This window comes from Schistocerca piceifrons, chromosome 4 (genome assembly GCF_021461385.2).
Source record: "Schistocerca piceifrons isolate TAMUIC-IGC-003096 chromosome 4, iqSchPice1.1, whole genome shotgun sequence".
Taxonomy (NCBI): Eukaryota; Metazoa; Arthropoda; class Insecta; order Orthoptera; family Acrididae; genus Schistocerca; species Schistocerca piceifrons.
Window position 1 is genome coordinate 424,450,956 of NC_060141.1, and position 72,089 is coordinate 424,523,044.

The following is a 72,089-nucleotide window of genomic DNA, read 5'->3' on the forward strand; positions in this document are numbered from 1 at the left end:
TGTTTACAGAGTCATTTCGTCCAGTCTCTACAGCGCCAACTGTATCTGACGAGTTGCAGATAAAAGGCACGAGGATGCGCAGTAAATGATAAAACCGGCAACAGGCAGTCTTTACTGGACTTCCCACGGCGTCAGTTAAGCTGTTTGTGGCAATGGTGAAGAGGGTGACGCTTAAAATTTTCACTTGAAGACAGCAATCTCATTTTTAAAATCACTGAAAAGTGTGCCTCAGATTCAGTAACAGAATGTCTCTCTGCAAGGGAAGGCTTTAATAGTATTAGAAAACCCTCAAGGAATCACCAGTTGTCCTATGCTTTTTCAGTTTAAATGAACACCCCGATATCGCGTGTCTGAGTAGGAAAAATTCCTGTAAGGCCAACTCCAGCCAGATTTTCGAGAGCCTCTTAATCAGGTGGGTCAGTCGTATGTCGTGCTTACGGTATTTTGAGCCACACGTGGATGACAACAGCTACTGCCTGCAAACTAATGGCGACCCAGCAAGTTGGCATGAGTTGGTAATGAATAAAGGCACTTCATCCTTAGCCGTGACGCCACTAAAGTCAAGTTCCTTGTGGAGCCAATAGGCTCTCAGCACAGTGACGGCAGTAGTTCCGAAATGTCTGTTGCAGACAGACACAACGGCTACTTCTGTGCTAGGTGCTTGAGCTCCTTTATGAGTTTTGAATCCGTTTACTTTCCATTCAATGATGGGGGCCAAGAATCTATGACGGTTTTAACTCTTTCTCTCTGTAATGGTAATAGTTCTTTTATACACGCCTTACAGATGTAAGTTCTCACATTCTTCTCGCAGTAATATTGACTGAAGTCATCATCAAAGTCTTTCAGCCAGATACTAGTGTCTCACTGACAAGTACATTTTCGCCACCAAAAGGTGCCGTTAAAGGAATTATTGGTTCCTTTATACCTGACCACACCTGTCGGTTGGTCTTCTAAAGTTCCATGAATATGTGAAGACTAGCGTCCGTTAACCATACCTGCTGTCTGTTCGGAGCCCGAAAATTTCAAACATACAGAATAACGCCATTAAAGTTAGTGATCATGGTACTGTAGCGCCTTGGTAGCTATAGAATGGGAGACTCACACGAGTAAAACTGGGTTTACGGAAAAAGATTCGATTGAGATTGCTCTGAACTTTTCTTAGTGGAGAACCGACTCTTGAGGTGAATTCTTACAGCTTCAAATAACTAATGGACCTTAACTTTTCGGATCAGTTAATATAGAAAAGCGGATCAGTGGTCACCAGACAGTTGTGAGATCAATGACTGCAAGTAGAGAAACGTGATACCATGTTACTGCTTATCAAGTGAGGCAGGAAACAGACTGAAGATTGTCCTAAGAGTCAGTATTAATGATTCAGAAGAAGACATGGAGCACGAATGGATAAAATTCACAATCATTGCACTTTAATAACAATAAATAAAATAGCCTTAGTCTCCAAGACTGGGTTCATAATATTTTATTCCATGATCGATTTCGAGACATCACGTCTCATCTTCAGAGATACCTTAATACACATCTAATCAATGTTATGTATTAATTTTCTAGGTCACAGCAGGCTGTCAACCGAATTGCAGATGTGCACGCTCTACATACGCAATACCACACAAAACAACGCCTCACAGCTGATTAACAAACCGTGTGGTAATTTTTGGCTTCATGCTGTGAGCGTTGTTGTTTGTGTTAAAACTAAAGCGAGCGTGAGCATCAATTCTGAGAATTCGTCTTGTTACTTGTTCTTTATGAATTGTCAGTTGTTTAATTGTATGAGAATTGGTTAAAATATATGCGTAGGTAGTTTGGTAGAATGTTGTGTGTGCAGTTTTTGTGGAAGCTATCTGGCGACGGTACTAGTAGTAGACCAATGGTAGTTCTGTGTTGCGCTCCCTATTGAGTCTAAAAATTATTTTGACAATTTATGTTTTGCTGCTGAAGTTGTCTCAGATATTATAATAGAAGCGCTTGTTGTTTGTTTGGCTGAAGTTATCGCTATTATTCGTAAAACACTTGGCTGTCCTGAGCGTGATAGATGCTAGTTGGGCTTTAATGTAAACGGGCTACACTTTCAGCAACCACACGCTACCACCAGTGACAAAGTGAATAGTTTCGCGCCTGTGAAGTGTGAGCTGTAAACTGAAAGTACGGCTTGCGGGCTTTCATACTAAATAAAATGAAAATGATGGTGCGGTGGCCCTCAAATAAGTAACCACAGACTCAGAGTTGAAATATTAAACGTTTTGACTGGTTGCGTTGTCTAGGGGCTGGTATACGTAGTTGCCTCATTACAAGCCAAATATTGCTGAGTCTACAGTATACCATATGATTATACACATGAATCGAATGGTCGAAGTTTCCTGTCACTCGGCAATTGCGAATTTTGAACGTAACATAGATATTTATAAATGAAAGATTGCAATTAAATAAATTCTGCAGGTACTATTTTAACGACTTTAAATGATGAGTACGATAGCAGAAGTACCTTTAAGAATGCTCTTTATTAATGTAAAACACTTATTGATGTCGTTGGTCCAGCAATTAAATAAAATATAAGTAGAATAACAGGGAAACAATAGATTCCTACTGCACGTAATTAATTATGAACAACAACATAGCGCACGAGATACTCAGTCCAAACGCGTACTACGTCTTCACTGCAGAAGCCACGAAAATCTCACAAGTGCACAAGTCGGCACTATGAAATATTTCTATCTCCCACGCCCATGCACAAACTGTTCCGTACTCCACGTAGTTCCCACGACCGCTTGTTGCTGCTTCCTCTCCAGCACTTCCCGTGTCCTGTCTCGTACTCTCCCTCCATTGAATTCGGTAGTCGCATACTGTAGTAACGAACGCTGTGATTGGCTAGAGCGCTCCTTCCATGTCTCCAAGCCAACGCACACTCACTGACATATTGAAACACATACTAAATACTGGATTAACATTTAAATAGATTGAATTAAATAAATATTCGTACAGCTACAAGTACATATAAAACAAATTTCAAAGAACAGAATTTAATGATTAAAACGCCAGGCCAAAAGTGTTTACAATTTTTTTAGTGGTTTGGGAGCAGCATAAATTTCGAAATAAACTTAAACTAACACAAATTATCAATGAAACAGCATAGTAATTAAATGCCTGCATTTCAGTTATGCATAAACAAGCATGAATTTCGAAATAAACTTAAACTAACACAAATTATCAATGAAACAGCATATTAATTAAATGCCTGCATTTCAGTTATGCATTAAGAAGCATGAATTTCGAAATAAACTAATACAAATTATGAACTAAATGGCATATTAAACAAATGCCTGCATTTCAGTTATGCACAAACAATTTTTTGGACAAGAAATAAAATTTTTAAATGCACTTTCACTTATGTGCGATTTTGTAAGCACTTCTTGTGCCACTCACTCAGAGCTGAGGCGCCTTCTTGCACTAATTTTTTCTGTCGCACTACACACGCTCACATGGGTTTTAGCACGCAGTGTTGGTCAACTCACATCAGTCTTTAGACAAAGTGCCTCGCAGAAATCGTGTCACCCTCTGAATTCAGAATTCCAGCGTTTATCGTGACAAATCTGTCTACAACGAAAACCAAAAGTAGAAACCCCTCAATAAACCATTTCCCAAAACCAACCATGATCCTCGCTACAGATTCCCTCCAGCGGAAAACGATACTTTACGAACAAAGTCACAAGGCAAGCGAATGAATCACAGTAAGCTCTAATTCCCATAAGTTATATTTAATTGACTTTAATGAAACCTTCCTACCTCCATGCACCGAAAAATGCGTGCCCACACAATTACAATTTTAATATTCTTTAAATTGACCACTAAATTCTTTGCCACACTCTTATACAAAGCATAAATCAATACATATTTTACTTAAACCCACGAGGTCACTGACCTCCAAGCACCCTCAGTGCCTGACCTTCCCCCTTTTGCACACGTACAGTGCCACAGTAAACTAACAAATTACTAATGAATCCCCAAATAAACATATAAATTATCCCTCCAAAATTACTACCACTAATTACAGATTAGAACAGCTTTTCACTTCTGCCCTTTCTCTATATACCCTTAGCAATTTTAAACTACTCTCGTTTCGACATATGCGGCAGCAACGACTGTAACATTCTACCGTACCAACACCAATCAGTCTCACTAGAATCACACTCCTTCTTCATACACCAATTTGTACGAACTTCATTACACAAACTATCCCCATTCACACTATTTACTTCAGCCCTCTCTAAGTTTTCTGTTAGTTATTCGACATATTTCACCGATTCACCACCCACAGCATGCACAACTTTACTGTTTTTCCCCTCCAAAATAACGACACTTGCAGCTTCAACAAAATTACACATCAATTCACTGTTAAACACTTTATCTTCCTGAAATAATACATCGATGCCTAAGCCACCATCACGATAAATATTCATCTCAGCAACCTTATCTGCTGATACACCATTTAAATCGCTACATAAATTCACATCAGAAACGTTACTTTACTCCGTCGACAAATTAACTTTACGTGAATCGTACCCAACTTTATCCTCCGCCGCTACATTACACAAATTTCTGCTATCTTGTCGTACAATTTTGGGACTTCCAGTCTTGCTACATTCCGCTGTGATCGGACAAAAATCAGCACACGCTGCCATTTTTACACCACTTTCATCAACATTAACCCCCGATCTTACTTTACACACATTCTCACATTCATACTCTGACAAACGTTTTAGATCCACACAGTCTCAAGGCTCAAGAAAGATTGTTGTTCTCAACGTGGAAAGATTTTGTGCATTCTTGCTGCACTCCCCTCCGTCTAGTGCAGGATTATTGGAACATTCAAAAGATTCTTTCGCGTTTTTTGATTTTATGAAATGCGGTTGGGTTGCCACTTATTGTTATGGGAATTTAGAAACAACGATTTCTCATCTGTAACTCAAAGTAGACTCATTGCACGAAATACTTCCCTTGTTTATGGCTCACACTGATTAGAGGTGGAAGAGAAGTTCGCTTACTCGGCCTGCAGAACCATGGTTCCTTGCAACTATCAATATCAAAATTTCTTTCGCATTTTTTGATTTTATGAAATTCGGTTGGTTGCGACTTATTGTTATAGGAAGTTAGAAACAACGATTTCTCATCTGTAACTCAAAGTAAGCTCATTGCACGAAATACTTCCCTTGTTTATGGCTCACACTGATTAGAGGCGGAAGAGAAGTTCGCTTACTCGGCCTGCAGAACCATGGATCCTTGCAACTATCAATATCAAAAAGTTTATAACAAAATTTAGTTCTGTGCGTAATTTCGGTAGAAACTGGATGTAAAAGAGTACCTACTTGGTAACGCTGTCACCACATACATGACATATCTTTATTCAATATACTACAGCAGCGCTACCCCATCAGTGCGAGTAAACAAGTGAATAGCTTTAGAAGGCATGCAGGGGTCAATAAATATGTGTTGTTTACCTTGTCTTAGCTTCGGATATGAACCGTTTGCGCAATTGATACACACAGTAAAATACTCTGAAGCGCCAAAGACACCGGTACAAGCATGCATATTCAAATACAGACACATGTAAACAGGCAAAATACGGCGCTGCGGTCGGCAACGCCTATTTAAAACAAGTATCTGGCGCAGTTGTTAAATCGATGAATGCTGCTACAATGGCAGGTTATCAAGATTTAAGTGAGTTTGAACATGGTGTTATAGTCGGCACACGAGCGATTGGACACAACATCTCCGAGGAAGCGATGAAGTGGGGATTTTCCTGTATGACCATTCCACTAGTGTACCTGAATATCAGGAGTCCGACATCATTGTGGCCGGAAAAAGATCCTGTAGGAACGGGACCGACGACGACTGAGCAGACTCGTTTAACGTGACAGAAGTGCAACCCTTCCGCAAATTGCAGATTTAGGTGCTGGGCCATCAAAAAGTGTCAGCGTGCGAACCATGGAACAAAACATCATCGATATGGGCTTTCGGAGCCGAAGGCCCACTCGTGCACCCTTGATGACTGCATGACACTACGCTTTGCGCCTCACCTGAGCCCATCAACACCGACATTGGACTTTTGATGACTGGAAACATGTTGGCTGGTTGGACGAGTCTCATTTCAAATTGTGTCGAGTGGATGGACGTGCACGAGTATGTAGATAACTTCATGAATCCATGGACCCTGCATGTCAGCAGGGGACTGATCAACCTAGTGGTGGCTCTGTCGTGGTGTGGGGCGTGTGCAGCTGGAGTATTATGGGACCTCTGATACGTCTAGATACGACTCTGATAGGTGACATGTATGTAAGCATCCTCTCTGATCGCCTGCATCCATTCATGCCCATTGTGCATGCCGATGCACATGGGCAATTCCAGCAGGACAATGCGACATCCCACACGTCCAGAATTGCTACAGAGTGATTCCACGAACACACGCCTGAGTTTACACACTTCTGCTTGTCACCAAAATCCACAGAAACGAACATTATTGAGCATAACTGGCTACCTTGCAACGTGCTGTTCAGAAGAGATCTCCACCCCCTCGGATTTATGGACACCTTGAAGGATTCATGGCCTCAATTCCCTCAAGCAGTACTTCAGACATTAATCAAGCGCATGCCATGTCGTGTTGCGGCACATCTGCGCGCTCGCTGGGGCCCTACACGATATTAGGCAGGTGTACCTGTTTCTTTGGCTATTCAGTGTATATGAGCAAATAGAATGGAACGTTTAGAGTGATTGATGGCGTAAATGACATTATATTTGTGTTTTATGGGAAGGATGGTGTTGGAATGTCAACAACGGCCACACAGCTTGCTCGTGCTTTCTGAGACAGTACACTGGATTGGTCTTCTTGATGTTTGCTCATGTATAATCAGCATTGCAGTTTGAGAACAATACACACCTCAAAAGTGAAAGTTTGAGTGAAACACCTAAATATTGTAAAAGACACGAATCAGTGGCAAACCCCGAGTTAAAAATGACAAATTCCCATTAAAATATTCGAAACTACAAATTATATGAAAGGGTCACAAGAAATGCAAAAGATTGTGTCACAGGTGCATTGACAAAAGTGTAAGTCCATCTCTTTGGCGGAAAGATACTACGTTTACGTTATAGGTTGCAAGTTTAAGCAACCATAATTATTTGATGATAACTTAGATTCTTCTCCATTACCACAAGAAATCTGACACAACAACGAATTACCAGATTTCTGTGTTACCCCATCGGTAGCTCCATAACCTTATTTTGTCTCTTCCTTGTTTACCGTGATTTGGATTTGTCTATCCAGAAAGAAAGAAATGTTTATGCTTTTTCGAGCAGAGAAAGTAGTCATTAATAGTTTGGATACAATCAACAAGGAAAGTACACTAAAAATTGTAAAAGATAGCACAGAAGAACGATGTACTGGCTGTTAGGGATATAGGTGCAGATATTGTGATCATTGATACCTCAATGTACCCACGTCAGTGAGTTCGATTGTTTCTCTCTAACAGTCTTCCCCCAAATACGCCACGTAATTCCCTATCTTATGTTCTCTGCATGGACGTAACTGTGCCACGAAGTGGACTACAGCTGTCAGTATAGGCAATGTGTTTTGCATCCAAATGTCCACACTACAGATCCTCACCTGCTGCCCAGGGGAAAGTAAAGTAAACATAAATGGCTGGCTTTTTCACACATACTTGGAGGCACTAACAAACCTAAAAGCATACTATGCGTAACAGGTATAATTGGTCTGCAAATGAAGTAAACACTGGTGTAACGATGTTCAATACACTGTCCAGTAACGCTTATATTTCAGCTCTCTTGCAAGTTTCATCTGCATTAACTGCAATGACTGTGTTTGAACAACAGAATGCCGCATTAATATGGAAATGTGGAGAGTTACATTGAAGAGTCAAATAAACTTGTACACCTGCCTAATATCGTGTAGAGCCTTAGCGAGCACTGAGAAGTACCGCAACACGACATGGCATAGACTCAATTAATGTCTGAAGTAGTACTGGCGGCAATTGACACCATGAATCCTGCAGGGCTGTCAATAAATCCGTAAGAGTACGAGGGGGTGGAGATCTCTTCTGAACATCACGTTGCAAGACATCCCAGATATGCTCAATAATGTTCATGTCTTGGGAGTTTGGTAAACAGCAGAAGTTTTTAAACTCAGAGGAGTTTTTCTGGAGCCACTCTGAAGCAATTCTGGACGTGTAGGGTGTCACATTGTCCTGATGTAATGCACAATGGACATGAATGGATGCAGGTGCTCAGACAGGATGCTTACGTACGTGCCACTTGTTTCTATGAATATAAGCCTCTCCGTCTTCTCCGGTGTTCCTATCCCCTGTTTGCATCTACGCTGGCCATTTCTTTTCTCTCTTCCGAATTCCTTGTTCCATTCCTTTTAGTCTCTTGTCCCTGGGCTGTCCACTTGGTCTCTTGAGCTCCATCGTCTCGTCAGTCTTCCTAGCTAACTATCTCTCATCTATTCTCTTCCCACCTCCATTCATATTTAATAAATTCTTCTTATTATTGTAAAGATTTCCTCTTGTGTTAACCTCTTAACACTTATTTCCTTATCTTTTCCGTTTCATTTACTCACTGTATAGAGTCACATACAATTCTTAATAACTACATGGAAAAATTAAGGATTGTCTTGTTTACTATTTCGCAGACTCTTCTTAATTATACATAGATATTTCAGCAGAACGTTAGAGATGTTTCGCGCGCAGCGGTAACGAGCAGAAAGCTGCCAGCGTCAACCCAGTCCTGCTGAGCAGAGCTTCCTGTTTTTACGGCGCTCACGGCCTCGTAAACAAGGATGTACTGACTGCCACGCGCGCCCCAGCGTAACGCAGCTGAAGCCTTTATTCTGAGGGTGCTGTAAATATTAATAGAAACAGCCGGCAACGAGGTGGTTAGGGCGAGCCGGTGATCCAGCGCATTTTGCGGATAAACTGCGAAAAATGAGGTTGCTCTTCATGACTCACCGTCAAAGGTCGCCATGCTGCTTTACGTAACCCATACAAATATCTCGGAGCTCGGGGTGACGAGCAGACAGTTATTGTGCTATGAAAATGCTCTACAACGTGACAGATTTAGTGTGAGTTATTTCTACACATGAACCATGAAACAGATAACTTCTCTTTAGCAGATTTTCACTTTTGCGTGTCTGTAACATAAATGAAATACACCGCGTATAAAACACACATATCATCTCCGTTGGCCTTTTTTAGTTTCTATGTAGTTTACTAACGTCCATACTTTTGGGCGCTTCAGGTCCTTTTTTAAAAAATAAACAATATTAATCTATGAAGCCTTCGCTCCTGTGTACCGATAGGGCGAGACAAACTTTAAGGGCGAAAGGAAGCGGCCCAATTGTGAGCTACTGGAGGTGCATCATTCAGATCTGCGTCCCCCCATCTATACTTAATTGTTTAGGGATTTCTTTAAGCCAGTTCAGCTCAATGTCAGATGTTTCCTTCAATGAGACCGCGACTCTTATCAAACTCCACTCCTAGAGCAACAAAAGTAGTACTCTGACGCGATGGATAGAGAGTGGGGGAGGACGTGATGAACAGAGAGTGGAGATGAAGTGGACAGAAAGGCAGGGGGGAGGAAGAGATGTGTGCGATATACACTATGTGATCAAAAGTATCCGGACATCTGGCTGAAAATCACTTACAAGTCCGTGGCGTCCTCCATCGGTAATGATGGAATTCAATATCGTGTTGGCCCACTCTTAGCCTTGATGACGGCTTCCACTCTCGCAGACATACGTTCAATCCGGTGCTGGAAGGTCTCTTGTGGGATGGCAGCCCATTCTTCAAGGAGTGCTGCACTGAGGAGGGATATCGATGTTGGTCGGTGAGGCCTGGCACGAAGTCGGCTTTCCAAAACATTCCAACGGTTGTTCTATAGGATTAAGGTCAGGACTCTGTGCAGGCCAATCCATTACAGGGATGTTATTGTCGTGTAACCACTCCTCCACAAGCCGTGCATCATGAACAAGTGCTCGACCGTGTTGAAAGATGCAATCGCCATCCCCGAATTGCTCTTCAACAATAGGCCTGTGTTGTGATAGTGACACGCAAAACAACAAGGGGTGGAAGCCATTCTGCTCTCTCACGATGTCTAATGACTACAGAGGTCGCTGATTTGGAGTACCTGGCAGTAGGTGGCAGCACAATGCACCTACTATGAGAAACGTATGTTTTGGGGGTGTCCGGATATTTTTGATCACATAGTGTATCTAACATATGCAATACAAAGGTGAAGTGTGGGTATATGTAGTACGGTAATAAAAATATTTTTCAAATTAATTTTACTTAGTCGTTTATTTTATTTTTTGGAAAATAACAATTAAAGAAATGAATATTTTACTGGTAGGTAGGTAAAACCATATTCTGTTTCAGACAATATCAGGTGAATATGAAATAAACCTGAAGTTTAACGTATGTCTCTTTTATACTCTCATCAATATATTTAAAAATCAGTCGGAAAACTCACAGACAAAAGACTAAAAAACAAAAAGTAATTATTTAAATAAAGATAAATTTTTATTTTACCGAATTTTTAAATTGAACTTCACAACTCTTGCAGATTCCGAACCCTAAAGGGTCCTGAAAATATGTGATTGTGTGAATTTTCAAATGCTACGATAATCCACGTAAGATTTTAAACGAAAAACTTGGGCGTGTTATTTAGATAATACAATGAATGACATAAAACCGCAACACCAAAAAATTATTAGTGAAGAGTAATGATATTTCGCGAAAAAATTGTTTAGCTAACATATTTAAGTGGTTAACTTTGCAAGATCACAGGTTAATGTAAGTGCGAGATAAACCATTGCAAATGTGAAATGCAGGTAGATTAACAACTGGTGTAACCACCAGAATGTTGAATGCTAGCATGCAAACGTCCATGCATTGTGTTATACAGGTGCCGGGAGTTAGTTTGTGGGATGAAGTTTCATGCGTGTTGCATTTGGTCGTTCACTACACAGATGGTTAATGCTGTTTATGGATGATGTTAGAGTTGTCGTCTGATGGTGGCCCGGATCCGTTGATCGAGCAGACCAAGACTGCATGTCGGCACTCTACACAGCATGCTGGGTTACAACAGCGTCATGTAGGCGAGCGTTATCCTATTGGAATACGCTTCTAGAATGCTGTTCATGAATGGCAGCACAACAGGGTGACATATTGGTTGCTGGCCCTCAACTGGCCTCCCTCTAATCAACACACGCCATCACTGGCACCATGTCAGAACCGGCTTTCATCAGAAAACACACCTTCCAAATGAGCTCTGGCTTGACACCACTGAAGTCGCAAATGGCGACGGTTTCAGGTCATTGGAATGCACGGTAAAGGGTGTCTGTTTCAGCGCTGTCATAGAAGTAACCGATTTGTAATGGTTTCCTGTGTGCCACTGTGGTGCCAACTATCGATCAGATTGCTGCTGGAAATGCAGTACGATGCGCTGGAACCAATGCCGAACACGACGGTCTTCCCTCTCGGTAATGCCGTGTGGTCGTCTCGAACCTGGTTTTATTGCGACCGTAAACATCGTGACCACCGCTGCCAGCAGTCATGTTCAGTGACTACTTTCTTGCAAAGGGTTCCCGCAGTATCGCAGAAGGAAGATCCTACATCTCGCACCCACATTACAAAACCTCGTTCAGGCTCAGTGATGAGCTGATAACGGCGTCTTTGTTGTCTTACCCCTCGCAATATCATGGCGGGGTTACTTTGTACCCACATTTTGAAAGTATTGTAATCTAATCAACTACTTTGTATTTTAAAATTGAAAAGGCATTAATTATTTTAATGACTTTTTTTTATAGAATTTATAAACGTTTTAAATGTTTCAGTTAATCCCAACCAAAAATTTAAGTGTCAGTAGTAGACGTCACTTTCCCTAAAGAACATCATATCCCGTATTATCAAGTTGAGGACCTTACTCACACATTAATATCTCTTTAAAAGGTATATTGTGAATAAAAGTCAGTAACAATGAACAAAATTAGCATTTAATTTTTTCTTTGGATAGCCATAGTTTCCCCTCACCCCCCGCCCCCTCCCCGGCCTCCTTGCTAATACACGTTATTGAAAATGTGTACATATTGCTATTAGTGTGGGTAATAAAACTCAACAACAATAATTAACGAATTTAGAGTTATTTTAATCTTCTCTTGGGTAGTCATAAAGTACCTCCCGCCCCCCTCTTGGTAATACGCGTTACGAAAAATACGTTGATGTTCTAGGATTAAAGGCATTCTTAACTAATGTCAACCCACTATGTGAAATTTCAAAAGTAACTAACTCTCACGACCGTTACCGCTTGCATTTAAAGCAAACCTGATCTGCATCCTCATATGGCGCTACTAGCTACTTGAATAGACACGACCTTTCAGATATAGAAACATGCCTATCAACTTTCGTTTACGTCGCACGGCTCCTTCTTGGTACTGCGATTTTCCCCAATCATTGTAATAAGGTTAGTTTTGTTTTCCATGCACCATCATTTGTATGATACATCACATACTAATTTGTAGATACGCTTACATGCTGAACACTTGCAAGATTTTTGTTTTCGTTATTATTAGTTTTATTATATACACAGATGTGTATTAGGGATTCAAACCTACTATCTTTTAAACTTTTTCAATTTGTTTCCAAATTTTAGTTGGCTGATTTTAGTTGGCAGTCTTAAGCACTTTGTGTGGGTCGTCTGTTATTTTAACTTATTTCATAATGGTGTGCCTGAATGCTGATTGTAACCTACAAAAGATACCTCCCTGACACCAGTAACAACAGGGATCTTGCATTGTGTGATGCTGGTCCCCTCACATATTTATCTGTACAAGAAGCTCAGCAAACCTATGTTTCTCCCTCTTCTTCAGGTGTAGGTCGTATCTAGTATATCGCCATCTCCATCTGTAAGAGCAGGCACTGCACGCATGTGCGATTTCATTTTAGTCAACAGCAGCTTGGTCAACTCATTGTTCACATGGCTCACAACAGTATTAACCCAGGCCTGGGACCGAGCGAGGTGGCGCAGTGGTTAGCACACTGGACTCGCATTCGGGAGGACGACGGTTCAATCCCGCGTCCGGCCATTCTGATTTAGGTTTTCCGTGATTTCCCTAAATCGCTCCAGGCAAATGCCGGGATGGTTCCTTTGAAAGGGCACGGCCGACACCCTTCCCCATCCTTCTCTAATCCTATGGGACCGATTACCTCGCTGTCTGGTCTCCTCCCCCAAACAGCCCAACCCAACCAACCCAGGCCTGGTCATGACACTACAAGACCTCTACAAAACAAACATTTGTGTGTACAGTTGCTACTCCTGCTTCATCCAGGTCACTTCTAACGAAGTAATTTCTCTCTTTAGCCAGGCTGTTCCCTGGTCTACCAGTTACGATTACCTGATTATCCTTGTCAAAATCTGTGCGAATCTTCCGTTTGTCGTGTATCACCTGGCTAAGAGTTGCACTTGACTGGTTGTCGCCTGCAACTCTGTTTCTTATTTTTCCTGTACCATCTGACCTACATTTATCCCATGGCTACTATCTAACAGCAAATCTCTTTTCCTCACAATCGCTTTACGTACCGATCTGCACTTAGTTTCTTTGCTGGAAGTCTGCCGCAACCTTCTGTGACCTACTGCTGGATGAGAAGGTTCTTACCCTCCTACTTTAAGTAACAAGATACTGAAACCTCAAATGCAGATGGAATTACAAATCTGTTCCCCTTTTGTACATTATTTGTTACCTTTAACAAGTTACCACAATCTTCTTCCCCCTTCGACCAATATAGTTCAAATTTCGCGCAGTATAATTCAGACTGAATAGCACAAATCTTTACCACCTGTTTGAAGAATCTCCTGTCTTTTTGCAGAGACAATGGTTCCATGGGAGAATTTCCTTAAGTTGCCCAGCCTATTCTTCACTGTAGTAGCCCAGGCAAATCCCAACCCACAGTCTACACATAACACTCCCTCACCTGTCTAGCTAGCGTAAGGCAGCATCCACACTTACGACGCATATTAACAGAGATTAAACGCTCAAAAATGGAATTAAAACACTTAACACGCTTTAAACTACACGACTTTACGTTAATTACGAGCCGAAGAAATTAGATCTACCTGCAAGCAATTCTGATGTATGTTATAACGTAAAAAGTTAATTATTTCCGCTTAAAATAATAACTCAGCACTCACTTACCTATTAGTTAACTTATTCACAGTGAAGTGTGATTTTTAATGGCCAGTTATAACGGGAATTTATTGATATTAGACGTGTTGTGTTTTGGCGTAAAAATTTAAAAGAAAAACCTCAGATCATGAAATCCTCAATTTCCCGGTTGAAGGAGCTATAAAAGAACAAACTTGCATATAAAATGTCCTTCACACAATTACATTACCGTATGAAAACTATTTTAAACCGGTATCACAAACGTAGTTTTCGGCGGGCACCAACCATTGCTGCTAAGTTGCATACACGATCCAGGCCCAGGAGGCGAATTATTCAAGCATCAGTTATGTATTGTATCCCCATGACGTTTTCTAGTTTTAAATCTTATGAGCATCTTCATAGCTGTTAAAAATTCAGAACCGCAACGTTGCAGGATTATCTGTAGGAGAAGCAAACCTGGCACGTTCTGAATACTTGTCTCAAAGCCGGGGGGAATTAATTTAGCTAGATCAAATTACCCACAGAAATTTGGGTAACATGGAAAATTTAATCCAAAGTTATCAGATTTCGTCTTTTTAAATGTTCACAAATTGTCTGCAGTATTATGCGACGTGTTGGCATGATTACTTTTAATTACATTTGAAAAATCAATAAAAGATCTTCTATGTAACTAATGTTATTTCTTCCAACTTCAGATTTTCACTTATATTAGCGCGCAACGTATATCTATGTTGTAGTTTCCTGTAAGAAAATGGAAATTCTGTTTCAAATAAACACCAACTGAAATAATGGAACACAGAAATAAGTCTAAAGATTCGAAGAAGTCACTACTTCACTAGTAAACCAGGTTATTACTGTCGAACAAAAGTTTAAACAGAATACGAAGTTTGTTGCTAGATTAAACATCTGCTACTGCGGATTCTGATTTGAATTTAGCGCCACTATGACTTGCTGATAATAAATTTCCATTTTTTTTAAAAATTAGCTTCAAAAGTTAATGTTATCATTAAGTAAATAGAAAACCACTACTCTCGTACAACGTTTGGTTTTCTTGGACTGGAGCAGTATTACTCTTAGGGGTTAACAAGAAGACCGTCAAACTACTAAGGAGTATAGCAAGAGGCAACTTAGACTGAAAATGTTGCTGTTTTCTTATGAACGGTATTCGTGCTTTTATTCTTTCAGGTATTATGTTGCCTATGACTGTGTGAGTCTGAAAATATAATCATGTTCTTTAGAAGTGCCTCAGATTCGTGTGATTTGAATTTAAAATGGTCAACATTACTATGCGGTTGAGTTGAATAATTCTCTAACAAATAATATACATTGTAAGAAAAGGAGACACTAAGTAACATACAATCGGCACCAAAAAAATCAAACACACGTGCACGCACGCGGATCACTTTTTTCTTTGTCCACAACCAAATTTATTTTATCTAAAATAACGGTCTATAAATTTCGAGACAATTCCGTTATCTTACCAGAAAGTAAAACATATTGCATGTAGTGCCACTCAGGAATTTCAAAATGGTTCAAATGGCTCTGAGCACTATGGGACTTAACATCTTAGGTCATCAGTCCCCTAGAACTTAGAACTACTTAAACCTAACTAACCTAAGGACATCACACAGATCCATGCCCGAGGCAGGATTCGAACCTGCGACCGTAGCAGTCGGAGGTTCCGGACTGAAGCACCTAGAACCGCTCGGCCACCGCGGCCGGCTTCAGGAATTTCACCCTGACATAAACACTGGCCTTACACAACCGCCCCCCACAAAGCTATCTCCAACAGATGGAGAAATTACAGTGTCTTAGAAATCCAGGAAATTATTAGGTTGCGGGCAAACAATTACGTTGCCTGGAAACTACACTCCTGGAAATGGAAAAAAGAACACATTGACACCGGTGTGTCAGACCCACCATATTTGCTCCGGACACTGCGAGAGGGCTGTACAAGCAATGACCACACGCACGGCACAGCGGACACACCAGGAACCGCGGTGTTGGCCGTCGAATGGCGCTAGCTGCGCAGCATTTGTGCACCGCCGCCGTCAGTGTCAGCTAGTTTGCCGTGGCATACGGAGCTCCATCGCAGTCTTTAACACTGGTAGCATGCCGCGACAGCGTGGACGTGAACCGTATGTGCAGTTGACGGACTTTGAGCGAGGGCGTATAGTGGGCATGCGGGAGGCCGGGTGGACGTACCGCCGAATTGCTCAACACGTGGGGCGTGAGGTCTCCACAGTACATCGATGTTGTCGCCAGTGGTCGGCGGAAGGTGCACGTGCCCGTCGACCTGGGACCGGACCGCAGCGACGCACGGATGCACGCCAAGACCGTAGGATCCTACGCAGTGCCGTAGGGGACCGCACCGCCACTTCCCAGCAAATTAGTGACACTGTTGCTCCTGGGGTATCGGCGAGGACCATTCGCAACCGTCTCCATGAAGCTGGGCTACGGTCCCGCACACCGTTAGGCCGTCTTCCGCTCACGCCCCAACATCGTGCAGCCCGCCTCCAGTGGTGTCGCGACAGGCGTGAATGGAGGGACGAATGGAGACGTGTCGTCTTCAGCGATGAGAGTCGCATCTGCCTTGGTGCCAATGATGGTCGTATGCGTGTTTGGCGCCGTGCAGGTGAGCGCCACAATCAGGACTGCATACGACCGAGGCACACAGGGCCAACACCCGGCATCATGGTGTGGGGAGCGATCTCCTACACTGGCCGTACACCACTGGTGATCGTCGAGGGGACACTGAATAGTGCACGGTACATCCAAACCGTCATCGAACCCATCGTTCTACCATTCCTAGACCGGCAAGGGAACTTGCTGTTCCAACAGGACAATGCACGTCCGCATGTATCCCGTGCCACCCAACGTGCTCTAGAAGGTGTAAGTCAACTACCCTGGCCAGCAAGATCTCCGGATCTGTCCCCCATTGAGCATGTTTGGGACTGGATGAAGCGTCGTCTCACGCGGTCTGCACGTCCAGCACGAACGCTGGTCCAACTGAGGCGCCAGGTGGAAATGGCATGGCAAGCCGTTCCACAGGACTACATCCAGCATCTCTACGATCGTCTCCATGGGAGAATAGCAGCCTGCATTGCTGCGAAAGGTGGATATACACTGTACTAGTGCCGACATTGTGCATGCTCTGTTGCCTGTGTCTATGTGCCTGTGGTTCTGTCAGTGTGATCATGTGATGTATCTGACCCCAGGAATGTGTCAATAAAGTTTCCCCTTCCTGGGACAATGAATTCACGGTGTTCTTATTTCAATTTCCAGGAGTGTATTACGTTGCTTCCCTTACAGGACTACTAAAATTTCGCTATTTTCGAGCGTTATAACGGTTACACCTTGTTAAAAACGGAGACTACGACATGATTACTGATTTTTTTCGAAAACGTAAGCGTATCCTCTCAACCCTTTCGAGTATGCTATAGCTGACCGAAACTGGTGGCCCGCAGGTCCTGCCGTCTCCCTTGGTCAGACTACGCACTTGCAATGTTGATCTCGCCGTTGAGCGCTGGTGAAGTTGCCCCCCACGTGGCTTACTTTAAGGATTCCAAAGTATGGCTTATACACTGATGAGCCAAAACATTATGAGCACCTGTTTAATAGCCATCCCTAGAACGAAATTCATCACTGATTCCGCGTGTCAGGGATCCGACAGTTTGTTGGTAGGCTTGTAGAGGTACTGTATGTCGTATCGCATGACTTCGCACAGATCATGTAACTTGCCTAAATAGCGGGCCACTGATTTGCGTTCGTGGTGATTTCTCCCGACAGCGACCCAAATGGCTGCTCCAGGATTTGCATCAGGCGAATTTGATCGCCCGGGCATCAACGTAAGTTCACTGTAACGCTCCTCAAACCACTGTAGCACTGTTCTGACTCCGATCCGAACAGATGTACTGCTGAAAGATGACATCGCTGTCGGGGAAGACATCAAGCATAAGCCATGCAGGTGGTTCACAGCTGCCAGCGTGTCCTCGATTACATGCAAGTGCAGGAGAATGTCCTCCATAGCATAATACTGCTCCTACCAATCTGCGTCCGTGGCAGCAGCACGTTTCGAGCCACCGTTCACCTCTATGAAGGCATTTGTGGAGACGACCATCGACCTAGTGGACTAGAAATTTCATTCACCGGAAGACCATACAAGTTTCCACTGATCGTCTCTCGAATCCCGATGGGCCCGTGCCCAATAAAATCGTAACTGACGGTGTGTTTGGGTCAACATGTGAACACGTGTGGGTGGTCTGCTGTGGAGCTCCATGTTCAGGAATGTACGATGGACTGTGTGCTCCGAAATACTTGCACGTGCACCTGCGTTGTGCTCTCTCGGCAGAGCTGCCACAGATCACCATCTATCCCACTATACAGAGCAGACAAACCTCTAAACCCCATGTTCTGTGAACAGTCGTGGACGTTCAATCATTTAGCGCCTAGTGGTAGTTTCACTGTCCTACCTTTTTCCGTTGATGCTCACGACAGCAGCTCGTGAACATTCGAATAGCTGCGCCGTATTCGAGGTACTCCTTCATAGGCGCTGCGTAATAACAATCTGCCCTTTGTCAAAGTCGCTTATCTGAGTGGATTTCCCCATTTGCAGCCCAAATCTTCGATATGGTGGTCCCACGTCCGTGTCTGCTCCGCTTACAGATTTTGTTATCGCGTAACATACCCGCAACGCCACCTGGCGGAATCCAACGTCGCAGTGGCCGCGCTTATAATGTTTTACCTAATCAGCATAAAGTTGCTTCAAGTACTGTAGGAAAACTATACGCAATACAAACAAAGAATGCTAACAGAAATTTGAACCTGCCGTACACTTATCCATACACAGTGTAGCAAGACCGCTCCTTCACTTCCGCAAACTGTGTCTCGTGAATATTATTCAACTCATTTACATCTACTCGTACATCATGGGCAGCATGTAGGTCGACATCAACAGGATTGTTCCTCAAATCTGATATTGAATGCCAGTCTACATCTATATACTCCACAAGCCGACAAGCCGCCTATAGTTCTTGGCGGAGTATACATTGTGTAACTGTCACTTCACCTTTTCTGTTCCACTCGCGAAGGTGAGCGAAGGGAAGAACTACTGCCGGTAACCCTCCGTGTGACATCGAATCTCTCGAACTTCATCTCCGCTGTCTATTCGCGAGAGGTACACAGGAGGAAGCGAGGTATTGATTGATTCTTCTTGGAACTGACGCTGTCGGAATTTTGGCAATAAAGCACATCGTGACGCAGAACGCCTCTCCCGCAGTGTCTGTCACTGGGATTGGCTGAACACCACCGAGACACTTTCTCTTTTACTAAACGAACCTGCGAGAAAACACGCAGCCCCTCCTAGGCTTTTCTATATTTCATCTATAAATCCTATCTGGTAGGGTGTTCCCTCTAAAGAGCCCGCTGAACGAGGATTTTATAAGCTTCCTCCTTCGCGGGTGGATTACACTTCCTGAACATTCTTGCAGTGAATCTGAGTCCAGTAGCTGCCTTTCCTATGATTAGTTTTATGTGTTCCCTGCACTTTAAATCAATCCGTAGGCGTCCTTCCATATATTTAATGGACATGGGTGCTTCCGCGAATTGTTCATCAATCGTGTGATAAAAGAGTAACGTGTTTTTTCGCCTGTTTTTGGGCAATACGTTGTAATTTTTGTTTTATTTTGACTGTTAAATGCCGATACCTCTACAAATCGCCGATAGTCTGCATATCTTCCTGCACTTCGGTACAATTCTATAACTTTGAGTCTTGAATCCGAATCATCTGCGAACGGTCCCCCTGAGTTTTTGAAGCTATCCATTAGCTAATTTTCATATACTGTGATCAGGTATGGTCCGGTAACGCAGGAATGTGCCCTAAGCAGTTTCGGGGACCCAGTGTTTGTTTCTGTGACAGTCAATTTTTCTAAGTGTCTCTCTCCACATTACCCCCACCCCAGAAAAAATTGCTTTCTAGCACACATTTAACGATCCATCCATTCCTAGCATTTTAATAATGCCAATAAAATATGTAAAGTGTTGTAATACAATTATTCTACGTAGTGGTTTCAAAAAGTAAGTTACACATGTCGTTCCACGCTAAGACCATTGCAAAACAAGAAATCCACTGTCATAAAAGTGTGCATGTTCCTGATTTTCCAGCAGACAGAGTTTTGCTGCGGTACGAAAACAGATGCATCGCAGTATGGGAGTTATGTGGCTGGGCAACTGCAAACGTACTCACAAGTCGAAAAAAGCAGGATGTACGATTCTTGTGGACAAAACGTCTAAACTGCACACAGATTCTCCGTCAAACTCTCGCCGTGTGTGGACCAAACGCAATGTCGTGTTGAGCCTTAGTGAAATAGAGGCAACAGTTTGGCTAAGTGGGCACAGACGTATATCAAGCAAATCGGGAAGTCCAGATCTTGACACGCGATTTCTATCTCTTTGGCAAGCTGAAGAAATACATCTGTGGAGGGGGAGATTTTCTAAAAGAGAGGACGTTGACGTAGCGATTCTCAAATGGCTCCATGATCATGGAGTGTATTTCTGTCGCCGAAGAACGGAACGACTGCAGAATCGCGGTTTGGGGGAGGGGAGCGGAAAGGTCTTGGTGCTCGGTTCCTATCTGAGATAGGAATATGAGGTAAAAAGTTCTCGGTTTAGCCAGAGGCCATTTGTATAGCTATTCGAACATCTATCTTTGCTGTGTTGCAGTATGTTAAGAATGGTTTGAACAACGAACCGCAGCTGGCGCCCAGGCAAATTTTGAGAATCGATTAATTCCTTTTGCAAAATATTTTAGTTGGGCTGAAATTAATGTTCAGCTAATGACACCAGTTTTACGTCCACTGTTCGATCTTATGTGTAAAAAGAGTCACTCCCGTTCGAATTTTACGTGCAAAATCCGCCATCCTTAAGTAACTCCGTACTGGAGCGAGACTGACGGTTCAAATTTGGTCCACCGCTGTACAGGACCTTGGGCTAAGACAAGTTTCGAAGGTCTGAATTTTTTTATTTATTTTGGATTTTACGTACAAAAAGACATGTTTACGTGTTTGAAGCGCGCCCCTTCTATACTTTAAACTTTTACGAATAGGTTCAAATTTCTCTCGAAGATGAATGAATAGATAAATTCAAAACGAAATTATGTATCCAATAATCTTTATCCGTTATCGAGATATGTGGTTTAGATTCTAGCTAAATGGGGCACGTAAAATTCAGTCTTCCATGAACTGAATGCGCGGAAATAGTTTAAAATGAATGAAATAAATAAGAAATGCATTCGGAGACTTGTGCGAATCGGTTCAAATTTTGTAAGAAGATAGCCAAATACATTTAGGTAATGGTCATGCTATTGCTTTGTGAAAGTTTTATCCGTTGCTACGATCTAAGCAATATGGTTTTAAAAACAATAGAAAAAAACTAAATAGGATCAGTGGTAGCCCGAGTGAACAACAATTTACATCGGTCGGTAAACCATGGCAGTCTAGTGTTTATTAAATGTGTGGTAGAGTAAAAGTTGGGAACCGGAATGAAAAATGCTTCCTTCACACCACACAGAAGGCGAGTACGTCCTGAGCAGAATTAGGACTATAGAAGGAGGGAACCAGTTTCCGACTTACTTGCAGCTTCAAAGACTTTTAAATCAAAACATCTTCATATATTCGCGGTTTTTTACTAGTTAACCATGCTTCGGCAGAGCAGAGAGGTCTGTCAGCTGCAAGGGGTCGGCACGCCTGCATCTTAGAATATATAGCTAAAATCCCTGATCTAGAAGATGCGCCAGCAATAGTAAACGATATGTAACATCAAAACATGGTTCAAATGGCTCTGAGCACTATGGGACTTAACATCTGAGGTCATCAGTTCCCTAGACTTAGAACTACTTAAACCTAACTAACCTAAGGACATCACACACCTCCATGCCCGAGGCAAGATTCGAACCTGCGACTGCAGCAGCAGCTCGGTTCCGTACTGAAACACCTAGAACCGCCGCTCGGTCACAGTGGCTGACATGTAACATCATATGACTGGAAAGCATACATGTAATTGTAAAAAAAAAAAAGAAACTTTTTGTGGGGGAGGTAAGATTTCTGGGTGTGAATTAAAAGCTGGAATATTTCAAAATGTTTTGATTTAAATGTCTGTAATGCTACCAGGTAAGTCGGAAAGATATTTTTCTTTTACATCTCTAACTCTACACAGCACTTATTCGCCTTTTTGTGCTACCATAAGAGAATTTTTCATTCCAGTTATGTATAACATACCCTTTTAAGTCCTTTCGTAATTTGTCTAGATCATTGTTTAGTTAATTTTATTTTGCATTTTTGGAGGAAGGTAAAGAGCCCCTTGACACCCCCCTCTCTCCCCCCCCCCCCCCCCCCTTGATTTGTGATTTGTGCTTGACCCTATTGTTACAATTACGTCTGAACTTTTCTCTCTGTCAAAAACGACATGATTTTACTTTCGCCAGAAACTCTTAAATACATCATAAAGCTGAGCTGATATTCAGTATGCTCGCATTTCGTTCATTAAGTGACAATGTGGAATGGTATCGAAGTCAAGGAACACAGCATCATCGTGGGTGCCGGTGAATGAGCTCAATGGTGTGTCTTATATCTCTGACGTAAAGGGACACCGCCTCCGCCTCCACGACTCTCCGCCCTTTTCTTGCGAGAGCAGCGGCACGTGTGTGGTCGAGGCGCGTGGTGGCCCTCGGCCCGCGGCGCCTGGCGCCTGGCGGCTGGTGGCTGGTGGCTGACCCGGCGCCTCGCCGCCCTGTATCGACCTGCCCCCAGGGCCGAGCCGCCCCCGCCGCCACACGACCCGAGCCGGCAGCGGGCCGTGGGTCCAGGCGTCTGGACGCACGTCCGCCTCACCTCACCTCACATCGCCTCGCCTCGCCTCGCCTCACCTCACCTCCTGCGCTCCTTAGCACCGGCTGTCTTAAACCGACGGCACACGCGACGAGCGACCTAGCGTTTACGGGCGCGCGGACAGGGAATGCACACCAAGAGGCACAGCGCCGTAAGGACGAGCTGGCTAACGTGATTTTGCACTCTCAGCGCTCTCCACTTTTTTTTTTTTTTTTTCCTTTATTGAATTTCAATTCCCCCCGAAGGGGGCGGGCTGGCAGCAGCTTAGGACGCCGCTCTGCAGCCTACAGGTTTTCTGACAAAGAGCAGGAGAATAAATAATAATAAAAAACAGGCGATAAAATCGGGGACTCATTGAGTAACAAGGTGAAAAGAAAATGGGGAAATGAAAACAAACAACAGAGGGATGATGAAGCGAATAAAAATACATACGGAGCAGACAGGGGAAACAATAGACAATTAAAAAAAACACGGCGACAGTCTGGATTCTGTTCGCAAAGTATATAAAACGCACACCCAGCGACAGCATGGTTTCTGTTCGCAACACAACACTGAATAGGCACTAGAACACAGCACGAAAAAGTCGGCAAAGGTGACACCACAGTCGAGAGCAGGTGGGGGGAAACTGAACAGGAGATGGGAAAACAAAAAGGGGGGGAAAGGAGAGTAAAAGCGAAGGGGGGAGGGGGGAACCGGGAAAGGAGCTGATGGAGGATGAGGACCCATAAGAGGGGTGGGGGGCAGACGCGACAGGGAGGGGGGTAGGCAGAGGAGGGGAATACAAAAGGACTGGGGGGGAGAAGGGAGGTAGGGAGAGGTGTAGTGGGGAGGAAACAGGACGGAAGGGGGGGGAAGAGGGAGCCCAGGGAAAGGACAGAGGAAAGGAGGGGGAGGGAGGATCAGAGTTGATAGGAAGGATAAATGGAGGGAGAGAGGGCATCATCCGGGAGGGGGAGTCGACGGAAGCCACCTTGGGAAAGGAGATGGAGGGTGTAGAGATGGAGGGTAGGGGGGACACAACGGTGAAGACGGGGCAGGGGGCGAGGATGGGAGAGGAGAGGAGCAACCAGGGGGTGAGGGGGTTCAAGACGGCGGGAGGTGTAGAGGATGCGGATATGTTCGAGGAAGAGGAGCAGATGGGGGAAAGGAATGAGATCATAGAGGAGCCGCGTGGGGGACGGGAGGCGGATACGGAAGGCGAGGCGGAGTGCATGACGCTCAAGGATCTGGAGGGACTGATTTGGGGGGGGGGCAGATATCCAGGCAGGACTGGCATAACAGAGGATGGGACGGATTAAGGATTTGTAGGTGTGGAGGATGGTAGAGGGGTGCAACCCCCATGTCCGGCCAGAGAGGAGTTTGAGGAGGCGGAGGCGGTTGTGGGCTTTGGATTGGATGGATCGGAGATGAGGGATCCAGGTGAGGTGACGGTCAATGGTGAGGCCAAGGTAGGTGAGGGTGGGGGTGAGACGGACAGGACGTGCGCAGACAGTAAGGGAGAAATCCAGGAGCCGGAAGGAGCGAGTGGTACGACCTACGATGATTGCCTGGGTCTTGGAAGGATTGAGTTTCAGGAGCCATTGGTTACACCATGCAGCAAAAAGGTCAAGGTGATTCTGGAGAAGGCGTTGGGACCGTTGGAGGGTAGGAGCGAGGGCGAGGAATGCGGTGTCATCAGCATATTGCAAGAGGTGCAGTGGAGGGGGGGGTTGGGGCATATCTGCTGTGTACAGGAGGTAGAGGAGAGGGGACACTCTCCACCTGCAGTTGTCAGCTTTATCTCGCAAACCATACAGGTTGTTCACGAAAATGGATGTGCGTAGAATTCCTACGTTAGCTCTATTAAAACGCACATTTCCTTTCTCGACCATATGCTTGTCATATGGTTCTGTCTGTGGTATACAGGGTGGTCCATTGATAGTGACCGGGCCAAATATCTCAAGAAATAAGCATAAAACGAAATAACTACAATGAACAAAACTTGCCTACCTTGAAGGGGAAAACCAGATGGCGCTATGGTTGGCCCGCTAGATGGCGCTGCCATAGGTCAAATGGATATCAACTGCGTTTTTTTTTTTTTTTTTTTTTTTTGTAAATAGGAACCCCCATTTTTGATTACTTATTCGTGTAGGTACGTAAAGAAATATGAATGTTTTAGTTGGACCACTTTATTCGCTTTGTGACAGATGGCGCTGTAATAGTCACAAACGTATAAGTACGGGGTATCACATAACATTCCACCCGTTTCGACGGCATTTGCTTCGTATTAAAATGTACCGTTTACCAATTGCGGAAAAGGTCGATATCGTGTTGATGTATGGCTATTGTGATCAAAGTGCCCAACGGGCGTGTGCTATGTATGCTGATCGGTATCCTGGACGACATCATTCAAGTGTCCGGACCGTTCGCCGGATAGTTACGTTATTTAAGGAAACAGGAACTATTCAGCCACATGTGAAACGTCAACCACGACCTGCAGCAAATGATGATGCCCAAGTAGGTGTTTTAGCTGCTGTCGCGGCTAATCCGCACATCAGTAGCAGACAAACTGCGCGAGAATCGGGAATGTGAAAAACGTCGATGTTGAGAATGCTACATCAACATCGATTGCTCCCGTACCATATTTCTGTGCACCAGGAATTGCATGGCGACGACTTTGAACGTTTTGTACAGTTCTTCCACTGGGCACAAGAGAAATTACGGGACGATGACAAATTTTTTGCACGCGTTCTATTTAGCGACGAAGCGTCATAATATGCACTATTGGGCAACGGAAAATCCACGATGGCCACGACAAGTGGAACATCAGCGACCTTGGCGGCATTATGGGAGGAAGGATAATCGTCCCCCAATTTATCGATGGCAATCGAAGTGGTGCAATGTATGCTGATTTCCTACATAATGTTCTACCGATGTTACTGCAAGATGTTTCACCGCATGACAGAATGGCGATGTCCAGGATACTGAGCAGCATACATAGCACATGCCCGTTGGGCATTTTGATCACAATAGCCATACATCAACACGATATCGACCTTTTCCGCAATTGGTAACCGTCCACATTAACCCTGGTAATGTATCACGAAGCAAATATCGCCTGCACTGGTGGAATGTTACGTGATACCACGTACTTATACGTCTGTGACTATTAGAGCGCCATCTATCACAAAGCGAAAAAAGTGGTCCAACTAAAACATTCATATTTCTTTACGTACTACACGAATAAGTAATCAGGAATAGGGGTTCCTATTATTAAAACAAGCAGTTGATATCCGTTTGACCTATGGCAGCGCCATCTAGCGGACCAACCATAGCGCCATCTGGTTTCCCCCTTTCAAGCTAGACAAGTTTCGTTTTTTGTAGTTTTTTCGTTTGACGCTTATTCCGTGAGATATTTGGACCACCCTGTATATAAATAAAAACTTCAGTATCCGTGAACGTGTAATCAGAGAAAAATGAAAAATTTCACCAAATCGAGCAAACGCACTCCTTACAGGAAGCGCACATATATTTACGTAACGTAAAACATTACGGAAATCATTTCTATTAATTTCATAGGAAACTCCCACGGCCTTTAACAAAACACGAAGGTGGAAAATAAAGTTTGGCTACAGGCAGGACATGAACCCTCTTCCACTCCACCCTCCATTTCACATCGTGTTGCCTCAACTAACTACGCTACACTGAAACTCAACCTCCATCGGCTGCGTGTTTTATGTTACAGTCTTCTAAAGGCTTTAATTGCGGAAATGTTATTGAAATTTAACTGTAACACATCCTAAAAAGAACGACACGTGTTCCGGAATCTTCAGTGGGTCGTTGCCTCAAAACGGTTTACCCTCACAACCCGGGAATTACGATGCGAAAATAACTAAATACGAATATTCTTTGACGTTTCCCGTCACTTTAACGAAAGAAATCGTACCAATAACGATTCGTTTTCCAGATATTCAGTGTACTCTTGCGTAGAAACAGTATATATTTATAGAGTGTAACATATAACATAGAAGCCAAACCACTGAATAAGGGCTTCCACGGAACACGACAAATACAGCACGTTATCTTGCTTTCTGCTTGTCTCGTATGGAGCGTTATTGCGTCCCATTGGTTCTACTTTACGTGGCACGTAGCCTAAATACCGTAGAAATTTTGATTCATGGGCGAAATGGCTCCTCCACGAGAAATAGCACAAAACTCGTAGAGCGCCACGGCAGCGGTGCCCAACTTGTCCCATGTGCCGACGGTTTCCGGGCGAACATCCCACCAGGATCTTCGTGCCACGTCAGTCTTGCCCAGATTTTTACCACATGTATCATCATCGTAAATTTCATTTACTTTGTGTCTATGGCCACAAACATTTTGTCAATAGATTACCGGTTTCGGCCTATAATGACCATCTTAGGATCTACGGTATGTTGATGATTTTCACTTATGGACCGTCTGACAGCAACTGAATAAAACACAATTTTAGTGCCATACGCGTTTCGCCTTTATTTTCTGCAAGGCATCATCAGTGGCCTGTAATATGTACATATGTTAGCTATTTTATTTACATTTTTGTCACTGTGCCTATAGGTTATAAACAGTTCTGGTGGTTGGTATTTCCTATTAAGTAGTAATGTTTTGAACTGTACTTACAGGTTGCGTAGACATTTTCTTACATATTACGCTCCTGTTGCATTTTTGGTCTTGTTCTTCTTCCTATGAGCGCCAATTTGCTGCTTTTTCCTGCATTCCACAGCACTATGCACTGAACGCTTTTTTTAATGCAATGTTTTGGTTTCTGTTGCCGACTGTCAAATGTTTTTGCCAAAGATCGAATATTACTGCCAAACTTATGAGTGTAACTATCGAAGTATCTGTGGTCTGTTCGTGTATGCATTTGTGTGTGCGCTTGTGTGTGTGTGTGTGTGTGTGTGTGTGTGTGTGTGTGTGTGTGTGTCTTTGTGTGTGTGAGTGAGTGTTTTTTGGTGTCATTTTATTTTATTGTATTTAATTATTTATTTTTGTTTATGTCCTGTGTATGTGTGTGTGTTTTGGTGTGATATATATATATATTTTTTTTGTGCTGTGTATGTATGTCTGTCTGTATTTTGGTGTTATGCAAATTTTTTTTTTGGAAGGGGGGGCTGTGTATGTGTGTGTGTGTGTGTGTGTGTGTGTGTGTATTTTGGTGTTATATACTTTTCTTATGTTATCATTTCCTTTATTAAGTGTAGTAAGGAGCCTGTGCTGATGTGTGTTTGTTCATTTATCACATGTTTGTTTTCTGCTATGGCTTTCTGGATGTGGAAGTTTTCTTGCATTTGTATAAGATGTTTGTCATGGTTGCTTATTCTCATTATTTTCATTTCTTGTTCCATGTTTGTAGGATGATGGTTGTAGTGTTTTAAATGCTCTGCAAATGTGGAATGGTTTGTTTCATACTTCCAACATCTGATATGTTCTTTGTATCTTGTTTCAAAATTCCTGCATGTCATACCTATGTATACTGCATCACAACTTTGACATTCAAGTTTATATATTCCTGATTGTTGGAATTTGTCCCTCTTGGTAGCTGGCTGGCTTAGGTGTGATTGAAGGGTTTGCCCAGGCTTATATGCTATTTTGAAGCCCTGTCTCTTTAGGATGTTTGCAACTCTGTGTGTTGGTTTATGTGTGTAGGTCATGGTGTACCATCTGGTTCTTTTCTGTGTGGTGTTGTCATTGTGTGTGTTTGTTGAATGTGTTTGTAAGTTTTCAGCTTGTGAGTTCTTTTGTATTGTGGAAATGTTGTGTTTGTTTTTTATTTGTGTTTTTATTTTTTGATTGAGCCTGTGTACCACATGTGTGTCATACCCGTTGTTCCTAGCTATTTGTATGATCGTGTTCATTTCTTGTTCATAGTTTCTCTTACTGAGTGGGATTCTGTTTAATCTATGTAACATGTGTCTTAGTGCTGCAAATTTCTGGCTTTGGGGGTGGTTGGATGTGGAATGTATTATTGTGTCCGTGGCTGTTGGTTTTCTAAAGATGTTAAATGTATGTTTTCCATTTTCTTTTTTAATTTTAATGTCAAGAAAATTTATTTGATTTTCTTTTTCTTTTTCAAGTGTGAATTTTATGTTCTTATGAGCTTTGTTTATTTCTGAATGGAGTTCATCTATTTTTTCACTTGGCTCGTCTACCAAACAAATAATGTCATCCACGTATCTGTACCAATATATGATTTTGAAACTTTCATTTGTGGTTATCTTATCAAATATCTGATTTTCAAGGTGACTGATGAAAATGTTTGCTAGTGTTCCTGATATTGGGGATCCCATGGGCAGTCCATCAGTTTGTAGATAATATTCTTCCTCAAACTGAAAGTAGTTTTGTTCAGTTGTCAGTCTGAGCATATCTGTTATTTCTTTTATTGCGTCTGTGGTGAGGTTGCTGTGGGAAGAGAGATTTTGTTCTATGATTTCTATTGTTTCTGTGATAGGGATGGAGGTATACATATTTTCTATATCGAATGAAATCAGTGATGCTGTGTGTGGTACCTGTATGTTCTGTATATTTTCTATTAGGTTTCCTGTGTTTATCACTGTTCTGTTGTTCTCTACTTTATAGTGTTTTGTAACTATCTTTTGGAGGTGTTTGGCTATGCGGTATGTTGGGGCTTTCTTGAAGTTGATAACAGGTCTCATTGGCATTCCATCTTTATGTACTTTCGGTTGACTGCGGAGTGTTGGTGCTTGTGGGTTTTTCTGTGTTAAGTAGTATTTTTGTTTGTCTGTGAGTGTGTGTTCAATGTTTTTCAGTGTTCGTTTCACATTTGCCTGGAATCGTGTAGTTGGATCTGACTTCAGTTTTTGTATTGCGTTGGTGTTTATGTATTCCTTGGTTTTTGTGATGTATTGCTCTTTATCCATGAGTACTGTTACATTTCCCTTGTCTGCTCTTGTTATTAATACGTTGTTGTTTGTTAACTTTTGTTTTAACCTTTTCATAATAGCTGCTTCTGTTTGGTTGTTCTTATTGTGTGTCTGCTGTGTTTGTTTTATTATGCCTTTTATTTCTTCTTTTACTAGTTCTCTTGTCAGTCCTATGTTTATTTCACAATTATTTTGTTGTTCTTCACGTGTAAGGATGTGTTCGGTTTATATATAAGTTCATGACAGCCATCTTTACAAATTCCTTTTCCTGGCGGACACACGTCCAGATCGTCCGCATATAGTGACCTCTCAAAATTCGCATTTCTCTCTCCACATCAACCACTACTGGCGGCTCACCTCCAACTGTGCAACGCTACGTGCTGTCCACATCCAGCTGCCCAACACTACAATAGCAATATTCCAACAATGCAAATCAGACACAGACTGCACACAGCACAGTCAGTGATTTTCATACAGATTGCTACGTGGCGTTACCAACATACATAAACCTAAACAGCCTACTTAAAATATTAAGGCCTATGTTTCGAAGTGATAGACTTCTTTTCGTTAGGAACGCTCTCTTTGTCTGTGCTAATCTCTACCTTACTGAAATGATCCTATTCGTTAAAGATCGTCTAGTAATTAGTAATGTAGAGGTTGGACAAAAATCTGGAATCACCAACAACACAATACATTATCATACTTAATTCGGTCTAGGAAAACAGCTTTCAGTCGTCTCGGAATGAATAGGCCTACATATGGGCCCTTCATGATTTTCCCGCAAAATAGAGGCAAGGTCAGGTATCGATGGTGGAAGTGGATCGCGAACACGCAGCATCCCGTCCAAAGTAAACAATCAAGAGTCAAATCTTGTCTCTGGTGGCCGTCGGAGTTGCGACAGTTCATCCTCGTGTTCACGAAACTAACCCTTGACGGTGCTAGCTGTGTGCAAAATGGCCTCATTGTCATGGAACCCAGCGCTACCCTCTGAAAACAATGCAACATGGGTCGATCTGATCAGCCGGAATGGTCGCATACTGCTTGCAGAGTAACCCTGCTGCCCATGCACACCATTATATTGTCGTGTCTCGAGGGAGTGTATGAAGGACACGTAGTTATTGTAACTGGTGTCTTACCTCAGTATACTGCTTAGTGTATCGAAATAGCGTGGGCTGCCTGTAGACTTCCAGCTACTGCTGGCGTGATAACTGTAAGTGGTTCGGAGTACGAAACTCGGTGGCGATGATTAAGGAATCAGGGCATAATTCTCTAGAAGCCACTCTTATTTACAGCTTCGGGAAGTTCCTCTGGCACTAACTCTTAATGGCCCTTTGGCAGCTCTAAGAAGATATCTCGGCAGCAATGGCTGGCACCGAGGATAGTCGAAAATAACGACATGGAAACAGTGTCTACTGGTGGCTGTCCTTCCTCTACCTCGGATACCGGCGACCCCCATTTATAGGGCTCGTCTGCCTGCTTCCCATACTTCATATTTTCCGAGGCACTGGTCACGTACACAGTGCTCTCCCATTATCGTTGGTTATGTCTTGCAGCTCTGTCCTGTTGCCGGCTTTGGCCTTGGTTCAGTCACGTAGTAAAGAGCGTGCCCGCCCCTGTTTGTCGCCAGGCGCCGCGAGGCCGTCTTGCGTTGCTGTCTCGTTCAAACACTGTGGCAATGTTTCCGAGCTCCCTTGGGTGGCCACAGTGGAACAATTCATAACTTTTTCATTAAAGTATATCGCCCGGGAAATGCGGTTTGCAACAATATGGCTGCCCACATCATTCACTACTGGCCATTAAAATTGCTACACCAAGAAGAAATGCAGATGATAAACGGGTATTCATTGGACAGATATATTATACTAGAACTGGCACGAGATTACATTTTCACACAATTTGGGTGCATAGATCCTAAAAAATCAGTACCCCGAACAACCACCTCTGGCCGTAATAACGGCCTTGATACGCCTGGGCATTGACTCAAACAGAGCTTGGATGGTGTGTACAGGCACAGCTGCCCATGCAGCTTCAACACGATACCACAGTTCATCAAGAGTAGTGACCGGCGTATTGTGACGAGCCAGTTGCTCGACCACCATTGACCAGACGTTTGCAGTTGGTGAGAGATCTGGAGAATGTGCTGGCCAGGGCATCAGTCGAACATTTTCTGTTTCCAGAAAGGCCCGTACAGGACCTGCAACATGCGGTCGTGCATTATCCTGCTGAAATTTAGAGTTTCGCAGGGATCGAATGAAGGGTAGAGCCACGGGTCGTAACACATCTGAAATGTAACGTCCACTGTTCAAAGTGCCGCCAATGCGAACAAGAGGTGACCGAGACGTGAAACCAATGGCACCCCATACCATCACGCCGGGTGGTACGCCAGTATGGCGAAGACGAATACATGCTTCCAATGTGCGTTCACCGCGATGTCGCGAAACACGGATGCGACCACCATGATGCTGTAAACAGAACCTGGATTCATCCGAAAAAATGACGTTTTGCCATTCGTGCACCCAGGTTCATCGTTGAGTACACCATCGCAGGCGCCCCTGTCTGTGATACAGCGTCAAGGGTAATTGCAGCCATGGTCTCCGAGCTGATAGTCCATGCTGCTGCAAACGTCGTCGAACTGTTCGTGCAGATGGTTGTTGTCTCGCAAACGTCCCCATCTGTTGACTCAGGGATCGACACGTGGCTGCACGATCCGTTACATCCATGCGGATAAGATGCCTGTCATCTCGACTGCTAGTGATACGGGGCCGTTGGGATCCAGCACGGCGTTCCGTATTACCCTCCGGATTGGATCTCGACCAAAGCGAGCAGCAGTGTCGCGATACGATACACCGCAATCGCGATAGGCTACAATCTGACCTTTATCAAAGTCGGAAACGTGATGGTACGCATTTCTCCTCCTTACACGAGGCATCACAACAACGTTTCACCAGGCAACGCCGGTCAACTGCTGTTGGTATGAGAAATCGGTTGGAAACTTTCCACATGTCAACACGTTGTAGGTGTCGCCACCGGCGCCAACCTTGTGTGAATGCTCTGAATAGCTAATCATTTGCGTATCACAGCGTCTTCTTCCTGTCGGTTAAATTTCACGACTGTAGCACGCCATCTTCGTGGTGTAGCAATTTTAATGGCCAGTAGTGTATTTATTCCATCGCCATGTTGCACTCTGGGGACGTAAACTCGCCAAGAAGTTGGAAAAGAATGGCAGAAGACTAACCGGACCAAGAGATATTCTTCCATTGCCCCATAGTCCAGGTGTTATGCCTTCGCCACTACATTTTCCTGTTACAGGCGTTCGCATCAGTAATAAGTGCTTTTCGAATTCCGTTCTTATCGAGCTCCCTTCGTGTTGGTTTGCTCCTGACAGGGTTCACGAATGCGGTGTTCAACCTTGCAGTAAATTCTGCAGCTGTCATCGTCTTGTTTCTCGACACAATCCTCTTCAATTACCGCTTGTAAAGATGACTGGACACTTACTTTCGTCCGCGTTGAGCCGCTTTTCCTGTATGCGGTATGCATTTTGGATATGAAACCTTGAAACACCAAATACATCAGCTAGTATGGCTACCGAAGGACCCACCATACGAATACCAGCAAGTGTCCTCTTTCGAATGTAATCAGCTCCGACAGAATGCACTCAGAGGTACACAGAACAATGTTCCGATCACGCCTGACGCTTGCAGCGCATTGCAAAGGGGACACTGCACAAGTGTCATTCGTGTTCAGAAACAACAGTACAACCTGCAGGCTTAGCTAGCAACGGCGTCTATGTTCAGGCATTCTTTTATCGCTGTGTTTGCGTATTTTTGTCCATGCGCTGCAGTTTCGCAGCCTTTCCGAAATGTATAGTTGTGCTGTCAAAGATTCAGACTAGCGGAAATGGTCGTTGTTGTGTATCACGGTGGTGTGCGAGGTCTGCATGAACCTCGTATGCGGGCCGTTGGGCTTTGAACAACGCTTTCTGGTCATGTGGAAATGGAGTTGTTTTTAGCACTTGATCGTTAATTCGTCGGAGTGAATGCAAATCAATAGCTGATTTTGTAAAAACTGCTCTAATGCAACTTAGCTTACGCTGTAGAGGACCTTACAGTCTTTTGATATATCTCCAGAATTTCAGGGTATTCTCTGATATGATTTAAAGTTTTTTAATTTACCTCTTCAAAGTAAACGAATCTGAAAATTACAAACGTGGTTTAGCTTCGGAATACCATGTGGTCTTCAGCCAAATCATTAGTGACACTTGGTGTCCTCTTATGCACTGTAAAATCACTGCTCGGGTTTCGTTGTTTAATGCTCCGTTAAGTTTCGTCACCTGTTTCATGTCGGAGTTTTTACCCAATTCCTTTACGAGGATTGATGTCGTCTTTGTCTTGTATCCGTGGGTATTAAATACAGTATTTGTAGTAGTGTCACCGGCCAATGTGGCCGTGCAGTTCTAGGCGCTTCAGTCCGGAACCGCGCTGCTGCTACGGTCGCAGGTTCGAATCCTGCCTCGAGCATGGATGTGTGTGATGTCCTTAGGTTAGTTAGGTTTAAGTAGCTCTAAGTCTAGGGACTGATGACCTCAGATGTTAAGTCCCATAGTGCTGAGAGCCATTTTTTTTTTTTTTTTTGTAGTAGTGGTGTATTTGGAAAATGTTGCCAGTGCCAATTCCAAATTATTTGGACACGAGGAGAGCTTGTGAAAGCGGGATTTTTGCGTAACGTGATTTGTAGGCAGAGTTTTACTCAGTCTCTGTGTAGTCGACTTGCGTGTTTGAGATTCCTGGGAAAGAAGGATGCTCTCTCTAAGCAAGTGTGCATTTTTCTGAGAACAGAAACTCGTGTGTTTTTGGTGTCCTTTTTTTTGTCAGTATTTGGGTAAATGAGACCATGTGGACTCTCATGTGTCGTGGTGGAGTTAGAATTTTTGTAGTTAATGCATGTCCGTACTGTTTGCATTTGTTCACAATAATAATTTTATGAAATTACTCTTTTTAATATTCACGGTGCAGTTATTAAATATTTCAGTGTTACGCAAAATCAGTTGGTGTTGCCCGCACCAATTATCCTTAATAGTTACGTTTATCATTCAGTCATGAAGATTATTCCTTTTGAAGCATTTTTAATGGCGGCATGCCTTGTTTTTGACAAAAATAACAAGGGCCAAAATTAACTTCATTTCGAATCTTTATGGCGCATGTTTCTGGAGGACAGAACTGAAGTGTTCGTTGCGCATACCAGCACAGACAGGCATGTACACCACTACTCCTCACTTCAGCCGCCAATCGCTGGTACCAGCGCTGCCGTTACAATGATTGGCACGGGAATCGAGTAGCAAGAGCAGATTAAAACAGGTATAGGACGCTTCTGAGTAGACTTGTTCCGTTTTGTTGACCACTACGATCATGAAAAGATGTCGTTTGTGGTACTCAGAAACTTGTTTTATGATCGTATGCACGTGGGTTCTTTCATCTCGCGGGGTTAAATATTGTCAGATGAAAATTCTTTGGTTTGGCCAGTTTGCAGTTACAGTGATGACTTTTTAGCTGAAAAACGTTATGTGAGTGATTCTTGATGTTCACTTGTCTTATGAGTAAGCACGCTTTAATCGTCAGATTTTCAAAATCCCGTTTCGTAACTTACATGTTTGAGAAACAAGAAAACCGCAATTTCACTCCGATAGGGTAGAAAACATTACATTACACAGTCCTTCATTCTTTCTGTCACGGGTTTTTTGCTTACGATGTAGCAGAGTTACTCCACTACTTCTTGGTCGTTGTCCCCAACTCAACGCTCATCTCATATCTGCTAGTCCTCATTATTTTCGTTTGTTTTTATTTTACCTTCTATTCACATCCTGTGCTCATTAGACTGTCCATTCCATTTAACAGGTAGTATAATTATTCATTACTTTGAATGCGGAAAACAATGTCATCAGCGAATATTGATGGTGTGGTCATCTCCTTTGCTTCCCGAAATGTCGCGCAGCCTCTGGAGATCCGCCCTTGCTACCCGGATTGGCAACCGGCTTCCAGTTGTGATCCCCTCCTTTGCTACCCTACTTGGCTGGCGGCTTTGCATCGGTTTGGCAGGCGACTGCGGGTTTGGTCCCTCCTTTGCTTCCCGACTTAGCAAGCGATCTTCTGACCATGTATTTTAATCCTACTCTGGAATCTTCTTTTATTTCAGTTTGCTCTTCTCGATGTACAGACTGAACAGTAAAGGAGAATGACTGCATACCTGCTTTACACGCTTCTTAATCCAAGCATTCTTATTGTTTCTTCTTTATGCTTGGATATTTTATCTACCAGTGGAAAAATACTCCTATCAGAGCACAAAAACATCTGAATGTATTCCTGTTTATTTAAAAGACTCTGACTGAAATGTGCGGTACCAGCTGCCTCATTCTACCTTCCTCAGCACCTTTAATAATTTTCCCATAAATTTTGGCATGCGCTTTTTTTAAAAAAAAATGCTACTCAGACTCCCACAAGTTCCCATAACTATAACTCACTCACACCCACTAGTCCATCGTTGTAAGTCGCCCATACCCATCCACTCCCAGTTGCCCATATTCACTCACTCGTTCAACCCAACTCATTATCATTGTCTCTTTGTGTGCTCTGTCATTGCCTCCTGTGTCACAGCCATGCTCTCCTTCGTTCAGCCCTACTACTGCAGTCTCCTCTTACTGTCACTGTCTCCCTCTTGCTCTCTCTTACTGCTACTGTATCACTGCTTCTTACTGCTGCTGTTACTTGCAACTTTCACTATCTCTCTCTTCCTCGTTGTCGTTGTCATATACTCTCTCTCATTATCACTGTCTCTCACCCACAACCACTTTCTCTTTCTCTTTATTCATAACCCTAACCCACTCCCCTCTCTTTCCTCCCTGGCACTGTCTACTTTACTCTTTTCCTAGCACTGTTCAGTCACAGTCAACTATGTTCCATTATCACTGTGTCCCTCGCTTTCTCTCACGTTGCCATTGTCTTCTTCTCTCTCTCAGTAACGCAGTTACTGTCTATCCTCCAGTATTTATTACTTTTCCGTCTCTGGGCCACTGCCACTGTCACTGTCTATCCTCCAGTATTTATTACTTTTCCGTCTCTGGGCCACTGCCACTGTCTTATTCTCATGTACAGCACAGAAAAAACATGTATATGTTTGCATATCAAAATTTTTGGGAAAATTTTTAAGGATACAGGGGAAGGTAGGGGAAGGTAGCTTGTAGCCACTTTCCAGTCAGTATTTTAAATAAACATGAACATATTCGCAATTTTTCCGCTTGTCCCCTTCTTTTGCATGCTGCAGCAGTGCATGTAACTTACATCAAATGAAATGCATTGGTCAAAAAGTTTGATAGTTTACATTCGTGAAACTGAAATAACGCAAAACTAATTTTACACATCAAACAGGGTTTCACGGTTGAAAAAAAAAAATGTTGCATGTGCATTAGTACTAGAACATGGCGTTCCCAGATGATAACGGAGACACTTTAAAACACGTTTCTCCGTGATACGTCACTTTATAAACATCGTTTTCGCCTCAAATCGGATTTTACATGTGTATTTTACGTGTAAAAGTACGGTGACTTTCAACCTCTGTATCTCGTGAACGAAGAAATGTATGAAAAAAATTTTGAACATCGAGATCTTAGGAATACCTCATAAAAATTATAACCATTTGCTGCGAGTGACCGTTTCGGAATCAGCGGATGGGTTTTGGTACCCATAAAGCAAGTTTTTGGGGTGTTTCCCTGTAACAATAAAGATTTTTGAAAACGAGAAGATGGCTCCTCCAGATAAATGCCAATAGAATATACCGTTAAAATTTGAGCAGTTTTCTGGGGTTTGTTTTCTTATTTAGATTTCGTCTCATACCGGATTTTGTGTGTAGAATTAGGGTAAATTTGAATCTCTGTGTCTTGGAAACGGATGAAGCTATCAAGAAAATTTCAAGATCGTTCGGAATAGCGAACGCAGGAATATATCTTTAAAAAATTAGCCATTATCTCTGCAGAGCCGTCTTGGTATCCTTGGCTTAGTTTTGTTCCGCTGGTGATGATGGAAATATAGTATAAAAAGCTTTTTGTGTGGTTTCCCGAGGAACCGCCCATGAACTAATGGTACCTCCATACGTCCTATCAAGGTCACCATAGACCATATTAAATGCAAAGAGAACCAACCGATTTGCTTCATATGCCTAAGCGGGAGGAAGTCTGTAATATTCATACTTTGACCCTGTACTGTACTATAGCAAACACTTAGTCGATCTTTCTTTTTGGTATACAAATGGTCTCTAGTATAAGGGCTATACAAAACGCTGGACCCTACCTTTTTATCACCAATGCAACGCGAGGAATTAGCACCGGAAAATCCCGTTTTTATGCGTGACGTTTTCGAACATATTAGGTACGCACGCTGTTGCATGCATACCGATTGCCCGTGTATTCCTGTAGCTTGTACCTATGTTTCTAGATAAAAACAGTCCGTCGAACAAACTTTTCGATCCATATGCTCGCTGACTGTGATGCCACCGAAGAGAAAAGTGATGAAATGAAGGGCGAAATATTAAAATATGTTTTGGTGAATAACGCAACCAGCCACAGTTGTTGCCTGGTTGCGATATATACCAATAACAAACAGAGTGTATGAGATCCAGCATGGGCAAAAAACATTAGAACATGTTTTCCGAAACAGATTCAACGAAGAAGACTGCAGCGCATTTCATACGTTCCACTCGCTTGCGGATACCGGAATGAATAAGCGAACGAGGCATTGAAAAATCGCTGAAGCCGATCGATAGAGCAAAGCTACAGGGGCTGCGGGGGTGCTCGTTATTCTGTATTGAACATTCTGAGCAACTGGCCTCTCTTCTGCCATCATTTTGCCTCATGTCGCCGAAACAGCGGAACGTGCTACGTGTCTGCAGAAACGCAAAGGAATTTCCGGTCCTCAAGAAGAATAGCAAGATGGGCCTGCAGAGCTGATTATCTCTGCCTCTAAATTCAATTTACTGTATAATTATGGGATATATATCTTACTCATGTATGATAATGTGTATTTATGTAGACAGAGCAACTACTATGTAGGACTCTAGATGGTGTCCTAAAGGACTGGTCGAGTGAAACTCGGGTTGCTTTGTTCATTCATGGGGTGCGAAAGGCAGAGGTCAGGTTGATACTGTATATCTTGGTTTGCTGAAAGCTTTCCGTGCAGTTCGACACAAGTGTAGCAAACAATATTAGGCCCATAAGGAATATCCAAACAGGTATGCGACTGAATTCAAGACTTAGTTGCAAATAGAGTTCAGTATGTCGCTGTTAATTGCGAGGCATAGAAGATGAGGTATCCTCTCACGTAGATACAGCTAATGTAGTTTCACAAAACTGTTGACACCGACGCTCGTAGTCCTACCGTTTACGCAGTCACAGGTACTATCAAATTTCGTTAAATTTTGTAATTCAGTATATTATTATGAAAGTAATGTATATTTAGTGTAATGCACTACAATTTTGAAACCTATATTTAATTTTAAAATCCTAAGGGGTGATTCCGGTACGTTTCCTTTTTTTTTCATATGGCGCAAGCGAGCACCTCAGCGGACTAAAGTTCGTGTGCTACTACTCGTAAACGGGTCACTACTACGGCTGACACCCTAGTGAAAGGTCGTTAGAAGATGAAGTTCGGCCATCACGCAGCCACTGCTTTTCGTTTCTAACAGTAACTTTTGTTACGTGATTGTTTCTGCTCTCCAGGCGTATCTGTTAACAGAATAATTTACGTGTGTAGTGTTCTGACAACTTTTGTTGATTTGTTTGTTTGACTGAAAAATGTGTGAAGAAAGGAAAATGTTCAGACATTAACTACCTTCTTTGAACAGAATACGATGTTGATGAAGGAAAATGTAGTATTACCATAAAACTGGGCAACTTTTACGCTGAGGCAATACTCTGTGACAACAGCGCACTTTAGCTTCTTGTTCTTAAATACTGTAACTCGATTCAGTATTCAACACATAGTTCTGCTGCAGTACGTTCTTGCATAGTGCAGCCGTTCGTGATGGAAGATAAAAGTACGTGCAATACCCTTGAGCTGGTCACAAAACCATATAGTCTGCAGGTGCAGCAACGCATTTTCAGATTTCCTGTAGAGTTTTTGCGAATGGAGATAATTTTGAAGAGCTGGCTAACTGAAGGTAAGTTGATATAAATAAGTTATATCTTCAGACCATTCTATAAAAGACATTTTGTAAAAGTTTTTCAGCCATTTGAGAGCGAAAGATGTTATTTCGGCAGACTGTAGGGGTAACTTAGTGACAGCACATATTCCTGCAGAAACAAGTGTGGCCGTCGAAATAGTAAAATACAATTCACATCAATGAAAGCATGAACTTTTGTGAACGGTTTAGTAAAAGAGGCAGGTTAGTTTCTCATTATAACGTTGATTCTAAATATAAAATACAAATGCTCAGAATATTATGTTAAATGAGTCATGCATTTTCTTCTCTTTCCACTGATTTGCAAGTACATGTGAAACAATTCGAACTAATTACCTTGCCTAGCGTCGTGACTTGTTTTTCTCGTATGGTTCCACCGAACAGAAGCACAAATAAATATTTAAATGATTGATTTGATTACGTTTCTTGATATAATTAAGTTTTTCATTCTTATTTTTTTAGTGAGGATAGGCCTGTAATTATTTGGATTATAATAAAATTAAAACAATATGTCTCACCATATTGGAAACCTTGGAACAAATGCTTTTCCGTGTAGTGATATAAGCAAATATATAATAAAGTTAAATGTGTCCCGTGTGGAGTTGATAGTCTCCCATCGGGCGCTTCCCCAGGTGGCGGATAGGGGAATGCTCTCCAGATATGGAGGGTACCGGGGAAATAAAATACCCAGGGTGGGCCAAAACTATCAACCGAAATCCACTAACGTCTGCCTGGTATCCAGAGGTTAGGGGTCAGCGTCTGTTCGCCTAGATGGTGCGGCTGCAGCAACCTTCTTCATCTCAACAATCAAGTCGTATTCCTCGTGATCTTTCCTCGGAAGGACCACCACCAAGTTAGTTTTCAACTTGAAAACCAAACATGATGATAACACAAGGAATGAATCCACTACCCGGGCACCAGTCAGAAGGCTGGCTTTACCTGGTCATCGGACTCCGGGGGACCAGGAGCATCATGTTACGCCTAAGGTTGAGAACCAGACGACATCCAAATTATTACACAAACAAAGACACTTCATCGGTACACTTAATACTAATACTCTCTTCAAACTGGGTAAGATCAAACAACTTACAGACATGCTGCAAAAATTCCAGATCAAAATCCTTGCAATGCAGGAAACAAGATTTACGGACGAAAACCACTTTGACACAGACAACTACAGGATCTACAAAGGAAAACCAGCAGTTAAAACTAATGAGAAGGGACTCAGTTTGGTACAGCATTTCACAAATCTATCAGCGACTCTGTCATTGACTTCCAGTCTGCCTCATAACGTATATCAACGCTCTCTGTCAAATCGGCCAACAAAGCATATACCTTGATCAACTCACACGCACCCACAAATAACTATAACAAGAAGAACCCCCAGAAAGTGGATGACTTCTGGAATTACCTTGAAGAGACGACAAACAAAATTGCCAAACACCATGTAATAATCTTGTTAGGCGACTTTAACGTACAATTAGGCAAAGGGAAAAAATACGGGAAAATCACCGGAATCCATAAAGCTCACAAGAGAACTAACAAGAATGGGGAAAGATTGATACGTTTTTGCGAAAATTTCGGCCTCATAATTATGTCAACACAATTTAAAAAACCCAACAAGAAACTGTATACTTGGAAGTCACCCAACACAGTGTTGGGTGAATTCCAGATAGACCATGTGGCCATCTCCAAGAGTAACACAACAGAAATTCTGAATGTGAAAACGAGAAGAGGAGATTGCAACCCAATAGGAAAAAACCAAAACTAAACAAAGTGCTGAGACCAGACCCCGAATACATAAAACTCAGCAAGGAAAACATCTTACAGGAAATTAGTCAGACAAACACCACAAACTGTACAGAACTTGTGGACGTCCTCAAATCCGCGATGAAATTGGGTCAACCCCCGAGAAGGAGAAAACACTAGTGGAGAAATATAATATGTGACCAAGCAATAGAAGAAAGGACCAATGCCTGGAAAAACTTCAATAGTCACAAAACATCAGAAAAATGGCAACAGTTTCTAGTAATCCGAAAACAAACATCGAAAACAATTTGGAGGGAAAAAAGAAATTATGACAAACGGCGACTAGATGAGATAGAAGAAGACTTTAAGAAGAACAACACCAGGAATTTTTATAAGACGTTTAAAGAACATATTGCAGGATACCAGCCACCCAATCTTTGCTTCAAGAAACCGGATGGTTTACTAGAAACTAACACGAAGAATAACTGCCAAATCCTCGCAGACTATTTCAACAAACTTCTCAACTGCGAAAGACCTACAGAGGATATTCACTACCAGACGTCTACACCAAATCCTGACGCTAAACCACCAACCATCAACGAAATAAGAGAAATTATCAAGACACTCAAAAACAATAGAGCCCCAGGAGAAGATGGAATTATTTCAGAGCTATGGAAGTTAAATGATGAAAGATTAACAGGAAAAATCCACAAAATCATATTAAACATTTGGGAAACAGAATAGATCCCTTCTGAATGGAAATGCGCACTCATCCATCCACTTCACAAAAAGGGGACAAAACTGAACCAAATAATTACAGGGGTATCTCACTCGTACCGGTCACATATAAAATCCTATCAAAAGTTCTCATGAATAGATTAGAAGAACAAGCTAACCCACAAATAGAAGAATACCAGGCTGGTTTTCGCAAGGGACGATCATGCATAGAACAGATCTGGAATCTGAAAATGATTCTCCAGATGAGAAACACCCGAAACATAGTGGTAACTTTTGTAGATTATAAAATGGCCTACGACTCGATAGACAGAGTAGTGCTCTGCAACACGCTGAAAGAATTCAGCATTGACAGAAAGACAAGAGCAATCATTCGGCAAACATTAATTGTCACAATCTCCAAGGTCAAATTTATAGGGGATATCTCTGAACCATTTGAAATCCAAACTGGAGTGCGACAGGGTGACGGACTTTCACCATTACTCTTTAATATCATTCTTGAAAAAATTATCAGGACATGGGAAAAAGAAGTCAAAGAAATCTAAATTGGCGTTAGAAAAGATAATAGATTCAATGTGAAGTGTTTAGTTTTTGTAGATAACCTTGCAATCTTCACAAGTAATAGAAAAGAATCCACTAACGCCACAGAGAAGTTACATGAAATTGCACAAAGAACTGGCCTGGAGATTTCGTATGAGAAAACCCAGTACGTAGAAAGAGTGCCACAAGACAAATTGCCTATTGTGACAACCCATGTGAAAATCGTACAAGTGCCACATTTACGTATCTGGGAGAAATCATCCAGCCATCAGGGCTCAACCGAAAGGCCAATGAGGAAATAATAAAAAAAACTACAGAAAGCATATAAACTCACGTGGAACTATTATAACAAAAAGTCCATATCCATTAAGACAAAATTGAGGCACTACAACACTGTCGTACTTCCGGAGGCACTGTATGCATCTGAAACAACACAAATAGGTGGGCAAACTAAAATCAAAGAAATAGAGAAACAAGAAAGGAAAATTCTCAGGAAAAGTTTTGGCCCGATACAAGAGCAAGGAATCTGGAAGAAGAGACCAACAGCAAAATGATATAAATACACAGACATGATTACGGATACAATAAGGAAAAGAAGAATGCAGTTCTACGGACATATCCACAGGATGAATGAAAACAGAATGTCAAAGCGAATTCTTAAAGTCATCAACTCAGGCAGGGGAAAAACAAAATGGATAAAAGAAGTTGAAGAGGACCTTAGACAAGCACACATAACAGTAAACGATGCAGAAAATAGGACTGAATTCAGGAACATCATCAAAAAACATCAATTTGACACCAAAACACAGAAGAGACCAGGATGCAAATGGACAGCGGAGCAAAAGAAACAACATAGTGAACACATGAAGAAAATTTGAGCTCAGAAAAAAACATAAGCAATCATCATAAAGGAATTCAAGTTCAAACACTCTCTTTAAATGGGAATAATCGATAATAACAATAATAATAAAGTTAGATGAGTCATAAAGAAACAATAGGCCAGCCTAGCCATGTGACAGTTGAATATAACTCTACTTTCCTTCTCGTGGTCTTCACTCACTACGTTGTCCTCAGTTGGGAGGCGAGGGGGTGAGGGTGGTTCAAATGGCTCTGAGCACTATGGGACTTAACATCTTAGGTCATCAGTCCCCTAGAACTAAGAACTACTTAAACCTAACTAACCTAAGGACATCACACACATCCACGCCCGAGGCAGGATTCGAACCTGCGACCGTAGCAGTCGCGCGGTTCCGGACTGACGCGCCCAGAACCGCATGGCCACCGCGGCCGGCAAGGTGGGGGTGGAGAAGGAGGGTGAGGAGTCAGGGGTGGGGTATCTTTGTGACAACTAACTGAAGTCTAGGACTAGAAACTGGCACACAATATAATTGCCTTCACAAACCCTGCGATGGCATGACGAGTAAAGATGTTGGTGTAGCTGTTGGAGTAGAAGTTAAAAGTTGCTAAATCCACGAGGAAGCTTCATCATACATTTAAACGAAAGGAAAGCGTTGTAGACAAATAGAAGCAAACGAAGCAAAAATGAGCTCACAGAATGAAATGCAAGAAACGACCGCACAAAAAATTCCAAGAAGCTTTGGTTTCCCGTTAAGTGAGTAAACGGATGCAGTCGCTCATTTATCATACAGGCATGGAACGGGAAGATACCAAAGAGAGGGCTGAAATAGAGAATTCCAGCTTACGGCATTGTTTCACCGCTCTACGACTCCATCTATTTCCGCACGATCATTGAAATGTCGGATATTCAGATAAAATTTCGCAGAAAGGAAAGTGAACTTACTTCAAAAACAAATGGAGGGACGGAAGATCAAATAAGTAAGAACACAAGGCCTAACAAAAATCCTTGGATAGCAGAGGAAATACTGAATTTAATTGATGGACAGGAAGTGCAAAATGGCTAAGAAGTAATCTGATTATATATAAGCATATATCACCAAGTGGAAGACAGAATTCATCTGTAGGGAAATTAGAGGCCTTCGAAAAAAAGAGAAGCAGCTGTTTGAATATCATGAGATCAGAATGAAAACCAATACTAAGCAACACAGGAACAGCTGAAAAGTGGAATGTGAAAATAGATTCTATTCAAGGCAAAGTAACTTGAAGGAATCTTACAGAAAGGGAAGAGGACGTAGATGAAGATGAGATAGGAGATATGACACTGTGAGAAGAATTTGACAGGGACTAAAAAACTTACATAGAAACAAAGCCCCTGGAATACACGATATTCCGTTAGAACAGCTGACATCCTAGGAGAGCCATCTATGGTAAAACTGTTCCACCCCGTGTGCAAGACGTGTGACACAGGCGAAATACACTCAGACTTCAAGAAGAATGTAATAATTCTAATTCCAAAGAAAAGAGGTGCTGATAGGTGGGAATATTACCGGACTGTCAATTCAATATGTCATTGTTGTAAAATATAAGTACTAATATGAATTGAATACAGAAGAGTGGAAATTCTGGTACAAGGTGACCTTAGGAAAGATCAGTTTGGCTTACGAAGAAATGTAGGGTATCGCGAGGCATACTGACTCTACGATTTCTCTTAGAAGGCAGGTTAAGAAAAGCCAGACCTATGTTTAAATCATTTGTAGACTTAGAGAAAGCTTTTGATAAACTGACTGGAATACTTTCTTTGAAATTCTGAAGGTAGAGGCGGTAAAATACAGACGGCTGTTGAAAGAGTCGAGGGAAGAAGTAATAGAGAAAGGAATGAGACAGCGTTGTGGCCTATCTCCAATGCTATTCAAGCTGTACATTGAGCAAGCAGTAAAAGAAACCAAAGAAAAATTTGGAATAGGAATTAAAGTTCAGGGAGAAGAAATAAAAACTATGAGATTTGCCGACGACATACTAGTTCTGTGACACACAGCAAAGACGATGGAAGAGCAGCTGAACGGAATGGACAGTGTTTTGAAAGGAGGGTATAAGATGAACATCAATAAAGAAAACAGTGGTAATGGAATGTAGCTAAATTTGAAACAGATGATGCTGAGTGAAATAGATTAGGAAACGAGCCACTTAAAGCTGTAGATGAGTTTTGTTATTTGGGTTGCAAAATAACCAATGATAGCTAGAGCAGAGAGGACATAAAATGGAGGCTGCCAATGGAAAGAAAAGTGTTTCTGAAGAAGAGAAATTTCTTAACATAGGATTTAGATATAAATGTCAGGAAATCTTTTCTGAAGACATTTGTCTGGAGTGTAGGCTTGCAGGGAAGTGAAATAACGATTACAAAAGTTCAGACTAGAAGAGAATAGAAGCTTTGAAATGTGATGCTACATAAGAATGCTGAAGGTTGAGTGGGTAGGTCACGTTACTAATGATATGGTACTGAATAGAATTAGAGAGAAAATAGATTTATAGCAATACTTCACTAACACAAGGGATTGATTGATAGAACACATTCTGAGACGTCCTGGAAACACCAGTTCAGTATTTGAGAGAAGTGTGTGTGTGTGTGCAGGGGGGGGGGAGGGGAAGGGGGGAGGGGGGAGGGGGGAGGGGGGGAGAGGGGGAAGGTAAAAATTAAAAGAGGGACCCCAAGAGATGAATACAGTTCAGATGGAAAACTACTGCATCAAACCAGCCTTGCGACCCAAGATCACAACAACAAGAACAACAACGACAGTAACTAAGAAGGGCATCGCGAGTAATCAAAGAACTGACTCACCAGAAGTGTCAATAAAATGCTGCGAAATCTGAGACGACTGAAGCTTGATGGGAAATATCCCACGAAAGGTACTTACAAAGTATCAAAACCCTGTATAAAGTGAGGAATCTGGTTATGTACTTTAACAACCTGTATAAAGTGAGGAATCTGGTTATGTACTCTAGCATCCTGCGTAGCGATGCCACAAGTTCGAGCAGATAAGAACTGGTTAATTACTGCGCGCACAGATGCATCCGACAACCAAACCTCCAGCTGTCAGACACTCAGATTTATACCAAACGTTGTATATCGATAGAGTATCGGCCGAAACTCCGATTTAGTTCGTGCTATGTGCTGTCGTCTAGCAGAACGGGCGTAAACGTTAATTAAATGTAACATCGGAACTACCAGATCACAGGAGGAGCATATCTATCAAAACTCTAATGCGTGTGGCCTCCCTGGGTGAGTTGGTAAATGAAGATGGGCTAGGAGATATGAAACTGTGAGAAGAATTTGACAGGGCATTAAAAAACTTAAGTAGAAACAAAGCCCCTGGAATAGACGATATTGCGTTAGAACTGCTGACATTCTTGGGAGAACCATCTGTGATAAAATTATTCCACCTCGTGTGCAAGACGTATGAGGCAGGCTTCAAGAAGAATGTCGTAGTTCCAGGTCCCAAGAAAAGAGGGGTTGACAGGTGTGAATATTACCGGACTGTCAGTTTAATAAGCACTGTCCTCTCGACAGTCTGCTTCTGTTTGTTTCTTTGAAAGTAGTAAATCTATAAAGTAAATTTTTGGTTTCACATAATACACAATCAGAAAATAAAAATAAAAAAAGATTGCATCACACGCGTGGAAGTAATGTAATAATAATAATATCAATAATAAAACTAATAGTGGTAGTAGTAAACCAAATAATGAGATTAATAATAAATACGTAACGTTCAAAAATCAATGGAAACGAGACCCCATTACACACACACACACACACACACACACACACACACACACACACACACACAAACACAAACGCACACCACACTGTGTTATTCACTCAAGAGCACGGGCTTCCCAACTGTAGTAGCATACGAAGAAGTGTGTGAAGCAAATTACTTTCGTACACCAAGCACATTTGATGAATCCCACATCTGCGCATCCACCCTGTATATTGCCAAATGAAAGCTTGTGCCTGAAACATAACTTTGTTTTAAGTTTCAAAGGGCCTGGGTTCATCAACGAATCCAGCCATTATCCACCCGTGACGGTGAGAATTAAAGAAACGTGGACAACACAACTGATTGTATGAGGGGGTTTGCAGCCTAAGAAGATTATTCTGTTGTGACAGACTAATCTCTTCCGAAGAATCTCGTGAAGCATTGGATATTTTACGGATCATTTGCCTTTACATTCTGAAGAAATGAAGGTGAAGGGGTTGACAAATGGAGATTGTGTTTGCAGGAATTATGTGAATTGCGATTTTGTCTTCTGGTAGGTTGTTTTGTATATACAGATCACGAAGAACACTGGTGTAGCCGGCCGAAGTGGCCGTGCGGTTAAAGGCGCTGCAGTCTGGAACCGCAAGACCGCTACGGTCGCAGGTTCGAATCCTGCCTCGGGCATGGATGTTTGTGATGTCCTTAGGTTAGTTAGGTTTAACTAGTTCTAAGTTATAGGGGACTAATGACCTCAGCAGTTGAGTCGCATAGTGCTCAGAGCCATTTGAACCATTTGAACACTGGTGTCTTTGTGGGGCCAGCAAGAATTTGTTTCACTACCGCTTTTTGTAGAAATGTTGTAAACAGTTCTTTGGTCTTTTGCCGGAGGAGTGAGACTGGACAATTAAAGTTGGTGCTGGGAACATGGACTGACGATACGAGTACTCAAAGAATGAAGCTCTTGAAAGACAACAAACAACTCTGGAGCAAGTTTTCCGGTCTGTGAAAGCAATGGAATAATTGTGTGCGAATGGGTAGTCGCGTGAACAGACTGTACAACCCCTACAATATCTCGAGAACCTCTAGCTACAAGGGTGCTGCCCTCAGTCATCTCCTTGTTGAATCGACTATCGTCGGCGTTGTAGATAATTGCGTCTGTGTACGCTGTCATGAGAGCACGAATTGCTTGTTGTCAGTCCTCTACCGTTTTCTGAACGTCGTTTATGCTGCGGTACATTTTAATTGTAACAAAAGATTTGACTTTACGGCTTCAACATTGTTTTTAGGCTTTCAGCGCAAGATCCAACTGTCACTGGCGTCAGATCTTGGGAAATGAAACTCCCTCGCTTTTGTTTTCGTCCACAATTTGATGTCTACATCGTGAACATATCGACTGGCAGCGGTGTTTGAAGGTCTCCATCACATGCATTGTTATATGCTTGTGCTTCTCCTTCACAGACATTAACTCTCCACTTTCCCACTACCGTTTCCATTCATACAACATACAGCGTGCACGACATCTAGTGAGAAATCTGTTTTTTATTGCAGACATCGTGCGATGTGCTAATGTTTGGAATGGGTTCGGCTGCTTTTTGACGTTAAGCCAATATTTGAGCATTTAGATTATCTCTTTTCTTGAGTAAAACACTGCCGTTTTCTCCTTCTGTGGTATTTCATCATTTCCATCACTTGAGGGCCCTTCTGGCGAGGATATCAAAGACGTCGACTCTCGTCAATTCACTTGATCGCAAACGAACCACTCTGTTCCACCTAGCGTGCGTTTGTCGTTATCTAACGTCTCCTCTTCTGCGACGTTCGACGCGTTTCATTGCTCAACTATGTCCAGTAGAAATGCTGCAGACTTTCTCTCATTTTCAGTTATTTCCGTTGTTGCACGTACACAACAGTCGCTATGCAACAGTTCGACGAGAATGTCAATAACATTCCACGCATTGATATCGCACATCTGCACTACCTGTAGCTAGCAGACTGGATAGCAATTGTTGACCCTTTTGTCTGTGTGTACAGAAACATCAAAACTCTAGACACAACATCCACATCTAAAGCACGCTGTGTTGCCATCTGCTGTCAATTATTATTATTATTATTGTTATTATTATTAATACTTCCGCACATGTGATGCAGTTGTATCTTTATTCTATTGTCCCATTGTTCGTGTTTACTGTGTGAAACTACAACCGCAGTAGAATGAAATTTTCACTCTACAGCGGAGTGTGCACTGATATGAAACTTCCTGGCAGATTAAAACTGTGTGCCGGACCGAGTCTCGATCTCGGGACCTTTGCCTTTCGCGGGCAAGTGCTCTACCAACTGAGCTACCCAAGTACGACTCACTCCCCGTTCTCACAGCTTTACCTCTGCCAGTACCTCGTCTCCTACCTTCCAAACTTAACAGAAGCTCTCCTGCGAACCTTGCAGAACTAGCACTCATGAAAGAAAGGATATTGCGGAGACATGGCTTAGCCACAGCCTGGGGGATGTTTCTAGAATGAAATTTTCACTCTACAGCCGAGTGTGCGCTGATATGAAACTTCGTGGCAGATTAAAACTGTGTGCCGGACCGAGACTCGAACAGTCGCAGTAGCTGTTTCATCATGAGTGGAGTCTGTTCTGTCGCTCGTGTCCGACAGAACACCATACCTATCTATATAAATGTACTCTATAGGTTTGCTACTTTCAACTAACGAAGAGAAAGCACTGCCAAAAGAACATTTCTAAAAACTCCGAAAAGTTTTTTTAAATGTCAGGGAAATGTCCTCCCGTAGAACAGTTTCACACTTAAGCAGTTAAAAGAATTTGTTACCAATGTGGTATGAACCTGCAATTTTTGGTACATCGAGCGAACGCTATACCAAATCACCCACGGAAGCGATTCTAGGTAAACAATCATATATATGCTTTCCCTCTGATATGGTAGCTTTGATGTCACTTTTAATTAACGTTTAAATCTGTTCTGGTTGACGACAGCACATAGTACGAACGAAATCAAAGCCTAGGTTGATACTCTTCCGACATACAACGTTTCGTACCGATCTCAGTGTCTGATATCTGGAGGTTTGGCTGTGAGCAGTCATTCCTTCCGCGCTGCTTATGCGAATGGAAGGGGAAGAAGCTCCAGCAAAACGGTTTAGTGGGATGAACCCTCTGCGATCCACTTCCCACCGTGAATGTAGGTATAAATGCAGAACGTAAAAACACAGTAGGTAAAGTAGGTATACTTGACGAAAAATTAATTCCTTTTTAATCAATACGCCCTTCGCAACCAATGTAAGCAATATGCATTCCAGTAGACCTAGAGACAGTGGATCCTGTGTACCTTTACATTCAGATTTAACTGTGCCTCGCCACATAAAATAATCTTCCCCTTAACGATATCGTTTTCCACATGTTCCATTCACATACCGCAATATGCAGTCCCGATTGTCTTCAAAATATATTCTTTCTCTTCGGGGGTGTGGGGGGGTCAACTCATCAGTCTTCTGACGCTCGACACAGCTCCCACAAATTCCTTTCTCGTGACCTTATCATCTCCGAGTACACTTCCATCTTACATCCTGAATTATTTAGTAGATGCTTTGCAATATCTGTCTTACCCTGTAGATTTTACCCTCTGCAGCTCCATCTAGTATCAGAGAAGTTATACACTGACGTCATAGAATGTGTCGTGTCACCGTTTCCATTCTTCTTGTGAATGTTTTCTATACGTTCCGTTCTTCACCAATTTTACGAAGAACCTCTTCATTTCTTACCTTTTTAGTACAACTAGTTTTCAATATCTTTCTGCAGCACCACATTTCAAACGTTTAGATGCTCTTCTTTTCCGGTTGTCCCACAGTCCATGGTTCAGTACCATACTGTGTTATACTGTAAACGCACATTCTCAGAAATTTAATCCTGATTAAGGCCGATGTTTAACACTGGCAGACTTCTCTTGGCCGGGATTTCTCCCTGCATCTATGCTAATCTGCTTGTTATGAGACCTTTCCTTCGTCCGTCCTACATATGCGACTTGCTACCCTCCAATGTCTCCCCTTGAATGTGTTATCCTGTGAGTGTGCTTGTTTGACTTCCCTTGCTGTGAATCAACTGGCGAGTGTTCATCGGAGCACCTCAAACTACCGCCTAGCCTGAAACAGCCTCTTGTGCACTCCACAAGTACTCTGCTACCCGAGTAGCTGCTTCCTTTGTGTAATGCACCCCTAACCTATCAAGGGAAGTCCTAGAAATCCCCACACTATAACGCAGGTCCAGAAATCTGCAGCCAAGACCGTCACAGAGTCGACGAAGTTCAAATGGTTCAAATGGCTCTGAGCAATATGGGACTGAATATCTGAGGTCATCAGCCCCCCAGACTTAGAACTACTTAAACCTAACTAACCTAAGATTATCACACAAATCAATGCCCGAGGCAGGATTCAAACCTGCGACCGAAGCAGCAGCGCGGTTCCGGACTGAAGCGCCTAGAACCGCTCGGTCACATCGACTGGCAGTCGACGAAGCCTTTGGTTGAGACCTTCCACTCTGTTCCAGACCAAAGGACCCTGGAAACGATGCCGCAAATTGCGAGTTCTGCTCACATCCCGCGGGCGAGGGCAGCAGTCTTCACGCCTCCGTCGCCTCTACGAACTGAGGAACTCAGAACCCATGCGACAGGCGTCAGTGGTGCCGAAGTGAGTGACAACTTCCAGACGACTGCACCCTGCACGCTCGATAGCCACCGACAAGGCCGCCTCCACATCTCGGATGAGGGCTCCCGATAGCCATACCGAGTGAACACTGGCTTTCTTTCCAGCCCTGAACGCTGTCTACCTAAGGGGTTCCATAACGCGCCTAGCATGGAGCTCCCAATAACCAGTAAACCCCTCCCCCCGTGTGCCTGTTCCCACCTGTCCACTCACAGGGCGAATGGGCGAGGCCAGGCGGCCAGTCTTCACATTGACCCTCCGCCTCGAGCGACGAGAACGCTTTACCGCCCTTCTCCCACCCTGCTGTGAGCTCGGATCCACCGCAATGTGTGCACTAGGAGGTGCCTCGGAAGGAAAGCCTGTGGGCAAACCAAGCGACACCTGAGGTGTCCCTTGCGACGCTCCAGATTATCCGCCACCGCTACTTCCCGAGGCAGCAGCCTGTAGGTGATTGACCGTAGCCAACAGCACGTTCAGTGGTTCGCGAACTGCGGCCAGCTCCTCCTGCGTTCGCCCACAGCATGCACACATCCTACCCATCCTAACAAAACTAACTGAAGAAGTGAACTATAAAAGGAAACAATCCTAGATACGCGACTGGATAACCTCCGATGTGTCACCAATGGACGCTGACGTGTTAAAGAGATACGTAACTGGCGCGCAACTATTGCGCGAAAGACTGAATGGATTTACACCTACACAAAAGCGATATTAACCCTCTTAAACTCAGAAACATGCACAGAATTTAATAAATATGCTACGTGGGAAACACAGAAAAGGATAAACACTTAACCTGCCGCTCTGTAGAAACACTCATTTCACAGCAGAGAGCTGGAGACTGACTCACTCACCAGTCGATTCATAGCAAGAGAAGTCAAATGAATTTCAGAATACAGTTCGACTGTCACAATTTTATCAGTAAACTGTCGAAGTATTCGTAATAAAGTTCCTGAATTTACTGCCCTCCAGGAATGTTACGGCGCACAAATTATTCTTGGTACTACGAGCTGGCTCAAATCCGAAGTGGAAGGCTCTGAGGTATTTAGCGAGTAGTGGAACGAACATCGGAAAGACAGATCAGAGGCCATAGCAGGGGGAGTCTTCCTTGCAATTGACAAAAATATTGTCTCTGTTGTGGCCGAAATTCAGTGTGACAGTAAAATCGTCTGGTCGCGTATTACAGATGTAGGTGAAAATAAGTTAATTGTTGGATGTTTCCATCGGCCGTCCGACTCCTCTGTGGTAGTTCTGTAGTCATTTTAAGAATGTCTACGGACATTAGCGCGTAGATACTCAGATCGTGTAATACTAGTTGGAGGCGACTTCACCTGCTGAGTGTAGACTGGGATGTTTTTTTGTTTGAAATATGACCATGTGCAGACTTCGTCGCCTACGTCGTTTACAAAACACTTCAAAAAATTATGTAAATTCTTTTAAAGTTCTCTATAAAAGATTCTTGAACGAAATTGTAATTAAAACACCTTTAGTTGAGTCGTTTGTGCAAAATTACGTTACTTAGTCCAACTGGTTTGCGCAAAACTTTTGAAATTTAGATGTCGTTTGTTTCTTTTTGGAAATTATATTTTTGCAGGTTATCTTATTTTTCCCATATTAAAATCAGACTGTAAGACCTTTAACATTCAAAAATCGAAATCAAACTCTTCTGAAAATTAATATTTTGGAAAAATTGAGACATAATTCTTCCTCGATATAACTCTTCACTAATAATTCTCGAACACGTATTTAAGCTTTAGAGCATACACGGTTTTATTGTCTTCGTATATGCTACATACAGTTGTGAACATCAGACTCGACAAAACAGAACTGAACAAAATACAACATGAACTAAACATTCTATGACGTCATTACAATGGAAAATTACAAATTTTTATTTATTTGAATGTTGGAGGTTCGACGCAACAACCCGGTCACAGGATCTTCTGCTGCTCTTTGGCCGTTGACCCGCGACGTCTAGTGGCCAGCAATTTTCTTTCTGGTTCCGACAGTGAAGATGCTGTTTCCGCGAGTTGCGCTGCTCTCTCCAAACATGAAACTTATAAAACAAAAATACAAAACTTTAAATATTTTACAAACGTAACAAAATATTACAAATACATAAAAAACACTAAATTAAAATTATATTTACCAGCAAACTGAGCTGATTCTTGTGGATGGGTGACGCTTTAATTTCGCGTCCCATTACATACCCTACCCACAAGCTCAGTCTGACAGGAATTAACCGAAAATAAAACTTCTCGTATATGCAATATTACGTAGTATAATGTCTTTGCTCTTAGACAGATTTATCGTTTTATGACTTTAAAGAAATAATATCATGAATGTTTGGGACTATTTGTCATTTACTCTTTAGTCGTTGTCATTGTTGTTATTCGTAGCTGAATATACGGAGATTACTCCTTTCCACTTAATAGTTGCTAGTAAATAATGACTTAGCACGATCCTTAACATTATTACATTAGGATAGAGCGTTCAAATTGTTATGGGTTCGTCTCAGGTTTATTCATTTACTAAAGTTGCTCTTTCCAACATATATATATAATTAGTTTCTCACAATAACTACTAGTACTATTTGCCTTACATCGTTCCTTTCCATAATACTTTGTATATGCATGAGGTCAAGAAGAAATCAAGCAAACTTTCTTTAGAAACTCGGCACGGTTTCCTTTACCTTCGGACACTCTTATTAGGTAATAGCAATTTATTTAGGGAAACAAGCGAGAGAGCCCCGTTTGGTGTGTTCTATATTAACACTGTTACCAATCTCTATTAAAGGCACTGTGCTATATCCTCGTAAGCATTATAGCTCTGGACGCCCATGGTCCTAAAACCATTAACCATCCCCTTTGGTTCCTACTATCCGAGTAAATACAAAAATATACAAAATTCCTTCTGACCTAATAACAAAATTTCCTCCATATAAATCATTTTAATTATCTTTCCTTTCTTGAAGTACCGGTAGATTATTGTTGAGCCCTTGTGTAAACTTTTTGTCGTTTCCTTAAAATAATACGTCCCTATCACAAAAAAGTTGCATGAATAAACCACGAACAATCGTTCATATGTAACATAAGCTAAATATTAACTTCTATAGGAATGAAGGCTTTAATTTGATCAACACTACATAAACCTTTAATTACATCTGACGAAGGTTGCATAAGAAGTAACGCTTTGGGATGTATAACCTTATGGACAGCATATGGACCTACAAAGGTAAAGAAAAATTTCCTACATTCCTTATTAATTTTCGAACTTTTAGGATGAGATCGTACTAATACAAGGTCTCCTACTTGAAATGAGGGTTCTATAGCATGTTGATTATAAGTCTCCGTTCAGCTTTCTTAACACTCTGTTCGCTTGAAATGCATTGTTGGGTCTCATTTACTGGTGGCCAAGGTAAAGCAGCTAGTAAAGGCTCTCCTATAATTCGTTCGCCTAAAATTTCTGTGGGTGATAACCCTGTCGTTAGATGAGGCAATTCGGTTAATATTTTTTCGAATTCAGGCATTAGTTTGGCCCACCGAGTATGTCTAGATGCACAATATGGTTTACATAATCGTCCTGATTCTTTCATGACTCTTTCTACTAAATTACTTTGAGGGTGATATTTCGAAATTAAGATAGGTTTGATTCCATATTGTTTTATCATATCTTGAAACTTTTGACTAATAAAAGCACTACCGTTGTCAGACATAAGTCGTTTAGGAATGCCCCAGTTAACAAAGTAATTTCGAGTAAGACAGCGTATAACGCTTGCTGTATTCACTAGTTTCAAAGTATATAGTTTCACATGTTTGGACCAACATTCCATTATAACAAACACATAACTGAATCCTCCTGAACTACGAGGCAGAGGACCGAAAAAATCCAGTGATAGTAGATCCCATACACCTCGAGGAATTACCGCATATAATTTATAATGCTTACATTTGTTACTAACTTTAACTTTTTGGCAGATTTCACAAGTTCTAATAATGCTCTTTACAATTCGGGACATATTTTTGAAATAATAATACTCCATCAGATATTTGACACATTTATGAATACCAAAATTCCCCTAACCTTCATGGATATAAGTAACTAATTCGTAAACGACCGTTTTCGGAATGCAAATTTTCCACCTCTGATGTTCCCTCTGTGCTTTCCAATACAACAACTCGTCGAAATATAACCACACACCTCTAGTGTTCTGTTTCTTCCCTATTACTAAGGTTTTGTATAACATCCCTATACTGATCGTCATTTCTTTGGTTGCATTTAATAGCAGTTATTATCCGTTTAACCTTACGTTCGTTCTCCTGATTGAAAAGGAAATAAACATGGTAATTTGTTCCTGGTTCTTCTGCAATGCTAATATTCTCCATTCCTGCTGGAAGTCTCGATAAAGCATCCGAAACTACATTCTGAGATCCTTTTATATACCTAATTTCGTATTGAAATTCCTGCAAGCATAATACCCAACGTAATAACCTACGGTGAAGTAACCGGCAATTGTTTAAAAAGGTTAAAGCCTGATGATCAGTATATAAAATTGTTTTTCTTCCAATTAATAATCCTCTAAATCTTTGAAAACCCCATACCACTGCGAGAGCTTCCTTCTCGGTTACAAAATAATTTCTTTCATGTTTATTTAAAGTCCTACTAACGAATGCAATAGGTTGATATAATCCCTTTTCACTAGTCAAATCACCTTGGAATATTACGCAAGACACACCATAAGCAGTACACACACAAAAGTCCTAAAATCTGGGTGGTATAACATTTTAGCTTCTGTTAATGCCGCTTTTATCTTATTAAAGACTTCCTCTTCCTCTTTTCCCCAGAGCCATACCGATTTCTCTTTTAATAAATCGAGTAATTTAGGATTCACAATATCCTGTCCTGGAATAAATCTTCTCAGAAATCCTACCATTCCTAAGAATGATTTCAGTTGTTTCCGATTTCTAGGACTTGGACATCGAGCAATAGCTTCAATGCGTGCTGGGTCTGGCCTAATACCTTTACTGTCCGCTATATGCCCTAAAAATCTCACTTCTTCTTTTCCGAAGAAAGATTTAGATAATTTTAAATTAATTCCTCTATCAATGATTAAACAATTCCCGTAATATAGTTACGTGTTCTTTCCACGTTTTAGTGGCTACCAAAATATCATCTACATTTAAGATAATCTTCTGTAATAATTTCTGACCCAAAGCAGAATCTAACGCCCTAATGAAAGTTGACACTGATGTATTAAGTCCAAAAGGTAAAACTTGGAACTGATATGATCTGCCTTCAAAAAGAAAAGCCGTATATTGACGAGAGTCTGGGTGTAATATGATTTGATGGTGACCAGCAGTTAAATCCATTGCACTCATGTAGCGAGAACCAGCAATTTTAAGAAATACCTCCTCCACAGGAATAGGTCTGTCTCTTTCCATATCTATAATTTTGTTTAATTCACGAGCATCCAGAACCAGTCGTATCCTACCAGCAGCTTTCTTAACTACTCACAAAGGACTGTTAAAAGCACTATATGATCGTTCGATAATATTCTGTTCTAGCATCTTAGTTATTTGCCTGCTAGCTGGTTCGTTAAATTATACTGGAATAGGATAAGGTTTCTTAAAGAATGGTTTTTGATCCTTAATTTTAAGTTTACAAACGTAATGTTTGATTCTTCCTGGTTCATCTGAGAAGATGGCTCTAAATTTTAACAATAAAGATTCTAGCTCTTCTTTTTCTTGTTCGGATAGACAATTCATAGAATAACATTTTCCTTTCACTTCGGTTTCGATACTACTAATAGCCTCACATTGGTACACCTCATATTCAAAATCATTAAAATCTACTAATAGGTTTATGGGCCTTGTGTACTTAACTTGTAAAGATTCGTAATAATTTTCAGGTACTTGGTTGTTAGAAAAGATCACTTTGAAAGTATATGCTTCCTTATGAATGGTTAAGGAAGAGTCTTTAAAATCTAATATAGCTTTATACTTACACAACCAGTCTATACCTAAGATTATGGCCACGTTTAAGTTGACTACAACAAGCAAAGAGTGAGTTACTGAAATATGCAGTAATATCGATCCTCCCAAAGATAATGATGTTGATGAAGATACAGAGCGTTCACATCGTGAACATAGTACAGAATCGACGTTAGCAAACCGTGTATCCAGCACAGAGATGCGAATACAGGAAATTACTAAACGGCTATCAGAATTAGATAATAATGAAAACATTTCAAGTAGTAGGACTAATAACGTAATCAGAGACAACAGTCGCATCGTGTTTGCTATCATGGAAGACAACAATGCAAATAAAGAAACCACCGCAAGCAAATCCGACGCAACTCCGTCTCTGCAACCTAAACAAAATCCGGCCATGTCTCTCGCAGAGTGTTGGGACGATATAACGACAAATTCAAATGTAGCAAGTCGATTTCCTGTATTCAAACCAGGAGGCGAACTTCATCCTATAATCTTCATAAAGGCTTTTGAAACTTCATTATCTCCTAAATTGGGTAATGAAAAACGGATTCAATTTATAATAGGGAATTTAGAAGCAGAAGCCGCAGAATGGGCGGTAGTGCATAGGACTGAATTTAGGGACTGAGAGTACTTTGTTAAGCAGTTTAAACAAAATTATTGGTCGAGAGGAAAACAACAACACTTAACTTTAGAGTTGTTAGACCCTCCTCCTTATTCTAAACGGTGGGGAGGTTATAGAAATTATTTCGAATGACATCTAAACCGCGCTAAATTAATTGAAGAACCAATTATTGAAAGTCATCAAATACGAGTCTTAGTTAGTAGATTACCGTATTATGTGAAGGAAAAAATGATAGAAAGAGATTAAAGGGAATGGTCGCAACCTTGCGAATTACTGGGATATTTAGAACACTTAGATATACTTAGTAGAGAACGGGAAGACGAGAAATTTAGATTTAGTAGAAATGAAAATTCTCGAAACAATAATAATTCAGAACCGTGAAAATTTAACAACAACAATTATAGCCGGTTTTTTTATATAAAACGTCAATCTAAAGATCAAGAGAGAAAACAAAATCGGGGTAATAACTGTAAAATGCGAAAATTACGCAATAACGATAATGAGACAAATCACCCTCAAGTAATTAATGAGAGTCAAGTTGTAGGTGACCGTTGTCATAGAAATTTCGGAAAACTAGTAAAGTCCTTTAGTACGGGTCGACTAAAGGGAACTGTTAGTCAAAATTATACAAGACCCACTTGCAATTTTTTATTAAGGTGCCAAAAGGAGGGTGATTGGCAACAAGATTTACTTCGTGAAGACAATCAGATAAGAGAGAATATAACTTATAAACCCATTATTAAAGGTTATATTACAGATACCGAAGCAAATATTATAATCGATTCGGGTAGCGAAGTAAGTATTTTGTCTAAAGGATTATTTCAACTTAAAACGAAATACGGCACTTATGCAGTTTAGCAGGTACGGAAAAAATTTTCATTTTTTTTCAAAACTTGATCGATTATAGTCAAATTTGATACGCTGATTACGAATACGATATTTATTTTCGCCCCAGTCAATTATTTACATCAAAAAATTGTTTTAAATTTTTTTAAATTTTTTTATTTTTTTTATTTTTCAATATTTTGTCGATATAGTGAATTCTGATGCGCTGATTTCGAATATAACATCCATTTTCATTTTGCCTTGACCGTCGGCGATATCTTCTGCCTGATAAGCGCAGCACTGCCGATGACGCAACATTGCGTAATACACTAACTAATCAGTATTTACAAATCATAGGCGGCCGCTGCCGCGGCCGCATTCCAAAAAAAAAAAACTCCCAACCTAACCTCAAGTGGGCTACGCTACAGATCAATTTATGCAGTTTAGCAGGTACGGAAAAAATTTTTCATTCCAAATGTATCTGGCTTGGAGAGCTTTGTGGGTGAATATGTAAAGTTTGTTGGTGATTGTACTTTGTATTTTCATAAATAAAGTGATCTGTAGCGTAGCCCACTTGAGGTTAGGTTGGGAGTTTTTTTTTTTTGGAATGCGGCCGCGGCAGCGGCCGCCTATGATTTGAAAATACTGATTAGTTAGTGTATTACGCAATGTTGCGTCATCGGCAGCGCCGCGCTTATCGGGCAGAAGATATCGCCGACGGTCAAGGCAAAATGAAAATGGATGTTATATTTGAAATCAGCGCATCAGAATTCACTATATCGACAAAATATTGAAAAATAAAAAAATTAAAAAAAATTTAAAACATTTTTTTTTTAATTTAAATAATTGACTGGGGCGAAAATAAATATCGTATTCGTAATCAGCGTATCAAATTTGACTATAATCGATCAAATTTTGAAAAAAAATGAAAAATTTTTTCCGTACCTGCTAAACTGCATAAGTACCGGAAATACTGGAATTTCCCAGCCTTACCTGTAATTGGTGCGACAATTATAGGAGTTACTGGTAAAAGAAGTCTAATTATTAGTGAAGAAGTTCGTTTAACATTGGAAATTTCTAACAGTCTAATTCTCTACGAACAGTTTTTGTTTGCATAGTAAAATCATCTCGTAACTTAACATTATTTTTCTCTATTTCATTTACAACTAAGACATTGATGTTATATAGTCTCTTGGTTGATTCGGTAATATCGTTTTGCATGCGAGCTTTTTCCTCACGCGATTCCTGGATATGCTCTTCTAACCTTTTACAATTATCAGCAATCTTATTACTAAGTCCTATTAATTTTTCCTGCGTCTCAATTTTAGAAGCCTCTATTTTACCACTTAGTTCTCGATTGGTTTCATTAAGATGTTCCTGTAACCTGTCTGTAGATTTTGTTAGTTCCTCTTTAAGTTCCCTTTTAAGTTCCTCTTTTAGTCTAACTATAGACTCAACGTTAGATTGTTTCAGTTTGGTTTCCATCCTAGCCATAGCCCTTAAAAAAGGATCTCATGCTCCTATCAGATACAGATTGCTCTTCGTCCGACATTTCACTTCCTGACATTTTTTGAAAAATGCTAACTAATTACACACGCAGACTTGTAATCACCAATCCTATTAAAAGCACACTTCCCTAAGTGCAACACACCGCTTCCTACTTAAAACAGACTCACCGGGCACTAATATTGTAGTTTGCAGCTCTCGGTGATTAATGCGCTGCTATGAGCAGCAGAAGTAACAGCCGTCAATGCAACCGCTGAGATGCTGCGACCCCGCTTCCGCAACCGGCGGGACGCTGAGTCGAACACCGGAGACGTCACTGGCTGCAACCACGCCCGGCCGCACTGTAGACGGGCGAAGCCCTCAGCAACACAGTTAATACCAGCCGGGGCCCCCCAGCCGACGTACTGGGCCTGTTAGTTTAGGGAGAAAAAGGTTGTCGGGGTTTGCAGCGTTCAGCTGCTGTCGAACAGGTGCACCTTCTCGTGGAATAACTGCGTGACCGTACTGCTTGGCTGCGCTCCGTCAGATGCCCACACCCGCAAGTCGCTCCTGGCTGGTGAAGGCTTCACGAAGACCCGCGTTGACTTCCGAAGGACTCTTGATGTTTTAATTGTTTCGTACTAGTGTGTCTTTATTTGCACACAAGTCCTGTTTATAAGGCCGCCCCGGTGTAGTGCTCTACAACGACGCGTATGACTATGATTTTTGTCTGAAATATGACCATGTGCAGACTTCGTCACCTACGTCGTTTACAAAACACTTAAAAAATTATGCAAATTCTTTTAAAGTTCTCTATAAAAGATACTTGAACGAAACTGTAATAAAAACACCTTTAGTTGAGTCGTTTGTGCAAAATTAAGTTACTCAGTCCAACTGGTTTGCACAAATCATTTGAAATTTAGATGTCGTTTGTTTCTTCTTGGAAATTATATTTTTGCGGGTTATCTTATTTTTTCCGTATTAAATTCAGACTGTAAAACCTTTAAGATTCAAAAATCGAAATCAAACACTTCTGAAAATTAATATCTTCGAAAAATTGAATAATAATTCTTCCTCGATATAACTCTTCATAAATAATTCTCGAACACGTATTTAAGCTTTAGAGCATAGACGGTTTTATTGTCTTCGTATATGCTACATACAGTTGTGAACATCAGACTCGACAAAACAGAACTGAACAAAATACAACATGAGCTAAACATTCTGTGACGTCATTACAATGGAAAATTACAAATTTTTATTTATTTGAATGTTGGATGTTCGACGCAACAACCCGGTCACAGGATCTTCTGCTGCTCTTTGGCCGTTGACCCGCTACGTCTAGTGGCCAGCAATTTTCTTTCTGGTTCCGGCAGTGAAGATGCTGTTTCCGCGAGTTGCGCTGTTCTCTCCAAACATGAAACATACAAAACAAAAATACAAAACTTTAAATATTTTACAAACATATCAAAATATTATGAATACATAAAAAACACTAAATTAAACTTATATTTACCAGCAAACTGAGCTGATCCTTGTGGATGGGTGACGCTTTAATTTCGCGTCCCATTACAGTAGCTGCAAATAGGTCGGACCTTATCGGCAATGTCGGTACAGAAACGGTGATTAGTGATCGTGATGCCACTATAGCAACTACGATTACGATTCGTGGTCTGGAGAGTTACTTGTCTAGGGTGTGCATAAAGCATCGAAATGACCCACCACGATTTAATAAAGAAATTCGTAAGATGCTGAGGAAGCAGAGGCTGTTGCACTCTAGGTTCCAAAGGGGAATGCACAAACAACGGCAAAGGAAGGTTAGTAGAGATTCGTGCGTCTGTGAAAGGGTCTATGCACGAAGCATACAACAGCAGTCACCTTCACACCTTAGCAAAAGATCTGGCAGAGAACCCGAGAAAATTCTGGTCGTATGTAAAATCGCTAAGCGTATCTAAGGTTTCCATTCAATCCTTTGTTGACCAGTCTGGTGTGGCAGTTGAAGACAGCAAAACAAAGTTTTAAATTTCAAGTTCAAGCAATCGTTCACGCAGGAGAACCCTGCAAACATACTGTAATTTGACTATCGGACAGCCGGCCGCGGTGGCCGTGCGGTTCTGGCGCTGCAGTCCGGAACCGCGGGACTGCTACGGTCGCAGGTTCGAATCCTGCCTCGGGCATTGGTGTGTGTGTGATGTCCTTAGGTTAGTTAGGTTTAAGTAGTTCTAAGTTCTAGGGGACTTATGACCTAAGATGTTGAGTCCCATAGTGCTCAGAGCCATTTGACTATCGGACAGGCTCCCGTATGGACGACTTAGAAATAAGCACTCCACGCGTAGAGAAGCAAGAAGATTTTAAAACAAATTCGAGCAAATCACCAGGATCGGATGGAATCCCAGTTCGAATTTACTAAGAGTACTCTGCGGCATTGGCCCCTTACTGAGCTTGCATTTATCGCGAATCTCCCACCCAGCACAAAGTCCCAAGCGGTGGAAATCACCGCAGCTGACTCCAGCATATAAGAAAGATAAAAGAACGCACCCGAAAAAATACAGACCAATATCTCTAACTTCTGTTTGCTGCAGAAGCCTTGAACATATTCTCATTTCCAACATAACAAACTTTCTTGAGGCTAAGCAGCTCATGTTCACGGATGAGCAATGTTTTAGAGAGCATCATTCGTTCGAAACTCAGGTTGCCCTTTCCTCACATGATATACTGAGAATTACGGATGAAGGGTAACAGGCAGATTCCATATTTTTAGATTTCCGGAAAGCATTTGACACGGTGCCCCATTGCAGGCTGTTAACGAAGTTACCGGGATATGAAATAAGTTCATAGATATGTGAATGTCTCGAGGACTTCTTAAATAATAGAACACAGTATGTTTTCTTCGATGGCGAGTATCCATCAGAGACAATGGTATCGTCAGGAGTGCCCCAGGGAAGTGTGATAAGACGGCTGTTGCTCTCTATATACATAAATCATTTGGCGGACAGCGTGGGCAGCAGTCTGCGGTTGTTTGCTGATGACGAAATGGTGTATAGTAAGGTGGCGAAGTTGAGTGACTGTAGGAAGATACAGGACGACTTAGACGAGATTTCCAGTTGGTGTGATGAATGGAAGCTAGCTCTAAATGTGCAAAAATGTAAGTTAATGCGGGTGAGTAGGAAGAATAAATTGTAATGTTCGGATACGATATTACTAGTGTCCAGCGTGATTCAGTTAAGTCGTTTAAATATGTGGGCGTAAGGTTGAAAAGCACATGAGGTAGAAAGTTTTGTATCCCGCCTGGAAGGCGGTGCGTTGTTCTGCTCCTGTAAACTGAAGGGTAGGCCGAATGTAGGAAGCGAATAAGAGCAGGAAAAGGTGAAGTACTGCGGTACTGCGTAAAAGTTTAAACTCTTTTACGGGTGTGTGAACATGTACAAATAATATTACTTAACTTTGGCTGAGATGAGCACGTAGGTGCGAAGCCGCATAGGCATCAACGCTAACAGCTACTAGTAGCTGGTCAAACTATCATTGAAGCAACTGAAGTAACAAAGTCTGTAATGGCTAGCCCCCTATGAAGTAGAAGCTAAGTTGCTTGGTCGTCGGCTCGGAATCAAATGGGCTGAATCTCGAGTGGAGCTCGTAGAGCTGCACAGCGCCGGCTAGAGGGCGCTGTCGTCGGTGTAGGTGTCGCAGTGCCAACCTAAGAACGGGCACCTACGCCGTGGCATCGTAGGTATCGATATCACAGAAAGAGCACGTGAAAACTGTGGTAGGGATGGCAAATAGTCGACTTCGGTTTATTGGGAGAATTTTAGGAAAGAGTGGTTCACCTGTAAAGGAGATCGCATGTAGGACACTGGTGCGATCTCCTTCTTGAGTACTGCTTGAGTGTTTGGGAACCGTAACATGTCGGATTGAAGGAAGACATTGAACCCATTCAGAGGAGGGCTGCTAGATTTGTTGCCGGTAGGTTCTAATAAAACTTAACTGTTACGGAGATGCTTCGGGAACTCAAATGGGAATCCCTGGAGGGAAGGAGGCGTTCATTTCGGGAAATACTGTTGAGAAAATTTAGAGAACCGGCATCTGAAGCTGACAGCCGAATGATTCTGCTTCCGTCAACATACATCGCGCGTAAGAACCTCGAAGATAAGATACGAGAAATTCGGGCCCGTACTGAGTCGTAGAGACAGTCGTTTTTCCCTCACTCTATTTGCGAATGGAAAAGAGGGGGAAATAACAAGTAGTGGTACAGGATACCCTCCGCCATGCCCCTTATGGTAGCTTGTGGAGTATCTATGGAGATGTAGATGTTGATGTATATAATTTTGCTTCCAAAATAGCAGCATTCCTTCACTTCGTCTACTTCATGGTCCCCAGATTTTATGTTCACTACATCGCAAATCTCATTTCTGCTGTGTCCCACTACTTTCGTCTTTCTTCGGTTTAGTCTCAATTAGTATTCTGAATTCATTAGACTGTTCAATCCATTCAGCGCGTCCTTTAATTCTTCTTAACTTTTTCACTGTGGATAGCGAAATCATCAGCGAACCTTATCGTTTGGTTCCTTTCGCCCTGAATTTTAATCCCACTCTTGAACCTCTGTCTTATTTCCACCATTGCGTCTTCGACGTATAGACTGGGCAGTAGGGGATACTTCCCTGTCTCTATCTAACGTGTGCAGTATTTGTGGGAGGGACGCTTTAATTCTGAGACTTTCAAAATATTTGGTTAACCTAATGTCACAAGCCCGACACGTTGTTGGCAGAGGTTTGCAACATACACTCTGAGGAGGCAGGAACTTCGAGTTTTCGAATTGTGCTCAAATAGTTGTCTAGGACAAACTGCACAGGAACGAGCTGTTTTAAAAGCAGTGTTTTAGGATTGAGAATGTTTTAGTTCAAAGTCAATGCAGAGATAGAGACGAAATAAGATTATAAAATCAGGGTGAGCTTGGAAACAATGTGCTCAAATAGTTACCTGGTAGGTGATTTTCAAGCTATCATGATGATTGAAATTTTTTTCAGTCGACTGTTTCTGCAGTTTTACAACACCGATGCTAGTTTTATTTCTTTGTTTCCCTAGCATTGGTATCGTCTAGAAGAGAGTCCGCTTTTTCAGGATTTTCGTCAAGGTAACCTTAGGGAGGGAAGTCCTGTGCGCCATCTGTCTGTAAATGGAGTAAATTTGGTCCTGTATTTAAACTGTGTGTATTTAGTACTGTCTGAGGCGGAATGCGGGGCTCAGCTCAGCATTTGCACAAAAGGGCGTGAAAATCTGCCTAAAAGCTACACTCAGCCTGGCCGGTGCACCAGTCCGCGGTTCGTTAATCTGTCGTATGGATTCAGTCCGTATCTGGCCCACCTTCCTGTCCCACAAAGACAGCAAGTAATACTGGTACTATTTTTTAAATTCACTATGAACGTGATTTCACATAATTTATTGATTTATGAATCGAATACAAATGCTAGACAGTCCTATGTAAGGTGGCACGTGTTACGTAGAATCGATTACGTATTTCAATCAAACATTCATAGACTTTTATGAGTGATGGTAATTCTAATTGAAACAAGTCACTAGGTGCGCAAATCACTATCCGCACATGCGACTTTAGCAAGTAACGCTCTAAATGTTCGGGAAATGAGAACTTCTGCAAGCCAAATTAGTTATATAATGTGTTTATTTGAGCACTTAAAAGAATTTCGTAATGTGAAGATCACTTAACGAAGGACTTTGTATCAAGATTGAGAAGATATACAGCTCTTGCGAAACGATAATTAATAGACTATAAATAGGGCTCTTGCGAAACGATAATTAATAGACTATAAATAAATGGAATAGTTGTGTATTTTCATGAAACAGAGGACACAGGAAGACAAAATGGTGTGCATGTGTTTCAAAAATCAAGTGACATGTACATCTTCATCTACATTTATACTCCGCAAGCCACCCAACGATGTGTGGCGGAGGGCACTTTACGTGCCACTGTCATTACCTCCCTTTTCTGTTCCAGTCGCATATGGTTCGCGGGAAGAACAACTGTCTGAAAGCCTCCGTACGCGCTCGAATCTCTCTAATTTTACATTCGTGATCTCCTCGGGAGGTATAAGTAGGGGGAAGCAATATATTCGATACCTCATCCAGAAACACACCCTCTCGAAACCTGGCGAGCAAGCTACACCGCGATGCAGAGCGCCTCTCTTGCAGAGTCTGCCACTTGAGTTTGCTAAACATCTCCGTAACGCTATCACGCTTACCAAATAACCCTGTGACGAAACGCGCCGCTCTTCTTTGGATCTTCTCTATCTCCTCTGTCAACCCGACCTGGTACGGATCCCACACGGAAGAGAAATACTCAAGTATAGGTCGAACGAGTGTTTTGTAAGCCACCTCCTTTGTTGATGGACTACATTTTCTATGGACTCTCCCAATGAATCTCAACCTGGTACCCGCCTTACAAACAATTAATTTTATATGATCATTCCACTTCAAATCGTTCCGCACGCATACTCCCAGATATTTTACAGAAGTAACTGCTACCTGTGTTTGTTCCGCTATCACATAATGATACAATAAAGGATCCTTCTTTCTATGTATTCGCAATACATTACATTTGTCTATGTTAAGGGTCAGTTGCCACTCACTGCAATTATAAGTGTGTTCTCTGCATGATCAAAATACACCTCATATTAAACTGCAATGACTTAGGTATATAATGCACCTACTTCTGTAAAGATATTCCGCTGAATTAGTTCTTGACAAACACTATACGCACTAGGTAAAAAAAGAAAATTTATTTGATTCTTGTGTCATACTGTATGTGATGCTGCTAATTTTCTGAACTATGTCGATAACGGAGTTCTGAAGACTGAATAATACACAAATGACTGTTTGATTAGTGTCACCCGAAACACCTTATCGACACGGACAGTGGTGTCAATCAAAATCTGCAATGAAAGATTTTGAATGTAAAATTGTTTACTCAGTTGTTGAAAGCAAGTATTGTAGTTTTATCCGTTAGGGTCGCAAGGGAAAGGGTGCTGCGTTATGTGTCTGTTAAGCAAATGCCATCCTCTTCTTCACTTACTGAGAGTGTTTTTTTCCAGGGGACAGGATTGGGGGCTTAAGGGCCAACGTGGGGAGCGGTGTTCGTAAGCCTGCTAATGGCCTCCCGACAGAAGAATGGAAGGATTATCAGGGACGAAAAAATAGTGCTCAGCGTACAGATGTTTCTCTCTCTAGATTTTGTTTTGCTTAGCTATATAACGTATTAGTGCAGAAAGTAATCTCCAACTTTTGGACGTACATAGCTTTCTAAGCTTCCAAGTACAAATTATTTTCACTATAAAACCGGTGAAGGACGGTAGGTGATTGGCTTTATCAATAATTATCGACACTTTTTGGATATTACGCTTACATATGAATGTTATGCCTCTAGTAAAAACTACAAGAAAGATAATTACAAAGAAGGAAACATTAAATGTGCGACTATGTGAACAACATTATTTTGGCGTATAAGCATAACTGTGATGCCTTCACTGTATCTTTGAGTCGTGATACTTTCTTTAAGGAATGAGAATGCTCTAATATTAAGAACCTTACAAGATAAAAAAGTATTTGAGTTGTGTGTGACACCTATCGTACGTAGTGAAGATTTTGTCAGTCCAAAGGGAATACATAATACAAAATTCCAAATAAGTTTCCGTTCATCGTTTTCCGTATATCATATTAAACAATAGAATTGCTTAGTATGTGTTAAAATGTAAAAAAAGTAACATCTGCTTGTTTATGTGCTCAACTGTTTCGAAACAATCAAGAAGTGCCGAAAACGTTCATATATTTATGCAAAAATTAAGATCCTGAATGAATAATGGAGCACGGACTGAACGGAAAATAGACTTGATTTTCTCTTACATATGAACATACGAGGGCTATCCACAAAGTACATTACGTTTTGGAATTAAAAATAAATAAAGTATTGGAATTTTTTAAATTGTATACAGATGAAAGCCACACTTAAATACTACTTTTCTACATAGTTGCCATTTAAATTAAGGCACTTATCGTAGCGATGGACGAGCTTGGAAATTCCTTCGTTGTAAAATTCGGCCGCCTGCGCCTTCAACCACGAGGTTACCTCTTCTTGAAGCAGTGCGTCGTTATCAAAACGCTGCATAGCCAACCACTTCTTCATTGCTGGGAATAAGTGGAAGTCGCTCGGTGCAAGGTCGGGACTGTACGGCGGATGAGGAAACAACTCTCATTTAAAAGATTCGGGAACTTCACGAGTGGCATTTGCCGTGTGGGCTCGGGCGTTGTCGTGAATCAGCACGATCTTTGAGCCCAACTTTCCCCTGCGCTTGTTTTGTATTGCTCTTCACGAACAGGAGCAGTAACATATGGGCGAGCATTTAATGTTGTGGGATTTGTCAGGAAGGGCACGATGCAGCATTCACAGTAGTCTGGTGTTCAGCAAAGTCCACTGATAACACAGCATCCGTATCCCAAAACACAGTCACAAGCACTTTCCCTGTAGACTGAGACATTTTGAGTTCTTTTCGTACTAGGGAACCAGCATGTTTTCACTCCATAAAGTCTTGGTTTCGCGCGTGTGGTGGTACGCTCAGGCTCATCACCAGTGACGATTCCTTTCAGAAACTCGTCCCCTTCCGTGTCGTAACGCGTTAAGTGATGCAAACTTGTCATCATTCGCTGGCCATTGTGGTTGCTGTCAGGTTCTTAGACACCCAGCGAACACTAACTTCACAAAATTTCATCGTATCATGAACAATATCGTACACCCCCCTTCTAACAGCCGTGTACCGCAAGTCTCTAGAGGAACGGAAGTTTCCACATGATTGGAAAAGAGCAAAGGTAGTCCCAGTTTACAAGAAGGGTCGTCGAGAAGATGCGCAAAACTACAGGCCTATATCTCTGACATCGATCTGTTGTAGAATTTTAGAACATCTTTTTTGCTCGCGTATCATGTCATTTCAGGAAACACAGAATCTACTCTGTAGGAATCAACATGGATTCTGGAAACAGCGATCGTGTGAGACCCAACTTTAATTATTTGTTCATGAGAACCAGAAAATGTCCGATAGAGCCTCCCAGCTAGATGCCAGTTTCCTTGAGTTCCGGAAGGCGTTCGATACAGTTCCGAACTGTAGCCTGATAAACAAAGTAAGAGCCTACGGAATATCAGACCAGCTGTGTGGCTGGATTGCATAGTTTTTAGCTAACAGAACACAGCATGTTGTTCTCAATGGAGAGACGTCTACAGACGTTAAAGTAACCTCTGGCGTGCCACAGGGGAGTGTTATGGGACCATTGCTTTTCACAATATATATATAAATAACCTAGTAGATAGTGTCGGAAGTTCCATGCGGCTTTTCGCGGATGATGCTGTAGTATTCAGAGAAGGTGCAGCATTAGAAAATTGCAGCGAAATGCAGATACGCACTTGGTGCAGGGAGTGGCAACTGACCCTTAACATAGACAAATATAATGTATTGCGAATACATAGAAAGAAGGATCCTTTATTGTATCATTATGTGATAGCGGAACAAACACAGGTAGCAGTTACTTCTGTAAAATATCTGGGAGTATGCGTGCGGAACGATTTGAAGTGGAATGATCATATAAAATTAATTGTTGGTAAGGGTGGTGCCAGGTTAAGATTCATTGGGAGAGTCCTTAGAAAATGTACTCTGTCAACAAAGGAGGTGGCTTACAAAACACTCGTTCGACCTATACATGAGTATTGCTCAACAGTGTGGGATCTGTACCAGGTCGGGTTGACAGAGGAGATAGAGAAGATCCAAAGAAGAGCGGAGCGTTTCGTCACAGGGTTATTTGGTAAGTGTGATAGCGTTACGGAGATGTTTAGCAAACTCAAGTGGCAGACTCTGCAAGAGAGGCGCTCTCCATCGCGGTGTAGCTTGCTGTCCAGGTTTCGAGAGGGTGCGTTTCTGGATGAGGTATCGAATATATTGCTTCCCCCTACTTATACCTCCCGAGGAGATCACGAATGTAAAATTAGAGAGATTCGAGCGCGTACGGAGGCTTTCCCGCAGTCGTTCTTCCCGAGATCCATACGCGACTGGAACAGGAAAGGTAAGTAATAACAGTGGCACGTAAAGTGCCCTCCGTCACACACCGTTGGATGGCTTGCGGAGTATAAATGTAGATGTAAATGTAGATGTAGATAGGAAATGATGAACTGCTACGATAAGGTTCGCAGCTGTACACGCCAGTCATTCAAAATTGTTACCTCAATCATTTTGCCATTCTGCCGCGTTGCTGGTACTACCAGCCGCCTGCAGCGTGGCGTATCACCGGCCCTCTTGGAAGAAAGCACACCGCGTGGAGACATTTCTAAGGTCCATACAGTCGTTCCCATACAGTGCAAGCATATCCCTGTTAATTTCACTCGGTTGTGCCATTTGACCACAAACATCGAGCTACACTTCACTGGTCTTCAGATGTTGTCGACAGTAATATGTTCGCCATGATTGTTTCGTAGTTACGGCTTCTCTCGCTGAACATGAAAGCAAAGTACCGTCTGTAGCGCAAACTTCAAACTGCAT